Source organism: Nicotiana tabacum, chromosome 20 (genome assembly GCF_000715075.1).
Source record: "Nicotiana tabacum cultivar K326 chromosome 20, ASM71507v2, whole genome shotgun sequence".
In the NCBI taxonomy this organism is placed as follows: domain Eukaryota; kingdom Viridiplantae; phylum Streptophyta; class Magnoliopsida; order Solanales; family Solanaceae; genus Nicotiana; species Nicotiana tabacum.
In genome coordinates this window covers 140,573,610-140,645,698 of record NC_134099.1, presented here as the reverse complement: position 1 = coordinate 140,645,698, position 72,089 = coordinate 140,573,610, and the positions used below count along the sequence as shown (strand labels likewise).

The window sequence follows — 72,089 nt, the reverse complement described above, 5'->3', positions numbered from 1 at the left end:
TAAACTTCCCAAGCTGGTCCTTCCCATTGTCGAGAACATGGTAGTTTCATTCAAAAAGGTTCTCAGATGAGTTGTCTTTGATTTTCTTCCATTTGGCAGCTCATAGTGGGTTTTGGTTCAGGAGGGACCTCATCATACACCTTCCCACCAAGTAGAAAGTAGTATTTATTGCTTTTGCCTAGAAATTTTTGGTGATTCCATTGTCGATGAGCATTGTCCAAGCCATGTCTTCCAGAGTTTTGTTCTTTCTTTCAGCAACACCACTTTGCTGTGGAGTCCTTGGTGCTGAGGAGTTGTGTGTGATTCAATTTTTGTTACAAGCTCATCAAATTTGGCATTGTCACATTCTGTCCCGTGGTCAGATCTGATGCATACTACCTTCAATTTTATCTTCACTTGGATCTTCTTGACAAAGGCCCTAAACACCTCGAAAGTCTCATCCTTTGTTCTAAGAACCAGTGTCCAGGTGAATCTTGAGTTTGACAGACCACAAACCAGGTCCTTCCGAATCAATTTATTCAGAAGTGAGAAGCTTGCATGCCTCAATCTTCCATGCCAAAGTTCTGCATCATTATCAACTGACTTCAAGCATCTCATATCACTAGCTTGTAAAGATTCAAAGTCAGCAACGTAGATGTTCTTGTTTCTTTTAGCCACTAAGACCACTTTGCTAGTTACCAGATTGGTAATTGTGCACACTTTTGATAAGAACTCTACGTTGTTCCCTTTATCGCAGATTTGAGAGACACTCAAGAGACTGTACTTTAGGCCATCCACATAGTACACGTTCTCAATTGAGTAATAAAGAGATTTTCCAACTTTTCCAACAATGAGAATGTACCCTTTCCTTTTTCAAGGGATACATTCCCTTCCTGCAGGGCTTTCAGTGAGAAAAAATCTATGGTGCTTCCAATCACGTGCTTTAAGCATTCACTGTCCATAGTTCATTGCAGTCTGCTTTCTCTCACTATTCCCTACACATGCAAATTATGGGTTAGATTTAGGAACCCAAACTAGTTTAGGTCCCTTGTTATGATAAAGAGGATGGATAAGGGCTTTTCTAGTCCATGCAGGCAATATTCATTTCTTCCGACCGGTACCTGGTCCCTTGTTAGTAGTCACTTTGTTAGTAAACACTTTATTTTTCTGAACAGATTGAACCCTGGATTGGCAATTTTCTTTGATGTGCTCATTGTTCCCATAGTGGGTACACAACTAGTTATCAGGAATAGTGACATACTCGCTGTGAGGGTTGTAAGGAGTTTTCTCCCTTTGGAACCCGATTCCCTGCCTATTTCCACTATTATTCAAATACATGGCAGTGACAACATCTGAGGACCAGGTCCACTTCATAGATTTCTCAAGATCAATTTTCACTTTCTCCAATTCAGCTTGAAGTTGCCATTTTTTCTCAAGTTCACCACATAGACTAGTTTTCACATCATTTAATTCATATTCAAGCTTGATGTGTGTCTCACTAGCTACTTCCTTCCCTTTACCAAGACTCACAGTCCTATGTTCTCTATTGAGTCCATCAATGGTTTCCTCTAGGTCAGTGATTATCACTAAAAAATCATCCATCTCTTGCTCAATAGCTGAAATTTTTCCTTCTAGAGTGTGTTTCTCATTACTGAGACCTTCTATTGTTTCCTTCAAGTCAACAACCAATACTATCAGGTCATCTCTCTCATTTTCTACACTAGTTATCTTTTCATTTAGAGCTTCCTTTTCTTTTTCAAGATTAGCTATAGTCTCATTTAGATCTACTACACAGACCACCAGATCATCTCAAGATTGTTCAGCTTCTCCTCGTTCTATGGTCAGGATCTCCTTATTATTATCAAGGCTATAATAAGCATCAATTAGAACATTTGCTAATGACCTTAACTTCTTAGAAGAGTAGGATTTCAGATTTCTCTGAACATCCCTGAAATTTACCTCATTATCTTCATCCTCATCAGGCTGAGCCATCAGCGCGAACAGTGAGTCATACTTCGTTGCTTCAGTTTCTACTGCCAGCATGGAACTGTGGTCCGCATCTAATTCCCTTTCTGATCCACTGGAAGAGTCTCCCTAAGCAGCAAGAGCCTGCTTCACAATATTGTTAGCTTCACTTTTTCGATTGAATTGTTTGTCTAGAACCAGGTTCCTTTTTGCTACTTTGTCAGGATTTTGTTTGTATTGCTCTTTGTCACACCTCCTTTTCGCGCGCCCGGCCCCGAAGGATAAGTGCGCGGGTGGAGTTTTTTCCAATTTAAGTGACAATATTCGAAATGGAATTATTTATTTAATTCAGAGTCGCCACTTGGGAAAGGTTTGGCTTTTGGTGTCCCAAGTCACCGATTTATCTTGAATCCCAAATCGAGGAAATTTTCGACTTTTCCAAATGAAGTCTGCGAACCAGAAATTCTAAGTAAGGAATTCTGTTGACCCGAGGGAAGGTGTTAGGCACCCTCGAATCCCGTGGTTCTAGCACGGTCGCTTAAATTGTTATAATGGCTAAATATCTGATTTAAATACATGTTATGACTTACGTGCTTTTATTAAGTTTAAACCGCTTTTATTATTATCATTTATTTTTATAGAATTGCAACGTCGTGAAAATGCATCTCGAACCACGTCACAATCAATGCACCCGTAGTTGTTAACACATTTCGACTCCGTTGGGATTAGGATTTGGGTCACATCAATGTGCACCCGAATTTTAAGAATGTAATTCAATTAAGCTGCGCCTAAAGAGCCAAACGCGTTATTATCTTTGGGAAAGGCCATGAAATGCACTAAACGGCCTGTCCCAAATTCTAAATATTTATTATGTTTAGTTATTGAGGGCCCCACAATTGGCATTTTTATTTGGCGAGGCTCATCTCATTATTTTAGAAAAGGATATCCTGAAGCGACTACATTTCTATTACATTTGTCTCTAAAAATAAAAAGAGAAAGATACCAAACTTACTTGTTTGAACAACTAACATACTAAATCTCGACTATGTGGGACGAGTCCGGATTTTGCTTGATTACCTAATTGGTTGCTTATGAGGTGAGAATTATTTCATGCCTTGTCTTCAAAGAGTGAATAAACTTTGTTAATTTGATAAGGGAGATTGTAAGCAAACAAATAACACATACTAAATTTAACATTAAACAAACCTTAAGCTTGAATTTCAAAATTAACTTATTTAGGCTTGATAAATGAAATCGGCTATTTATTAAGAAAGACTACTATTAATTAGATTCGAAAAATGCCTATTAGTTTTCCTCAAAAGTCATCGCATTATTTCGAAACAATGAATCTATATTGAAGCCCATATCGAACCTATATAGGAACAAGTAATCTAACAAAAGGGTTGGCATACATTATCACCCTGTTATCGTAACGCTACATGAGAATTAGTTTGGGGTACACTTATCTTGAAATTAAATGGAACCGAATGTAACAGATTTGATAGTTCAGAGATCTAGACAAAATACGTACGGATGCTTGCCATGATTCTATGTTATAATGTCATAACTAAAACAAAACCTAATGGTTGTATGCATTAAAACACGTCCGATCTAACAAACAAATGCTATCTAGTAGTTCGTCTCAAATCAGAATGTATGTTAACCCATACAGAGTATTTGTAGTTTGAAATTAAACAAGTACAGGCCAAACTAACATTCGACCTATTTTGAATACAAGTATTGTAAAGTAAAAAGATGTTCAGTTCTTTATTTCTGCTTCAAACTTCAAACTTTCAACCAACAAGGTTTCAGGAGTGTGTACCTGGGAATGCTTACAATCGAAGAAGAAAGGAAGTCAGTAGAATGACAATGGCAATAGAAATAGCAGCAGTAACAACATGTAACAGATAGAATAACTCCCGGTGTAGGATACAGTTAGAGCCGATGGAAAAATGGCAGAAAGACAGCAGCAAATAATACAGTAGAAACAAAACTCCAAGACAGATCAAATCCAGGAGAAACAAACAATGTGAATCCACCAATGAACTCAGCTGATACTTGAAAGAAAACAGAGTTGATTGAACAGGTTGAACGAACTGAGAAATCACACAAACAAGGAAGAAACAGTTGCTGATTTTCTGTATATCCCTCCCCCCTATCTCCTTTCTTTTCAAAATCCAATATCAGTCTTCAGTTTTGAAATTATACTTGAGTTATCAGAAAAAAAACCTTTTCCAGTTTTTTACTTTTTTTCCCAGAACTTCCAGTTCTCAAAAATTCAGTCTGAGTTCTCCCTATGTATCTCTGTGTTCTTTTTTTTTTTTTCTGTCTCTCCGTCTATCCGTCTTTAAACTGATGGAAGTTCCCCTTTTTATAAACCTAAAATCAGCCCTTTAACAGCCTGTTTAGACAATTAGAACACCCCTCCCATGTGCTATCTTCTTTTCAGTTTCCACTTACTATTTAAATAAGAACACAACCCCATGATATTCCCTTGGCAGGCTTACCTTTTGAGTAATGTTTATTATTTCTGAAACCAAAGCAGAATATGGGCAGCAGAAGGTAACCTGACAGCATATGCTGTCAAACTATTTAATTCAAAAAGGGTCTTTATGCACATGTTGTGCACAAGTGCACATGCCCTCAATTCAGATTGCAATTACAGACCAAACCTTAGATTTCTGAAGTCAAATTAACAACTATAAGTTACTAAACTCAGTTCCTAATTGATTCAGGCAATGCTTAACAGAAGCAGGTCAATTGGTTATGTTCGGACAACTGAAACTAATTGACGACATATGTCGACTCGACTATACTAGTTATAACACATACAATCGAAGCCAATAATCAGAAATCCAAGAGCATCACACAAGGGGTTCTGATTGCAATGTTAATACAGAGGTTAAACTTGGGGATTAATTACTCAAACAATTTCAATTCAGTCAATTAGGCAGTTCACATACACACACATTATCAGTGAATGAGGAAACATTCGATCAAACAAAAGGGTACAGGCAAGGTGGACAATCAACAGTTGATAAAAATTCAAAGACACAAATTACACAAGACATTCGGCCATGCGAACAGACCTTTAAACCACATGCGTACTGAATAACAAAGAGAAAACAAACTTACCTCAGAACTTTGAAAGAAGAAACAGAAAAATCAACTCGTGTTTGAACAGACCCTTCTCAAGGTTGAACGGACTTTAATCGAAGTGTTTCTCAAATGAGAAACACTTCGATTAAGGTCCATTAGACCCTAATCTCTTGGTTTGAACAGGCACGGAACAGGCACGAGGAAACCTAGGGTTCTAGAGGGCAGATTTGGGTTTTGGGCTTTCTTGGTTAGATTCGGACCAAACCAAGCATGGTTTGGTTACGAGGGGAGTCCGGGGACTATCTGGTATGAAACTGGGGTGCATAGGTGTAGATCGAGTTTTGCTCGAATCTTCAAATGAAGATTCGAGAACCTAGGGGATGATTCGAACTAAACGGCCAACAGATCCATATTCAGGGGGGTGAGGCGATCCTATGGTGTTAAGGTGGAGGTCACCGGCGTTCATGCCGCCGGGTTTTGGTGAAGGGAAATGGGGACGGCTCTAGGGTTCCGGGGTTCTGTGAAGATGATGAAAGGTAAGGGGGGAGGGTCTCTGGATGGGGCGTGGGGTAATGGTTATAGGCTTATATAGTTAGTGGATAGATGGATCCTGGCCGTTGGATGAGATACGATGAAGGGCCAGGATCCTTCAGCTAACGGGAAACGGTGTCGTTTCAAGTATAAAGGGTTGGGGTCGGTCCGGGTGGAATGGGTCGGGTTCATCATGGGTTATGGGGAAGTGATCTTGGCCGTTGATCAACCTGAGATCAACGGCCCAGATCAGACCAGATTAAAACGGTGTCGTTTGGAAGTTCTGGGTGTCAGCTGGTGTGGACCGGGTTACACATGGGGTTTTGGGTTTGAGTTTGGGCCTTGAATTAAAATGAAAATAGGCCCAACTGATTTTAAACCCAATTTTGCACTCTCTTTTTTTTTATTATATATTTTTTTATATATTTTTTTTATTTTATTTTTAAAACAAAACCCAAGTAAATTAAATTAAAATTACATAAACACTTAATACAATTATTTGCACACATATATCAAAATATTTAAAGTAGGTAAAATCGAACAAAACAAAAATCACGGAACAAAGATGCATATTTATGATTTTTTTATTTAATAACCGGATTTCGGTTCAAACAACACATGACACACACATTTTTTTGTATTTTGTTTCAATAATAAAATGGGCAAAATTATAGATAATTAACAAAAAATGCCACGTGAAAGATCCGAAAATTGTACAGCAAGACCGATCGCTATTATTTTGTTTCTTTTGGAGTGATTGTCGCGTAAAATAAAATTCACGTGCTCACAGCTGCCCATCTTTGTTCGGAAACACGAAGAGTTTTCGTGCAAAGATAAAGTGAGCGGATATGAGCGATTTTTTGCCTATGGACTACTCCGTGTGAAGCATGTTTTGAAAGATCTGACCGAATCTTTGCTTCAAAGATTTCCTACATATCCTGGGCTAAACAGGAATCAGGTCAATGTAGTTCGGGAAGCTTCGGCAGCTGGGACTACCATGGGACTGCAATGCTTGTTGTTACTGCTGTTGCTGTTGTTACCGTTGCTTTACTGACCACCTTATTACAACCAAAGAAAAATTGAAACTGAACTAAACACTTATATGCATGTCAACTGCTAGTTACAAGATTCCTATCTATGATTCTTTTGCGACTTGATCTTGGGTCTTAGCTGATTCTGCTTGTAGACTCCGATCTGAATCTTGATGCTTGCAAGTTGTAGGCGCCTATTTATTTCTGCGATACTGAATATGACGGGGTAGGTAGAACTCGGGACCTTGATCAAATCTTGGAGCGATCCGCCTTCCATTTTCTCCGGTGTCTCGGGACATCTTTTTTCTTTTTCTTCTTAGATTCTGAGTTGAGACTCATCTTGTGGGTCGTTTCGATCCGTGTGGCTCGAGGTTAGACCTGCGGGAAAAACAAATGAACGAAATTTTCTGCCCCAGTTTCACTAGGAAAATTTCGTGAATTATTCGCCAGGAAGTTCATAAAATTGATGAAAGAGGATATGCATGCTCAGTTCAGGGTTGGAGCCCTAATATCGACTAGCTGGGGAAAGGTTCAATTTAGAGTTGAAACTCTAATACTGACCAACTGGGGAAAAGTTCAGTTTAGGGTTTAAAACCCTAATACTGACCAAAGGAAAAATTCAGTTTAGGGTTTAAAACCCTAATGCTAACTAAAGAAAAAGTTCAGTTTAGGGTTTAAAACCCTAATGCTGATTAAAGGAAAAAGTTCAGTTTAGGGTTTAAAACCCTAATGCTGACTGAAAGGGAAAGGTTCAGTTTAGGGTTTAAAACCCTAATGCTGACTGAAAGTGAAAAGTTCAGTTTAGGGTTTAAAACCCTAATGCTGACTGAAAGGAAAAGTTCAGTTTAGGGTTTAAAGCCCTAATGCTGACTGGAAAGAAAAAGCTCAGTTTAGGGTTTAAAACCCTAATGCTGGCTGAATGGAAAAAGTTCAGTTTAGGGTTTAAAACCCTAAGGCTGGCTGAATGGAAAAAGTTCAGTTTAGGGTTTAAAACCCTAATGCTGACTGAAAGGAAAAATTCAGTTTAGGGTTTAAAACCCTAATGCTGACTGGAAGGAAAAGCTCAGTTTAGGGTTTAAAACCCTAATGCTGGCTGAATGGAAAAAGTTCAGTTTAGGGTTTAAAACCCTAATGCTGACTAAATGGAAAAGTTCAGTTTAGGGTTTAAAACCCTAATGCTGACTGGAAGGAAAAAGCTCAGTTTAGGGTTTAAAACCCTAATGCTGGCTGAATGGAAAGAGTTCAGTTTAGGGTTTAAAACCATAATGCTGACTAACTGGAAAAGTTCAGTTCAGGGTTTAAAACCCTGATGCTGATCAAAGGAAAAAGTTCAGTTCAGGGTTTAAAACCATAATGCTGACTGAAAGGAAAAATTCAGTTTAGGGTTTAAAACCCTAATGCTGACTGGGAGGAAAAAGCTCAGTTTAGGGTTTAAAACCCTAATGCTGGCTGAATGGAAAGAGTTCAGTTTAGGGTTTAAAACCCTAATGCTGACTAAAGGAAAAAGCTCAGTTTAGGGTTTAAAACCCTAATGCTGGCTGAATGGAAAGAGTTCAGTTTAGGGTTTAAAACCCTAATGCTGACTAAAGGAAAAATTCAGTTTAGGGTTTAAAACCCTAATGCTGACTGGAAGAAAAAAACTCAGTTTAGGGTTTAAAACCCTAATGCTGGCTGAATGGAAAGAGTTCAGTTCAGGGTTTAAAACCCTGATGCTGATCAAAGGAAAAAGTTCAGTTCAGGGTTTAAAACCCTAATGCTGACTGAAAGGAAAAATTCAGTTTAGGGTTTAAAACCCTAATGCTGACTGGAAGGAAAAAGCTCAGTTTAGGGTTTAAAACCCTAATGCTGGCTGAATGGAAAGAGTTCAGTTTAGGGTTTAAAACCCTAATGCTGACTAAATGGAAAAGCTCAGTTTAGGGTTTAAAACCCTAATGCTGGCTGAACGGATAAAAGTTCAGTTTAGGGTTTAAAACCCTAATGCTGACTGAATGGAAAAAAATTCAGTTTAGGGTTTAAAACCCTAATGCTGACTAAAGGAAAAATTCAGTTTACGGTTTAAAACCCTAATGCTGATTGCATGGAAAAGCTCAGTTTAGGGTTTAAAACCCTAATGCTGACTGGAAGGAAAAGCTCAGTTTAGGGTTTAAAACCCTAATGCTGGCTGAATGGAAAAAGTTCAGTTTAGGGTTTAAAACCCTAATGCTGACTAAAGGAAAAATTCAGTTTAGTGTTTAAAACCCTAATGCTGACTGGAAGGAAAAAGCTCAGTTTAGTGTTTAAAACCCTAATGCTGGCTGAATGGAAAAAGTTCAGTTTAGGGTTTAAAACCCTAATGCTGACTAAAGGAAAAAGCTCAGTTTAGGGTTTAAAACCCTAATGCTGGCTGAAAGGAAAGAGTTCAGTTTAGGGTTTAAAACCCTAATGCTGACTAAAGGAAAAATTCAGTTTAGGGTTTAAAACCCTAATGCTGATTGCATGGAAAAGCTCAGTTTAGGGTTTAAAACCCTAATGCTGGCTGAATGGGAAAAGTTCAGTTTAGGGTTTAAAACCCTAATACTGACTAAAGGAAAAATTCAGTTTAGGGTTTAAAACCCTAATGCTGATTAAAAGGAAAATTCAGTTTAGGGTTTAAAACCCTAATGCTGATTGGCTTGGGACAAAGTTCGAGAATACTAAGCGACCTCTTTTTTTTTTTGAATTTTCTTGTTTTAGTAGAAGATAAAAGGGAGTTTCGTGGAAACTTACCTTTCGAGTGAATTCCTTATTGCCAAAATATTTCTTGTACCCATGTACCTTCTTCTTTGGGCGACACCTGCTTCTTGCACGGTTGTCTTGGATTACACCTGTTTCAACTTTTCAGACAAAGAACAATTGTTAGTTCGGAAATGACGGTCGGTTTGGTGACCTTGATCGTTCCCGGTTGCTTTGTTGCGTCTTCATTTTTGTTGCGAAGTCCCGCCATTGATTTGATTCATATGCCGAAATCCTTTAGACCGCTCAGGCTTGTATTTCCAGATTCTGTGATGATTTGCCTCGTAAGGCTCTTTTTTCTTTTCTCTCTTTTTTTTTAGTGTCCCGTTTTTCTTGGAGGTTCTCAACGGGGATTTTATTGGAGGTATTCTGTGGGGATTTGTACAAAGGAAACCCTATGGGGGAATATTTACAAAGTGGATTCTTTGTGTGGATTTTTGTACAATGGGGCATGCTGGGGATTTGTTTCGAAGCGGGCTTTCCAGGCTTGGTTGGGGTAAGCTTGTTGGGGAATTTTTACAAAGGAACTCGCTGGGGATGTGCTGGGGAAATTCCAACGGGGATTTTTTTTTATATTGGGGAGACTCTGTGGGGGATTGTACAAGGGGAGACTCTGTGGGGATTCGTCCGAAGGCAGACTTGCCGGGGGAGAATTTCTCTTTTTCCTCTTTACTTCGAACGCCATCAAACATCATGATTCATCAAGTTTGGACAGACGTACACGAAACGGGGTGTTTTCCTTCATGAAACGGAATTTCGTGAAAACAAACCTGCCACCTGCCCTTTCCGGTGTATCCTGAACTTGGGGTTAAAACATAAAAGGGATTCGAAGAGAAACAAAGAAAGGAGAAAACAAATTTCAGGAAGGGAGTGTCCCGAGAAAGACTTATCTGAGGAAGATAACGCTGGCTTTAAATGACATGACATGCTCTTTGGACTGGACGCCTGACCTCCCATGAACTTGCGTTTCCCTGAACCAGAACGGATCTGTGATTCCAAACCGGTGGAGCTTTGCCGAGACCTCCTTGGGGTGGAGTCATTCTTTTCGGCCAACAGCGCCCTTTGCGGGTTTTCACTGGCTGACCTCTCTCATTTCTCTTCATGTCATCGCTTGATAGCACTCTTTGTGAGTTTTTACTAAACAAGCGCTCTCATTTTGGTTTCTCTACGCCCGTCGCCTCGCGGTGCCCGAAGGTTTTCACCGACGAGACTCTCTCATTTTATCTCTCTCAATTCAGAGGGTGCCAGTCTCCATTTGTGACACTTATTGGTTTCCCACTATCTTTGGTAATTGATTTGAAGGCTTGTGATTGGTAAAGAGAGGGAGATGATACTAATTTCTAAACTGCTCGACGTGCCCCGGTTTCAATTTCTGGGCGAATGGGATTTTATTGTTGGTGTGACTGAACCTCAGGGAGAGGCTGCCTACGTATCCTTTCGGAATCAAGTCAAACGTAGTTCAGGCCTCAATCAATTTTTTTTTATTGGTCGCCAAAGGGATGTAACCGGCTCAAATGGCTCAAAGGTTTGTAGAGAGAATTGGGTAGTGTTTGGGGAGTAGTGGGGAATAAAACCTTCGTCATTTCAAATGTGTCAAGACTACTAGAGTATAATTCAGACGTAGTATCTCTTGACTGCATCCGCATTTAATACTGTTTCGGGGTCATTTCCTTCGATATCACCTAAATACAATGCTCCTCTCGGCAATATCTTCCTTATGATGTATGGGCCTTTCCAATTTGGAGCAAACTTCCCTTTTGCTTCCTCATGATGCGACAGAATACGCCTCAGTACCAGCTGACCTACTTCGAAATTCCTAGGTCGGACTTTCTTGTTATAAGCACGGGCCATCCTTCGTTGGTACAACTGTCCGTGACAAACCGCGGACATTCGCTTTTCATCAATCAAAGTCAATTGCTCTAACCGAGTCTTGACCCACTCGCTGTCTTCGATTTCTGCCTCGACAATGGTTCGAAGCGAAGGAATTTCTACCTCTGCCGGTATTACTGCCTTGGTCCCATAAACCAAAAGATAAGGAGTCGCTCCTACTGACGTGCGTACCGTAGTGTGATACCCCAACAATGCAAATGGTAATTGCTCGTGCCACTGTCTGGAACTTTGGATGGTTTTCCTCAAAATCTTCTTGATGTTTTTATTCGCCGCTTCTACAGCACCATTGGCCTTCGGCCGATAAGGAGTAGAATTCCTATGCGTTATCTTGAATTGCTCGCATACATCTCCCATCAAGTGACTGTTCAAGTTTGTTGCGTTATCTGTAATGATAGTCGCAGGAATACCGAAACGACAGATAAGATTTGAGTGTACAAAATCCACTACAACTTTTTTAGTGACCGACTTGAGAGTGACAGCCTCTACCCATTTTGTGAAGTAATCGATGGCAACCAGTATAAATCTGTGTCCATTTGAAGCCTTTGGTTCGATTGGTCCAATGACGTCCATGCCCCAGGCGACAAATGGCCAAGGTGCAGACATGGGATGCAGCTCCGTGGGAGGTGCATGAATCAAATCACCGTGCACCTGACACTGATGACACTTCCGAACGAAGCTAAAGCAATCCTTTTCCATGGTCATCCAGTAATAACCTGCTCGAAGGATTTTCTTTGCCAAGACATACCCGTTCATGTGAAGGTCCGCACACACCTGCGTGTACTTCGTGCATGATCTTTCTCGCCTCCTCGGCATCGACACATCTTAGTAGGTTGAGATCCGGGGTCCTCTTATACAACAATTCACCGCTCAGAAAGAAACCACTCGCATGTCGCCTAATGGTCCTCTTCTGATCTCCAGTAGCATGCTCGGGGTACTTTTGCGTTTTCAGGAACCTCTTGATGTCATGGTACCAAGGCTGCGTATTTGATCCTGCCTCGATTACATTGCAGTAACCGTGTCTTTCCTTGATTTGGATTTCCAAAGGATCGACGTGGGCATTGCCCGGGTAGGGTAGCATTGAAGCCAGAGTAGTAAGTGCGTCTGCCAGTTCATTGTGACACCTCGGGATATACCTGAACTCTATTGATGTAAAACGCTTGCCGAGGTCCTCCACATGCTGTCGGTAAGGGATAAGTTTGACATCCCGAGTTTCCCATTCGCCTTGGGCTTGCCGGATAATCAGGTCAGAATCTCCCATAATCAGTAAGTCTTCGACATCGTGATCGATTGCCATATGCATGCCCATGATGCAAGCTTCATACTCAGCTGTGTTGTTTGTGCAAAAGAAACGCAGTCTAGCTGTGGCGGGATAATGCTGACCGGAAGGCGAGATCAAAATTGCCCCGATCCCTACACCTTTGGCATTCACGGCTCCATCAAAGAACATCTTCCAAACATGAGCGTCCTCCGAGACCACCTCTACGGCGTTTACTTCTTCATATGGAAAGTAGGTACTCAATGGCTGGTATTCCTCATCGACCGGATTTTCGGCCAAATGAACTGCTAGCGCCTGGGCTTTCATTGCCGTGCGAGTGACATAGACTATGTCGAATTCCGTAAGCAAGATTTGCTATTTAGCCAGTCTCCCAGGAGGCATTGGTTTCTGAAATATATACTTCAAAGGATCCAACCTGCTTATGAGGAACGTAGTGTGGGCTTGGAGATAATGTCTCAGCTTTTGAGCAACCCACGTGAGAGCGCAGCATGTCCTTTCCAGCAGAGTGTATTTGGCCTCGTAGCCGGTGAATTTCTTGCTCAAGTAGTAGATTGCTTGCTCCTTCTTTCCGGTTACGTCGTGTTGCCCGAGGACACAACCGAAAGAGTTCTCCAAGACTGTCAGATACAAGAAAAGTGGCCTCCCTGGTTCTGGAGGGACCAAGACTGGGGGATTCGAAAGGTATTCTTTGACTTTATCAAAGGCTTCTTGACACTCAGTTGTCCATTTAATTGCCGCATCTTTCCTTAACAACTTGAATATGGGCTCACACGTGTTTGTCAGCTGGGCAATAAACCGACTGATGTAGTTCAACCTGCCCAACAGACTCATCACGTCTTTCTTTGTTCTCGGGGGAGGCAGATCTCTGATGGATTTTATCTTAGTTGGATCCAGCTCGATACCTCTCCTGCTTACGATGAAGCCCAAAAGTTTGCCTGACGGAACTCCGAAAGCACATTTGGCTGGGTTCAGCTTCAAGTCATACTTCCTTAATCTCTCAAAGAATTTCCTCAAGTCTTGGATGTGATTATCCTGCGTCCTGGACTTGACTATCACGTCGTCCACGTACACCTCTATTTCCTGATGCATCATGTCATGAAAAATGGCAGTCATGGCCCTCATGTAAGTAGCCCCAGCATTCTTCAAACCAAATGGCATGACCCGATAACAGTAGGTGCCCCAAGGCGTGGTGAAGGTAGTTTTCTCGGCGTCCTCTTCATCCATCAATACCTGATGATACCCAGCGTAACAATCTACGGAAGACTGTATTTCGTGTTTGGCGCAATTATCAACGAGGATGTGGATGTTGGGCAGTGGGAAATTATCTTTGGGACTTGCTCTATTCAAATCTCGGTAATCTACACATACCTGAGTTTTCCCGTCCTTTTTCGGTACTGGAACCACATTTGCCAACCAAGTTGTATATTGGACTACCCGAATCACTCCCGTTTTCAATTGTTTGGTGATCTCTTCTTTAATCTTGTCACTGACCTCAGTTTTGAACTTCCGTTGCTTTTGTTGAACTGGAGGACAATCAGGATGAATTGGCAATTTATGAACCACTAGATCAACACCTAGACCCGGCATGTCATCATATGACCAAGCAAACACGTCTTTAAATTCAAAAAGAAGTTGAATTACCGCCTCTCGCGTTTTCTTGTCCGTGTGAATGCTTATTTTGGTCTCCCGGATTTCTTCAGGAGTTCCTAAATTAACCGGTTCGGTGTCATTCAGATTTGGCTTAGGTTTATTCTCAAAATGTTCCAACTCTCGGTTTATTTCCCTAAAAGCCTCTTCTTCATCATATTCTGGTTCTGGGTTCATTAATTCGCAGTTAAATAGCTCGTTGTGATCTGGGCGTGAAGTCCGCAAGCATGTCATATTTAAAGCCGCATTATTATAACTGAAAGGAAAGATAAAAGGAAAAATAACAAAAATCAGAACAAAAGAAAGAATGGGAAAGCAATGTTGATTTTTTTTCATTTTCTTTGGAAAGTTGGAAGACAATAATGTTTACAACTTAGGAATTCAAAACAACAATTGAAAGGAAGAAAACGTTCAAGTTATGTCTTGGAGACAACTTGTGACACAGGAAAGGTGGCAGGACAGGTCTACCCGGACTTCCATCTAGTTGGGAATGGCGTGACCTCCCAGTTTTGAAGTTTGGCGTTGGGCCCCACGTACAGCATCTCAGCAGTGCTTGTGCTTTCACCTGGTTGAACCATGTGGACCTCGTAGAGCATCTCTCTCATCGCCCCACATATCTCCTCGATTTCCTCAGCTGTGAAGACCTCATCATCTTCTTCTTCGGCGTACCTTGGCCTGATGAAGGTTTCATATAAATCCGGCAATGGTTGAGGTAACTTCCAACCCTCATTTCTCCTTTTCTTTGCCCACTCTTTGTCTGCTGGAGTAGGTTTGAAGCCTAGTCCAAAAGGTTTCTTGGTGACTGGCAAGGTAATGGGTTCTGTTATTCCCTGAAGGGTTCGTCCAAGCCCTTTCCCTGGCCTAAATCCGTGCCGGATCATCTCTTTGGCCACCATAACCGAGGCGTTAGACAAGAAAGGCTGGGGGCAGGGTATTCCCTCTTCGTGCTGCTCTGCCAGTACAATCTCGAAAGCTTGATAGACCGTATGTTCGCTCCCTTCGCTTGGTTCAAGATATGGGATAGATGGGTCCCGATAAATAGCATGCTCATCTTCTCCGTGGACCACGATCTCTCGGTCTTCGTACTCGAACTTCACCATCTGGTGAAGAGTGGAAGGCACAGCTCCTGCCGCATGGATCCAAGGTCTGCCGAGGAGGAAATTGTAGGATGTATCCATGTCGAGCACCTGAAAGGTTATTTCAAACTCGACTGGTCCTATGACCAACAACAGGTCTATTTCCCCCATGGTATCTCTCTTGATGTCGTCGAAAGCCCTTACGCAGACATTGTTGGGTCGGATTCTTCCGGTCCCAATTTCCATTCTTTGTAGCGTGGAGAGCGGGCAAATGCCAACACCTGATCCCCCGTCCAACATTACCCGCTTGACATAGTAGTCTTCGCATTTAACTGTTAGATGCAAGGCCTTGTTGTGTGCTGCTCCTTCTGGGGGTAAATCGTTTTTGCTGAAAGAGATTTGGTTGACGGCGAAGAATCTTTCCGTCATCCGCTCTAGTTGTTCAACCGAGGTTTCAACTGGCACATGTGCTTCATTCAGGGTCTTCAGTAAGATCTTTTGATGCTCGGCCGACCTCATCAACAATGATAGCATAGACACTTGCTCGGGGTACTTGCGCAGTTGATCTATCACTTCGTAATCCGGCATTTTCATTTGTTGGAAGAACACTTTCGCTTCTTCAACGCTTACAGGCTTCTTTGGTGGGAAGCGCCTTTGTGTGGCGTTGTTCAGCTCTTGGGTATTTGAATACCTTCCAACGAAAGTATTTTCTGGAAGTTCTCCCACGACCTCTTTACCTTTGTACATTACCAAAGTCTTCTGATAATTCCATGGTACTGTGGACGGGTTGGTCATTGGCTTTTGTGGCACGCGTTCGATAACCACTGGCTCATTCAGCTGAGGTGGTTGAATCGTCCCCCGGACCACATAGGCCCCTTTCGGCATGTACATAGGTTTTGTCTTTTTGATTCCGAAGTTCTGCGTCTTCTTAGCTCGACCTCGTGGTATGTAAAGAACTCCATCCTTTACCGGTACCACTTTCTTCTCCACCTTCTTTTCAGGCTCTTTCTTTATAGCTTTGGCCTCCTCCCCCTTTTCTGGTTTCTGGTCTGTTTCGGGCCTCTTCCCCGTGTCGACAATGGCAATTATGGCTTTCAGTGCAGGGTCGAACTCTTTGTCTTCACAAACCATTCCGATCAACGGCCCATTATTGTGAGCAGGTAATGGATTGTTAGTTACATTCGGGATCTCCTCGTCCCTTAGCACTATTTTCCCTTGCTCTATCAAATTTTCGACCACTCTTTTCAACGACCAGCAGTCATTTGTATCATGTCCCTCGGCCCCTGAATGATAGGCGCATCTGACTCCAGCTTTGTAAGAAGGTGACGTCGGATTTTGCCTTGTTTGAGGGATTGGTTGCAAGAAACCCAACTGGACTAGCTTCGGGAACAAAGTTGAGTATGGTTCACCGATGGTTGTAAAAGTCCGCGTTCAGGGTGGCTCTTGAGGGCGGAAGTTATTCTGCGGGGGTTGTGGGTTATAGTGGTTGCGGTAAGGAGGCTGATTTCTGGGAGGTGGAGCTGGGCCTCGGTTGGCTTGTTGTGGTGGATGGGCATAAGGCTGGGCATTAATAACCATATAAGGTTGATAAGCATATGCCAAATTTGAGTGGGGGTAGTAGTGTTGTGGGGTTCTTTCCGGAAAACGGGGCCTGGGATGACGATACTCCCTTGCTTCCAAGGCTGCCATAGTCGTTTCTTCTTTCTTCTTCCCTCTTGTCATTCCTCCGGACCCGCTTTGGACGGCCTGGGAGGTCGCCCTTATGGCTGCTTGACTCAGAATCCTACCTGTTTTCAGACCATTTTCCACCATCTCTCCAATCTTGATCGCTTCCGCGAATGGCTTACCTGTGGCTGACATCATGTTTTGGAAATAGTCAGACTCTTGAGCCTGGAGAAAAGTAGTGACCATTTCCACTTCATCCATGGGAGGCTTCACTCTTGACGCCTGTTCACGCCACTTAATAGCATATTCTCTGAAGCTTTCTGACGGTTTCTTCTTCAAATTCGATAGAGAATTTCGGTCTGGCGCAATGTCGATGTTATACTGGAATTGTTTCACAAAATCTCTGGCGAGATCATCCCATATATGCCATCGGGACATTTCCTGGTTCCATATACCATTCCGAGGCTATCCCTACTAGACTTTCCCCAAAATATGCCATTAGCAGTTCTTCTTTTCTGCCGGCTCCCCGCAATTGGTTGCAGTATTTCTTAAGATGTGCAATGGGGTCACCGTGCCCATCATATTTCTCGAACTTTGGGGTCTTGAAACTCGCTGGCAGGGGCACGTGAGGGAACATGCATAGGTCGGCGTAAGAGACGCTCTTCTGTCTGCTCAATCCTTGCATATTCTTCAAACTTTGTTCAAGGCTTCTCATTCTCTTGGCAATCTCATTTTGTTCTGCAATTCTGGGGTTCTGATCCTGCCCGGGTGCAAGCTCGCACTGAGGCGGTAGAGGATTAGTGCTGGTAGCGAACCTAGTTGGTCCCATTGAGAACGATGATGCTTGGAATGTAAAAGAGGATGAGTCAAAGCTTGGCTTGTACGTGGCAGGCTGTGCCGTAATCGGGCAAGGCGATGTAGTAAAGATGTTCATGCTTGCATCGGTGGCTGACATTCGGGGATGAGGCTCAGAAGGCGATCCAGCAGAGAAGGCTGAGGTGGCTGGGTACCCGAATGGGGTAGCAGGATAATTTATGGGGACATTAGAAGTCCCACTTGACCTGGAGAATAATTCAGGGAACCCGGGGACGACACTTGGCGGCTCTTTCCCATTATTCCAGTCGTCCAGCATTTCCAACATGCGGAGCCGTAGGATTCTATTTTCCTCCGCAGTTGCGGATTCAGGTGTGAGGACGGCTGAGATCGAGCTCTCCTCGGAAACAGGGATTGTTTGCAATGGAATTTCTGAAGACATTTCCACACTTCCTTTTGACCTGGTGAAGTAAGTGTGAGTACTGCTTCTGGTCCTAACAACAGGTAGTTGAACACTTCTTCTTGACCTCGTGAAGTATGAGTGCGAGGCCAGACTTTCACCAAACCAACCGTCTTTTCCAAAAACCCTGGGGTACTCAACGACAAACGCACGATTAATTTGCAGCAAATAACAGATAGTCAATCTCACGTTGGGCATGATGCACCTATACAGTTAAGTGGATTACTACATGTTTGCTACAAGAGCATGCGTCATTCCGGCATTTTCCTCTTATTAGTTTTTCCCCCTTTTTTTTATTATTATATTTTTTTGTTTGCAGTAAAAGAAATGCGACCGGATCCGATGAGGATTGCCTACGTATCACGATGCCTACGTGAATCAGGTCATTACGTAGTTCGAAAAATACAAATGTGCGTAAAAGAAGCAACCTCTTTATTGTTGAAATGGTCTATTACAAACTACATTTTGCAAAAGAAAAAGCAAACTTTGAAAATAAACCTAGACTCAAAATAGACTAAAAATCACCCTGATGGGAAAAACAGGCAGAAGATGCTAAGATACGGACTTGACTTATGAGTGCATTATGGTTTTGAAAATTGGTGTCCGCGGGGCATCGTTCGGCCTCGCCGCGGTCCTAGGCGTGAGATCCTTCTCAAGTTGTTCCAGCTCATGCATAGTCTGCTTGACATAACCCATCACTGCCGAGAGGACGGTAACGCTGGTCATGTTCTCACATCGTAGACATCGTCTGGTGATGGCATGGGCAATGGCCTTGATCCTATCTCTGGTTTGCTTCTTCTCTACGAGTAGGCGTTTTATCTGATCGCTACATATCTTGAATACCTGAGCATCCTGCATATGCTGATTCTTCAGTCGCCGTACTTCTAACTTCATCTGGGCTAATAAGTCATACCAGTATCTGCTCTCAATTTGGAAATTCTTGGCCTGATCAGCTGCTTTGATCTCAAGTATAGCCATCTCTTTCTTCATTTTGGCAACAGTTTTCTCGTGGTCGCGTTTCGATTGGTTCAAATGTCGGCGATGCTTCTCTATTCTTATTCCCCACTGTGCCTTGAGCTTTGCCATAATCTTTCCCGATTCTTCTAAACCATCTCGCCACTCCGCGACTTCTCTTTTTAAACCCTTAATCAACTGCTGGTCTGATCGACTTCTGGGCTGTTCATCAAGAGACAATCTCAATTTTTGGATTTGGGCCTTAAGTTCTCCATTCTCTTGGACCAATTTATTCTTTTCACTTCGATCCGCCGCGATTTGTATGCTGTTATTGAACTTCAGACTATCAATTTGTAGCTTCAAATCACCGATCTCTGCCCGATACCCCTTTTCTTTTGCTAACCAATTCCATTGCCCTTGGGATGATTCTACAAAGTCTTTGAGATGCGGTCTCTTAGCTGGTCTTTCGCAAGACAGGTCGCCTCTGAACCAAGCGTGATACCCTGGGGCAACTTCCCCTTTTGCTATATCCATCACACAAGTTCTTGCCGTCAGATGTTGGCACTCACTCCAGATTTGGCGAACTTCTTCTTCGGGGAAACGACCATCTGGACTGATCTCAATCACTTGGGTACTCAGATCTTCATCTTTCGGCACCACTTGATACCTCCCAAGTTGCCTCAAAACCCGATATGGGGCGTAGGGTTGGATGCTTTTAAGTCCCATCAACAGAAAGTGGGGCCTGGTTGCTGGCATGTATATGATTTCCTCAACAGGCGACCATCCGAGCATCCATTGGATTTGGCTAGCAGTGAGAGTTCGGAAAAATGAGGTCCATGATGTGACGCCCTCAGGTAGATTGAAACCTTTGACTCTAGTGTAGAATTCTCCAATGCAAGTCTTCTCAGGCGAACCGTAACCCAAGAGCGGAGAGCGGCGGCATAAGTGATCGGTCATCCATATTTGCAACAGTAGGTTACATCCTTCGAAAAAGTCGCCCCTGGCTCGACAAGCAGTGAGAGCCCGAAAAATGTCAGCCATAATCATAGGCGCTAGAGTACTCTTATCTTGGGTGAGCAAAGTACTGACAACCCCAGTTATTTTTAGATCGATGTTGCCGTCCTTCCTCGGGAACACTATAAGACCTAAGAAGGCCGTCATGAAAGCTAACTGCCTGTGTTTGTCCCACTTTTGTCGGTTGCCTTTACTACATAGTTTGAAATCCGGCTTATTGAACCCGCCTTCATGACCGTATCTAGCATACATGAGATGGAGACTGCAGAAACCTTTGGCAAGATCTGGATGGTGAAATGTTCGGGGTATTTTCAGAAAATCCAAAAACCGGTGTACCGTGACGGCCCTAGGTGCAATCAAGTACTTGAACCTTAACGGAGCTTCATCACCCCCAATTTATCCCGCTATTTCTTCCAACGTCGGGGTGAGTTCGAAGTCCGAAAAATGGAATACATTGTGCGCCGAATCCCAGTAAGTGACCAATGATCTGATAATATCGCCCCGAGGCCGAATGTCTAGTAAATCCGGGAGATTTTTCAGATATTTCCTCACTTTGCCTTGCCCCTCCTTGCCTAAATCGTTCCACCATAATCGCAACTCAAAAGGGATCTTGGTCATTATTGAAAATGGTTCGTTTTGTATCGTGCTCATCCTGCACATTTATTTAGGGTGATAAACTTATTAGACTCAAAAATTAAAATTATCTAGATTTTTTTTTTTGCAAAAACGAGAGGTTGGACCCGCCGAGGGTTGCCTACGTATCTCACCCCGTGCGAGAATCAAACCGGCGTAGTTCGGTCAGATCAAAATAGGGGAAACAAAAATAAAATCCTTTAAAGAAAAGAAGAATAATCCCTTTTTTCTGAAATTTTGTTATATGTTTTGTTTTTCATTTTATTATTTATTTTCGAAAAGAGACCAAGGAAATATTTACACATTTTAAATTTCCTCTCTTTTTTTTTGAAATTTTGAAAATCTTTTAAAGCGGTGCTACAAATGAAACAATAAAATTTTTTTTTGATTTTTTATTTATATTTTTTTTTGATTTTGAAAGTGATTAAAAGGAATAGTCAAACTGAAAGGCAAGCTTTTTTTCATCATTTTTTGTATATTTTAGAAAATTCCGGTTAGGTTTGACATTACTCGGACATGGTTTTTTTTCAAAAGAATAAGTAATTATCTCCCTACCCTGCTATTCTTTTTTTTTTGAAAATTTTTCGGAAACCGGTCAACATGCAGATCTGAAGCAAATAGATGCGCAGAACAAACGGGATGCAGCAGGATGGTCTTTTCATTCCAGGTTGCCTGTCCTAGACGGACCCAACCCCTGTGTTGAGTCCCCTATGTCAAATGCAACATGATGCAGATAAGCGTTCCTACTAGGGATCCGGCATGAGGTTTCGTTATACTAGGTTTATAACCTGGGTAGATGTTCTAGACTGTGTACCCGAGCGGACAACTCGAGTCGAGGAGGGGCAACTTACCGGGAACCAAAAGGCCGTCCGGCTTCGTAACTTATCCGTCCTCTTTCTTATTTCAGGTATCGACACTAACAGAATAGGGAGCCTCGACCAGCGAGCTTCTCCCCGGAGGTGAAGAGAGAAGGGTTCGGCACAATTTATATACAGTTCAGATAATATCAAAGCAGTAAAAAAAACAAACAGTGCAGCACGTTATGTCAAAACATGTAATAAATATCAGATAATAAAGTCAAATATAACAATTATTCTAAGCTCGAATTCTTGAACCCTGAACCGGAGATTCTGGGTCCAACAACAGGAATCCCCAGCAGAGTCGCCAGAGCTGTCACACCTCCTTTTCGCGCGCCCGGCCCCGAAGGATAAGTGCGCGGGTGGAGTTTTTTCCAATTTAAGTGACAATATTCGAAATGGAATTATTTATTTAATTCAGAGTCGCCACTTGGGAAAGGTTTGGCTTTTGGTGTCCCAAGTCACCGGTTTATCTTGAATCCCAAATCGAGGAAATTTTCGACTTTTCCAAATGAAGTCTGCGAACCAGAAATTCTAAGTAAGGAATTCTGTTGACCCGAGGGAAGGTGTTAGGCACCCTCGAATCCCGTGGTTCTAGCACGGTCGCTTAAATTGTTATAATGGCTAAATATCTGATTTAAATACATGTTATGACTTACGTGCTTTTATTAAGTTTAAACCACTTTTATTATTATCATTTATTTTTATAGAATTGCAACGTCGTGAAAATGCATATCGAACCACGTCACAATCAATGCACCCGTAGTTGTTAACACATTTCGACTCCGTTGGGATTAGGATTTGGGTCACATCAATGTGCACCCGAATTTTAAGAATGTAATTCAATTAAGCTGCGCCTAAAGAGCCTAACGCGTTATTATCTTTGGGAAAGGCCATGAAATTCACTAAACGGCCTGTCCCAAATTCTAAATATTTATTATGTTTAGTTATTGAGGGCCCCGCAATTGGCATTTTTATTTGGCGAGGCTCATCTCATTATTTTAGAAAAGGATATCCTGAAGCGACTACATTTCTATTACATTTGTCTCTAAAAATAAAAAGAGAAAGATACTAAACTTACTTGTTTGAACAACTAACATACTAAATCTCGACTATGTGGGACGAGTCCGGATTTTGCTTGATTACCTAATTGGTTGCTTATGAGGTGAGAATTATTTCATGCCTTGTCTTCAAAGAGTGAATAAACTTTGTTAATTTGATAAGGGAGATTGTAAGCAAACAAATAACACATACTAAATTTAACATTAAACAAACCTTAAGCTTGAATTTCAAAATTAACTTATTTAGGCTTGATAAATGAAATCGGCTATTTATTAAGAAAGACTACTATTAATTAGATTCGAAAAATGCCTATTAGTTTTCCTCAAAAGTCATCGCATTATTTCGAAACAATGAATCTATATTGAAGCCCATATCGAACCTATATAGGAACAAGTAATCTAACAAAAGGGTTGGCATACATTATCACCCTGTTATCGTAACGCTACATGAGAATTAGTTTGGGGTACACTTATCTTGAAATTAAATGGAACCGAATGTAACAGATTTGATAGTTCAGAGATCTAGACAAAATACGTACGGATGCTTGCCATGATTCTATGTTATAATGTCATAACTAAAACAAAACCTAATGGTTGTATGCATTAAAACACGTCCGATCTAACAAACAAATGCTATCTAGTAGTTCGTCTCAAATCAGAATGTATGTTAACCCATACAGAGTATTTGTAGTTTGAAATTAAACAAGTACAGGCCAAACTAACATTCGACCTATTTTGAATACAAGTATTGTAAAGTAAAAAGATGTTCAGTTCTTTATTTCTGCTTCAAACTTCAAACTTTCAACCAACAAGGTTTCAGGAGTGTGTACCTGGGAATGCTTACAATCGAAGAAGAAAGGAAGTCAGTAGAATGACAATGGCAATAGAAACAGCAGCAGTAACAGCAGGTAACAGATAGAATAACTCCCAATGCAGGATACAGTTAGAGCCGATAGAAAAATGGCAGAAAGACAGCAGCAAACAATGCAGTAGAAACAAAACTCCAAGACAGATCAAATCCAGGAGAAACAAACAATGTGAATCCACCAATGAACTCAGCTGATACTTGAAAGAAAACAGAGTTGATTGAACAGGTTGAACGAACTGAGAAATCACACAAACAAGGAAGAAACAGTTGCTGATTTTCTGTATATCCCTCCCCCCTATCTCCTTTCTTTTCAAAATCTAATATCAGTCTTCAGTTTTGAAATTATACTTGAGTTATCAGGAAAAAAACCTTTTCCAGTTTTTTACTGTTTTTTCCCAGAACTTCCAGTTCTCAAAAATTCAGTCTGAGTTCTCCCTGTGTATCTCTGTGTTCTTTTTTTTTTCTGTCTCTCCGTCAATCCGTCTTTAAACTGATGGAAGTTCCCCTTTTTATAAACCTAAAATCAGCCCTTTAACAGCCTGTTTAGACAATTAGAACACCCCTCCCATTTGCTATCTTCTTTTCAGTTTCCACTTACTATTTAAATAAGAACACAACCCCATGATATTCCCTTGGCAGGCTTACCTTTTGAGTAATGTTTATTATTTCTGAAACCAAAGTAGAATATTGGCAGCAGAAGGTAACCTGACAGCATATGCTGTCAAACTATTTAACTCAAAAGGGTCTTTATGCACATGTTGTGCACAAGTGCACATGCCCTCAATTCAGATTGCAATTACAGACCAAACCTTAGATTTCTGAAGTCAAATTAACAACTATAAGTTACTAAACTCAGTTCTTAATTGATTCAGGCAATGCTTAACAGAAGCAGGTCAATTGGTTATGTTCGGACAACTGAAACTAATTGACGACATATGTCGACTCGACTATACTAGTTATAACACATACAATCGAAGCCAATAATCAGAAATCCAAGAGCATCACACAAGGGGTTCTGATTTCAATGTTAATACAGAGGTTAAACTTGGGGATTAATTACTCAAACAATTTCAATTCAGTCAATTAGGCAGTTCACATACACACACATTATCAGTGAATGAGGAAACATTCGATCAAACAAAGGGGTACAGGCAAGGTGGACAATCAACAGTTGATAAAAATTCAAAGACACAAATTACACAAGACATTCGGCCATGCGAACAGACCTTTAAACCACACGCGTACTGAATAACAAAGAGAAAACAAACTTACCTCAGAACTTTGAAAGAAGAAACGGAAAAATCAACTCGTGTTTGAACAGACCCTTCTCAAGGTTGAACGGACTTTAATCAAAGTGTTTCTCAAATGAGAAATACTTCGATTTAGGTCCATTAGACCCTAATCTCTTGGTTTGAACAGGCACGGAACAGGCACGAGGAAACCTAGGGTTCTAGAGGGCAAATTTGGGTTTTGGGCTTTCTTGGTTAGATTCGGACCAAACCAAGCATGGTTTGGTCACGAGGGGAGTCCGGGGACTATCTGGTATGAAACTGGGGTGCATCGGTGTAGATCGAGTTTTGCTCGAATCTTCAAATGAAGATTCGAGAACCTAGGGGATGATTCGAACTAAACGGCCAACAGATCCATGTTCAGGGGGGTGAGGCGATCCTATGGTGTTAAGGTGGAGGTCACCGGCGTTCATGCCACCGGGTTTTGGTGAAGGGAAATGGGGGCGGCTCTAGGGTTCCGGGGTTCTGTGAAGATGATGAAAGGTAAAGGGGGGGTCTCTGGATGGGGCGTGGGGTAATGGTTATAGGCTTATATAGTTAGTGGATAGATGGATCCTGGCCGTTGGATGAGATACGATGAAGGGCCAGGATCCTTCAGCTAACGGGAAACGGTGTCGTTTCAAGTATAAAGGGTTGGGGTCGGTCCGGGTGGAATGGGTCGGGTTCATCATGGGTTATGGGGAAGTGATCTTGGCCGTTGATCAACCTGAGATCAACGGCCCAGATCAGACCAGATTAAAACGGTGTCGTTTGGAAGTTCTGGGTGTCAGCTGGTGTGGACCGGGTTACACATGGGGTTTTGGGTTTGAGTTTAGGCCTTGAATTAAAATGAAAATAGGCCCAACTGATTTTAAACCCAATTCTGCACTCTCTTTTTTATTGCATCTCTTTTTTTTATTATATATTTTTTATATATTTTTTTTATTTTATTTTTAAAACAAAACCCAAGTAAATTAAATTAAAATTACATAAACACTTAATACAATTATTTGCGCACATATATCAAAATATTTAAAGCAGGTAAAATCGAACAAAACAACAATCACGGAACAAAGATGCATATTTATGATTTTTTTATATTTAATAACCGGATTTCGGTTCAAACAGCACATGACACACACATTTTTTTGTATTTTGTTTCAATAATAAAATGGGCAAAATTATAGATAATTAACAAAAAATGCCACGTGAAATATCCGAAAATTGTACAGCAAGACCGATCGCTATTATTTTGTTTCTTTTGGAGTGATTGTCGCGTAAAACAAAAATCACGTGCTCACACTCTTGTTTCACGAGTGGACAGTCTTTGATGAAATGCCATCGCTTCCCGCACCTGTGACAGAGATCATTATTCATGCATTTCACTCATTTATACATGTGCATTAACCCATGACCAGATGACATTATATACGCGTATATATGTAAATAATGTATATAGGATATCGGAAAAGGTTACGGTGTTATATACGCACCACCACCTGATCAGCTGGTATATGTTGATGATGTTGCCCACAGTGGTAGAGACGATATGATGAGATGCCCTCAGTGGCTTGATGATATTATGTACACACATACCTATGCATGGCACGACATTTATACGCACGTGTATGACATTATAAACGTTTCAGAATTTACAAAGTTATTCAGATTTAAAGATATGTTTCTGTATTCCATATTTCATCTATGTCTTTTACGTACTAATTTTCATGCCTTACATACTCAGTACATTTTTCGTACTAACACCCGTTATCACGGGGCCTGTGTTTCATGCCCACAGGTGCAGGTAGGCAAGCTGACAGTCCCCCTTCTTAGGATCCCTGATCAACGAGAGTTGGCGTGCTCCACTTGATCCAGAGCTGCTTTTGATTTTGGTACGATATGTTTGTGTGTGTGTACATATATATATATATATATATATATATATATATATATATATATATATATATATATTGGGTGAGAATGGCTTAGTCCCGTCTTTGTACAATTATGTTTCCATTAGAGGTCTGTAGACAATATGTCTAGTTGGGTTGTATGTGGCCTTGTCGGCCTTCAGTTTTGAATATATAGTTGTCTATAGCAGCCTTGCCGGCTCACACACTGTATCCTGCATGTATACGCACATATGCCTTGTTGGCAGGTTTCCTTCATATATGTTATTTTCGTAATTCAGCAGATATTATTTAGATTTATATATTAGACACATACTTAGGGGTGTTTGACAGGTAAGACTCAGGCACCCATCGCGGCCCATCGGTTTGGGTCGTGACAAAAGTGATATCAGAGCAATTCTGTCCTAGGGTTGTCTACAGACCGTATCTAGTATAGTCTTGTTTATGGGTGTGTCGTGCACCACACTTATAGATAGGAGGCTACAGGACATATAGGATGTTATCCTCTCTTTTTATCTCAGATCGTGCGATACAAGAATTCATGTACCTAACAATATGCTATATTTTCAGCAATGCCTCCAAAGAGTACGACCGCCTAGAAGGGAAAGTCCGTGGCTGGTGAGACTACTAGTCGAGCGCCACAAGTTACCAGGGCTCGAGGAGAGTCTCATGGTGAGGTTCCATCTCAAACTTCACATACCCCGCCCTTTCCAGAAGAGCTCTGAGGGGAACCAGCTCCAGCGACCGCCCCTGTACATTCAGCACCTCAACCGGATGCACCGGGTCAGGAGATGAGAGATGTTATTCAACTATTAACCCAATTAGTAGCCGTGTAGGCTTGGCATTAGGAAATAGGTATTGGTCATGCAGATAGGTCCGTCAGTGCGAGGGTTCGTGACTTCATTAATTTAGACCCTCCAGTATTTACTGGGGCAGACCCGAACAGGGACCCTCAGGTATTTATTGATAGAGTGAAGAGGACGTTATGGGTAATAAAGGCCACTATGACTGAGTCAGTTGAGCTAGCTTCCTACAGACTCCGAGATGTTGCAATTAATTGGTATGAGTCTTGGGAATTGTCTAGAGGTGAGGATGCCCCTCCAGCAGTATGGCAGGAGTTTACAAAAGCTTTTCTTTGTCATTATTTGCTACCAGAGCTTAGGTGAGCCAGAGTTGATAAGTTCTTGACCCTTCGACATGGTAACATGAGTGTTCGGGAGTACAGTCTTCAGTTTGATTCGTTGGCTAGGTATGCTCCCACTATTGTATCTAAGATGGAGGATCGGGTTCATCGGTTCGTGATGGGATTGGAGCCTCACTTGCTTAATAATTGTATGTCGGTCTCACGTCAGCCAGACATAGATATTTCTCATATTCAGGCACATGCTCAGGGTGTAGAGGACCGTAAACAGAAATAGAGGGCCGATCGTGAGCATGATAGGGCCCAGAGTAAGAGAGCAAGGTCTTCGGGTCCTTCCGGTGAGTTTCGAGGTGGTCAGAGGCAGCAGTGCTCAAGGTATCCATCCTAACTCTCGGCTAGCACACCCCCTCAGTTTAGCAGTAAGAGATTCGATCGTTCCACATATTCAGGGTTTGGTCAGAATTTTAGGGCCTCAAGTTCTCAGTATAAGGGTGAGTCAAATCAAATGAGGCCGCCCCTACCACGATGTGCTCAATGTGGTAAGCAACATACCGGGTAGTGCCGAATGGGATTAGGTGTTTGTTATACTTATGGTTATCCAGGCCACGTTATGAGGGATTGTCCAATGAGAGGTGATGCAAGCATAGCTTAGCCAGTGGGATCTATAGTTGGTTCGTCATCATCAGTACGCCCTCCTAGGAAAGGTCCCCAAGCACCAATGAGTCGTGATAGAGGCAGAGTCGGAGCATCTAGCTCAAGCAGCCCTCAGAACCGCATTTATGCATTGGCGGGACGACATGACCAAGAGTCATCACCTGATGTTGTTACAGGTATATTATAAGTCTCCTCATATGATGTATATGCACTGATTGACCCTGGTTCCACCTTATCATATGTTACTCCGTTGGTTGCTAGTAAGTTTAAAATAAAACCTGAATTGGTTAAACCTTTTGAGGTATCTACACCTATTGGGGACTCGGTAATAGCTAAGCAAGTATATAGGGGTTGTATAATAGTAGTTCATGATCGAACTACTGTAGCAGACTTAATCGAGTTAGATATGGTAGAATTTGATGTTATAATGGGTATGGATTGGTTGGCTTCTTGTCATGCCAACGTTGATTATAGATCAAAGATAGTCCAATTTCAATTTCTGGGGGAGCCTGTTTTGGAGTAGAAAGGTCATACGACATCGCCGAGAGGAAGATTCATTTCCTATCTTAAGGCAAGGAAGATGATCAAAAAGGGTTGTATTTATCACTTAGTTCGGGTTTAGGATGTGGAAGTGGAGTCACCAACCATTCACTCCATCCCTGTGGTGAATGAGTTTCCCGATGTTTTCGCCGATGAGCTTCCGGGTCTCCCGTCAGAGCGAGAAATTGAGTTTTCTATTGACCTACTACCAGACACTCACGCAATATCTATTCCTCTCTATAGAATGGCCCCTGCAGAGCTGAAATAGTTGAAAGAACAACTAAAGGACTTGCTTGAAAAAGGTTTTATCAGACCTAGTACGTCACCGTGGGGAGCACCTATTTTATTTGTGCGAAAGAAAGATGGTTCCTTACGAATGTGTATTGATTATTGGCAGCTGAATAAGGTGACGATCAAGAATAAGTACCCGCTCTCGAGAATTCATGATCTATTTGATCAGTTGCAAGGTGCCAAGTGTTTTTCAAAGATAGACTTGAGGTCTGGGTACCATCAGGTAAGGGTTAAGGATAAAGATATTCTGAAGACATCATTCAGGACTAGATATGGGCACTTTGAGTTTCGAGTTATGTCATTCGGTCTGACCAATGCCCTAGCAGTATTCATGGATTTGATGAACCATGTGTCCATGCTTTTTTAGATCTGTTCGTAATTGTATTTATCGACGATATATTGGTGTATTCTCGTTCAGAGGATGAGCATGCTAAGCATCTGCGTACTATGCTCAGAGTTCTACAAGAAGGGAAGTTGTATGCAAAATTTTCTAAATATGAATTCTGGTTGAACTATGTAGCTTTCTTTGGGCATGTTATTTCGGGTGAAGGTATCCGAGTGGATACACAAAATATTGAGGCAGTAAAGACTTGGCATAGACCTACAATACAGACGGAGGTTCGTAGCTTTCTCGGTTTGGCAGGTTATTACAGAAGATTCGTGGAAGGATTTTCTTCCCTTTCAACACCTTTGACAAAGTTGACTCAGAAGGGAGAAAAGTTTCAATGGATTGATGCTTGCGAACGGAGTTTCCAGGCATTAAAAGACATATTAACGTCAGCACCGGTTCTAATGCTTCCAGAAGGGACCGATGGTTATGCGATCTATTATGATGCTTCAGGCGTTGGATTGGGTTGCGTGCTGATACAGCATAGTAAGGCTGTGGCTTATCTTCTAGACAACTAATAAAGCACGAGAAGAACTACCCGACCCACGATTTAGAGTTAGTTGCGGTAATTCATGCACTAAAGATGTGGAGGCACTACTTGTATGGAATTCATGTTGATATCTATATGGATCATAAGAGCCTCCAGTACATCTTCAAGCAAAAGGAATTGAATCTACGACAAAGGAGATGGTTGGAGCTACTTAAAGACTATGGCATCGATATTTTATACCATCCGGGGAAGGCGAACGTAGTAGCCGACGCCCTCAGCCGTAGATCTATGGGTAGCCTGTCGTATTTACAGCCAAAAAAAGGGAAATAGCCCATGAGGTTCATCAGCTAGCTAATCTTGGAATTCGGTTACTGGACTGAGGTGACGTTGGAATTACTCTTCAAGATATGGCAACATCCTCTTTAGTAACTGAAGTAAAGGAACGCCAGTGCGAGGATCCTATGTTAGTTCATTATAGGGATACCACTCTTCAGAAGGAGAAGACACCGTTTGAAATTATAGAAGATGGGGTCCTCAAATATCAATGGTGATTATGTATGCCTAATGTTGCAGAGCTGCGTCGGTAGGTTATGGGAGAAAATCACCATTCTTGTTATTCTATCCATCCAAGAGCAACAAAGATGTATCATGATATCAGGGAAGTGTATTGGTGCGACGAAATGAAAAAAGATATAGCAGAATTTGTTGCTCAATGTCCTAACTGTCAGTAGGTTAAGATTGAGCATCAAAAACCCGGTGGATTATTGCAGGCTATGAAGATTCCGACTTGGAAATAGGAAGTAATCAATATGGACTTCATCGCAGGCTTACCTCATACCTAGCATAAGTTTGATTCGATATGGGTGATTGTTGATAGGCTTACAAAGTCAGCTCATTTTCTGCCCGTTAGAACTACATATTCCTCAGAGGATTATGCGAGGTTTTATATTAAGGAGATAGTACGACTACATGGTGTCCCTGTATCTATTATCTCAGATAGAGGAGCTCAGTAGCTAACTTCTGGAGGTCTTTCAAAAAAGGATTGGGGACTCAAGTAAGTCTTATTACAACATTTCATCCCCAAACAGACGGACAAGCTGAGCATACTATTCAGATACTAGAGGATATGTTACGAGCTTGTGTAATAGACTTCAAAGGTAGCTGGGATGATCAGCTGCTGCTTATTGAGTTCACATATAATAATAGTTATCATTCCAGTATTCGGATGGCTCAATACGAAGCTCTTTACGGACGGAAATGTAGGTCGCCTATAGGGTGGTTCGATGTTGGAGAATCTGGATTACATGGGCCCGACCTGGTTCAGCAAGCCATAGAAAAAGTAAAGTTTATCTGGGATTGACTATTGACAGCTCAGAGTTATCAGAAGTCATATTCTGACGTGCGGCGACAAGATTTAGAGTTCGGGGATGATGACTGGGTATTCTTAAAGGTGTCACCTATGAAGGGTGTGATGAGGTTTGGCAAGAAAGGCAAACTTAGCCCACGGTATATTGGGCCTTATAGGATCATTAAGAGAGTGGGCCAAGTAACTTATGAGTTAGAATTGCCCTCGGAATTGGAGTCTGTCCATCCAATTTTTTACGTATCTATATTACGGAAGTGCAATGGCGATCCTACCCGAGTTGTGCCCACGAATGATGTACAGATTACAAAAGACTTATCATACGAGAAAGTTTCGGTTGCCATCCTAGACTGACAAATCCGCAAGCTGTGGAATAAGGAGGTAGCCTCCATGAAAGTACTTTGGAGGAACAATAATGTGGAAGAAATGACTTGAGAGGCCGAGGAAAATATGAAGTCTAGATATCCCTACTTATTTCCTCCTCCAGATAAGGGTCCGACTGAGACGTCATAATCATAAGGTACGTGTATAAATTCTTGTGTTGGTTATTGTCGTTGGTCATATGAGGCCATTGTCGTTATTTATAATTATGGTCCTGTGTGTCGTTGGGTTATTAAGCTTCTACGGGGAGAGTTGGTAGTGGTGTTGTTGCAGAGGCGACCTTGCCAAAGTTATATAGATCACGGGGAGTTGAACATTCGAGGACAAATGTTTCTAAGGGGGGAAGGATGTTACATCTCTCGTTTTCGTACGTTAAAATTTCATTTTCAGTTAACCGACTTAGACTCGGGGATGAGATCATCTTGACGTTAACGTACTTACGCTAGTTATAACAAGCGATAAATAAGTATTATGAAGGATAAAGGGGTACACAGATTAAAGAAAATGAGTTTCGTTGAAAGTGGCCAATTTGGAATAAAATACGAGTCGAGCGATACTATCCGATAATTATGAACTAGTACCATGCAAGATACCATATGACCATGGTAGTATAATATATAAAGTATATATGAAGTATTTTAAAAATACATAGAATTTTAAGTAATTTGTGGTAATTTTTAAATTATGCGGGTAATTGATTAATTACCGGGTAACAAGACATTATCCAATTAACTAATAAGTGGATAAAAAATTAAATATTCCACCCCACACCACGTGGCAACTAGCCACATTATCAAGAAATGCCTAATAGTCATTCCTTGATTAGGTGTCAAATGGATACAACTTTTCTTTCATTTTTTTCAAGACTTTGGATATCCAAGTCTTTCCAATCCATTTCATTTCGAAGACTTGGTATTTAAAGACTTAACAAGAACATTGCTTCTGACTTTAAAACAAAGTTTCATTTTCCCTTCCATTACAAATACAAACAAGTAGCAAGATTAGTAGGGATTTTGTTCAATTTATTCCAAGAAAACATGAAGGATCAGTAGTTAGCTTCCTTGATTTGGACAAAAGGGACTAACGTCCCAAAATCTAGACAAGCAAAAAGAATTTCGTTCCAATTTTATAGAGTCCAAGCATCAATTTCGTTCAAGTTCACAGAAGCAGAAGCTTCATTCTATTCAAATAATTCCAGGAACAGGTATGTTAAGGTCATCCCTTCTTTCTTTTGGCATGGTCCAAATTATACTAAGAAACGAGCAAACACACAGTTTTCATAAATTACCCTATTTATAGAAATAGTAGGGGTAACTATATTCTTGATTCCTCATTAGAATTATTATTATCCTCTATTCATGGGTCTCAGAATAATACGCAGTTGGAAAAGTTTATCCAGAAGGAATATTGAGATTATTACATATTTTTCATGCATTTCACTCATTTATACATGTGCATTGACCCATTACCAGATGACGTTATATACGCGCATATATGTAAATATATGTATATGGGATATGGGAAAAGGTTACGGCGTTATATATGCACCACTACCTAATCAGCTGGTATATGTTGATGATGTTGTCCACAGTGGCCGAGACGATATGATAGGATGCCCTCATTGGATTGATGATATTATGTACATCCATACCTATGCATGGCACGATATTTATATGCACGTGCATGACATTATAAACGTTTCAGAATTTACAAAGTTATTCAGATTTAAAGATATGTTTCTGTATTGTATGTTTCATCTACGTCTTTTACGTACTGATTTTCATGCCTTACATACTCAGTACATTTTCGTACTGACGCCCTATTTCACGAGGCCTATATTTCATGCCCGCAGGTGCAGGTAGACAAGCTGACGGTCCCCCTTCTTAGGATCCCTGATCAGCGAGAGTTGGCGTGCTCCACTTGATTCGGAGTTGCTTTTGATTTTGGTACGATACGTTTGTATATATATATGCATATGGGTATGATATGGCTCAGTCCCGTCTTTGTACAGTTATGTTTCCATTAGAGGTCTGTAGACAGTATGTCTAGTTGGGATGTATGTGGCCTTGTCGGCCTTCAGTTTTGAATGTATAGTTGTCTATAGCATCCTTGCCGGCTCACCCACTGTATCCTGCATGTATACATATGCCTTGTTGGCAGGTTTCCTTCATATATGTTATTTTCGTAATTCAGCATATATTATTTAGATTCATATCTTAAACGCATGCTTAGGAGTGTTTGACATGTAGGACTCAGACACCCGTCGCGGCCCATCGGTTTGGGTCGTGACAGATGCTTGTCCAAACGATTGCACGTTGTACTAGGGAGATGATGCTAATTAGGAAACATGCAAGCATTTTCATACTTCTAGATGGAAGCCAACTAAGAAGAGCAACAATAATCACATGTCTACCATGAGAAAGAAGAAAAATAAGCAAAAGATGCCCGCAAAAATTTTGCATTACTTTCCACTAAAACCAAGGTTGCAGAGATTGTTCATGTGTTCTAAAATTAGAGAGCATATGAGATGGCATGTGAAAGATAGTAACAGAGATGGAATCCTAAGGCATCCCAGAGATGGTGAGGCATGGAAGAGATTTGATACTACTTTTCCTGAATTTGCTTCCGATCCTAGAAATGTTGGATTAGGCCTAGCTAGTGATGGTTTATATCCTTTTGGGATGATGAGTACTAATTATAGCATTTGGCCTGTGATTTTGGTTCCATATAACCTTCCATCTTGGTTCTGTATGAAGCAACCAAATTTTATCCTCTTAATGATCATTCCAGGTCCACGTACGATGGGAAATAATATAGATATATACCTACAACCGCTTATTAAGGAGTTGAATGAGTTGTGGTGTAAAGATGTGAAAACTTTTTATTCATCAAAGAATGAAATGTTTAGAATGCGAGCAGCTCTTATGTGGACAGTTAGTGACTTTCCTGGACTTGAAATTTTATCTAGTTGGAACACACATACTGGTTTTGTGTGTCCATCTTGTAATTTTGACACAGAACCTTGTAGACTTCGTCATAGTAGAAAGTGGTTCTTTATTGGTCATCGCCGGTTTTTGGCAAGAAATCATAAATTTAGATTGATGAGGCTTCGTTTTTTTGGCAATACGGAAGTGAGAACCCTCCAAGGAAGTTAACTGGGTCAGATATTTTGAATCAAGTGGAAAAAATTGATGTTATATTTGGAAAACCAGCAGAATTGAATGAAAGAAAGAAAAGAAATCGACAAAAAGGCACTGAGAAAAGTGCAACCCAACAATTGAGAAAAAAAACATATTCTTCAATTTTCCATATTGGAAATTCTAACTTGTTGCGCCATAATTTCGACGTTATGCACATTGAGAAGAATGTGTTTGATAATAATATATACACTTTGCTATATGATAAAGACAAATCAAAGAATCATGTTAAGGCTCGAAAAGATCTACAAGATATGGGTATAAGGCGTGATCAAAGCCAGATGAGAATGAGAATTGTCGGCTTGCTTCGTTTGCAATTCCAACAAATAAAAGAGTCGACTTTCTCAAAACTTTAAAAAATATCTCGGTGCCGGAGAGTTACTCAAGTAATATCTCTCGTTGTGTTGATGTAGATAAAAAGAGGATATTTGGACTAAAAAGCCATGATTGTCGTATCATTATGGAACAATTCTTGCCCATATTTGGATGCATGTGTGAATTGTTTCTTTTTAATTATTCGACTTTTCTTCTACTAATTTTGTGAACTCCTGCTTTTCTTTATTGCTTGTAGGTATACCGAAGCCCAAGCGTTATGAGAACTTTCAGAACTCAATTCAGTCAGCATCTACCTCACAAGGTGTAGCACAACCTTTATCAACTGAATCAACACCTTCGTATTTTGATGATACACCACAAGTTCAACCAATAGTACGACCAACACCGCGTCACAACAACCACCATCTAGAAAGCGTAGTGGACGTGTGTCTATGCAACATTGGACTGTAGATGCATAGGTATGTTATTGCCATTCATTTATACATTCTACCTATTTTACGCTGCAACTAACAATCTGTTACCCCGAAGAATAGAGAACCTATGCTTAATGCTTCTTATCACTTTACATTCGTTATCAAACCTCTTGCATCCTTCTTGTGGTACTGTATGATAGTGCAGAAGTGACGCTGCAAAATAGTACTCCTACTAAGTAAAGTGAATGAAAACGTTAGAGTTTGTGGTGGTGTCCATCTATTTCATTTACTTGGCTCCATCTCTGCTGCTTTACATGCTTTCTGCTAATTATATTCGTCGATCGATTAAATAAATGAATGATTATATATGACTTGTAAGAGAGTAGAGAAAAGGGATGTATATATAGCTTACAGTATGATTTTCAGTGGATTTTGTCACACTTTATACCTGTACAACTCTTCACATTTTATACTTGTATATAAAGAATGGGTGAAGGTGTTGGAATATCAAACCCTTTGCATCTTTTGCTGATTCTAATGTTCGGCCTTTAGAGGTATTTATGTGTAGCATTAAGTGCGTATCCCAATATATAAAGTAAGTTCCATTAGAAATGCCCGAGACATTCAAAGAGATTGCATCATCGATATGCTGTAGATCAATTTTGGATACCAATTTACCATCTTGAATTTTGTGACTGGAAAAATTTACCATCTATTTTCTTCTCTGATCTTCAATCATATCTGTTATGATCTTCAGTTCTTTGGTGAATTTGTTATATATTTTTAAACTGTGTTCTGACCTTTTCCTTTATATACCAAATTTGACAACAGAAACAGTTCCTCTGAACCACAATCCTATTATTGTATTTTATATACCAAAGTTGAAAGGATGAAATGTTGGTACCAATTTTGTACACTTGGTGTCTATGTAGTTTGATGACAAGGTATTCTTATTTCTCTGTATTATTTACGTGTAGCTCGAAATTGCCATCTACATATTCTTGACTTAAATTCGTACCTGTATTTGTTATCTCCCATTCAGTTATATTATGAATTTCTATTAAAGTTGGACCTTCTTTGTTGTCACTTCATTCACTGTATGCACTGTGTTTTCTGCATGCAAAAGAGACCTTTTGGTTTCTAAGTATTTTACGCCACACCTAATGATCTGTTGCCTCAAAGAATAGAGAACCATATTGATTTTTGTTTTTATCTTTTAAGATTCACAAGGAGCTAGCAAGATACTTAAAGTGAAGAAAAGGAACGTGTTAAATTTATCTAATGGAGAACGTATTGTGGTTGATTTTGACGACATGGATTCTCCCATTGGTGAAGGACAAGGTGTTCTTGCAGGCTTTTGTGGAATTTTAGCAACTGACTGCTCCATTTTTCCAATTCACTTTGAGAAATGGCCGGATTTACATGTGACAATCTTCAATCGTTGTTATGATCGATTTATAAAGGTATTCCTGAGGCATACAATAATTATAAAGATTTTATATTTGCATGTAATAATTATCTAACCATTGGTTTATCCTTGAAGCCACGATTTTGTTTTCGGACAATTGAGTCAAATGCAAGACGATATGTTTATAATTCTATGTGTAAGAAGTGGGGCGCAAAAAGGCTAAAGTTGTTTGATAAGGTCTATGATCCACTTAAGAGCAGAGCTGAGATAATGGATAGCGTTCCACTGGAAATTCCACCGGATCAATGGATTTCTTTTGTTGATTACCGCTCTAGAGAAAAGACACAAGTATTTATTTCAATGCTTCTACATTTCAACCATGGCCAATACCTTCTCTTATTGATTACCGCTTTTGTACAACATTGATGTTTAGTTCAAGCAAAGTTTGGATTTTTAACCTGGGTCAAGATAAAATTATGACAGAAGGAAGGTATTGAGTATAGTTGGTTATTCTGGTGAAATGTGGTTTCCACTTGTGGTGTAGTAGTGTATTGATGTTTAGTTCAAGCAAAGTTTGGATTTTTCACCTGGATCAAGATTAAAGTTTGGATTTTTAAACTGAGGGCATTAAAATACCGGAAAGAAGATATTTACCATAGTTGAGTATTATGGTGACATGTAGTTTCCACTTGGTGTTTTTTTTTGTGTGACCATTTGGTAAAAAGGTTTTATTTCTGATACCGTTGTTTCTAATAATGCGTTTTTGTACAGCATTGATGCTTAAGTTTAGGAAAGTGTTTTTTTTTTTTTAAATCCGGGTCAGGAAGTTTGGATTCTTTAAGCTGATAGAAGTAAAATACTGAACAGAAAGTCTTGAACAGAAGTTATTAACCATAGCTGAGTATTCTGGTAAATGTTGTTTGGACTTATGATATTGTGGTTTTACAAGTATACAATAGGCAAGTATGAGTAATTCGTGGTATCTTTTTGTAAGGAAATTTGTAAAAGAAATGCTGAAATTCGGAAGAAACAAATTGTTTCACATATCGGTAGCTCCAAACCTAACTCGAGAAGAAGGGCTGAAATGGTATTGATTCATTTTGAATACTTTAATTAAACTAGCAACTATTCTTAGTTAGTTAAGTTAATGCGACTTTAACTTTTTCATTTATAGATGGCTGAGACTGGACAAAAGCCTGGACGAGGACAGTTTTATCTCGTTACACATAGGAATGAAGATGGATCATATGTTAATGAGGCGGCAAAAGAGATATGTGTAAGTTTTTAATTTCTTCCATCAAATTTGCAATCATTTAGTACCTAGTAATACAAATTGTTTGAGTGAATGGAAACGTTACTGGTGCATTACTCAAAAAGTTGTATCTTATAACACTGTGTATTCCTAAACATGCATTTCTGGGAAATAAAAACAGAACACTTTTGGAGTTCACATGTGTGATGGGGTCTATAGAAACATCTCTTCACAGAGATACAGAGAAGTGGAAAGAAATAGACACACTAAAAAAGAAGTGTGAAATAAGAGAAAAGGAAATAAAAGTTTACAATAAACATCCTTTCTGATGTTCTTCACATTGTGGTTCTCATTACTTTTATTAGCACCTGCCTATACCTAAGCTAAGCTAAAATGCAGAGGAAACTACATTTAAAGATATTTCTTTGCCTATTTCTGCAAGGAGGTCCATGCCATGCCTTATTTGTTTCAACACGAAATACTAATCTAGTCTTCCTGAATCTTTCATCTACTCGTTCTTAGAAAGATAAAAAAGCAATATAGAAAGTGTGTATAAGACCTTTTCCTTTAGACATTATAGCTGCTAAAAAATAATTCAAGACGAAAGCAACTCTAATTTCCTTATACTGATGAATAAGATTTGAAAACAAATTTGACAATTCACTAGGACATTGTACTCGAACAGCCCAACCAAAGTGCATTACTCAACAAGCTAAATATTCTTCTTCTCTTGTTTTTCTTTTTTAATAACTTATCAATCACTGAGTGAAGGTAGGACACTTACTTTTGGTGTGTAATGTATTTTGGAAAAAATTGAACTAGCATTGAGCCAAAGCACCGTGGATGAGTCTGAAATTTCGCCAAATGATGCCGTTGGTAAGGTGCCGGGAAAAGAGTACTCTTGAAGGGTAAGGTGCTTGGGATTAGGAGCTGTTCTTGGCTGAGCTTTTAGACAAACAAGACCTCGTTATAGTGATTTGAATGCTTCAACTTATAATAATGGTTCATGTTCTTCCCAATGCCAAGAGAAATACAATCAAATGTTGAATGCTCACAATCAAAGCCAAGAGAACTACAGAGCAATGATGAATGTTAACGCCCAAATGATAAATGCTAACACCCAAATGATGAATGCTTTTAAGGCGTATATGATAATGAAAGAAGGGAGGATACCCGAGGAATTTGCAGGGATCTTTGTTTCTCCTCCTCATTCAACAGTAAGAAAAGTTCATAACTTTCTTATTTAATTTTGAAAACTTTTGTGCTATGTGGTGTTTGACTCTTATTCTCACTTTCTTTACTCTTATATCCACACATGTTTTCTCATCAAATGTGCATTTAGGATATTGTTGAGGTACTAGAGTTTAAGCTACTAGAGTAGGGATACTTCTATTTATTTATTTATTAGATCTGCAAAATTAATCATAACTAATAGATAGCTGGAGGAGAAGAGAAGAAAATCTGAAATGTTTGAAATTATAGCTTCGATTTCTAATTGCTTAAGTGTATGCGTTACTTTTCTTTTTTCTCTTTCTGGAATTTGTTTTTTTGGATATCTTTTGGAGCATATGCTGCTAGCTCGAGATGTAAATGGCACTGATGTTATTGATCTTAAATATAATATTATGCACCTCTGCTTCAGGTGCCAACAAAATTTTGAAGTAAAAAATCTTTATATTTTGTGTGCTGATATATACATAACAAGAGGATTGGAGATGGTATTCGTATCTGTAAGTTCAATTCATGTGTTGAGGTACTTTTCGTTAATTATGTTTTATTTTGATTTTTTTTAGCCAAGTGATGGGACTAGCAGATCCATTTCACCCATGGATGTTAGAAGATCATCTGGTAGAAGTAATCCTAACGACAACCATTGAAGTTCACTTGCAAATGTATCGTACTCAATTGAATGGTCATAGGAGATCTTTTGTCCATAATAGTTGGAGTAGATGTTTTGTTTAAAGTTTGTTTTAAGACTAACTATAATACTGATGTTTTGTGTTCAATGGATGGAGTAGTTGTGTTTAAAACAAGTTTTTGAGACTAATAATAATTTACTTTAATGTATTTTAGGGTTTATTAATATATTGATGTTAATTAGATGATTCTATATAATCTGATGATGCTTCATTATATTAGCATAATTGAAATAGGATCAGTTATATATGGGTATAATAATTGCCAAAAAAAAAAACTCAATGAATAGCGGGGGTTATAACCGCAGCAATTTAATGTATAGTAATATTATATTTAAAATTGCGGGGGTTAAATAAACATATTGTTTGGGTTTTGATTGCCGTTATTTTTTCTATACGTGTGTTCTAAAAAAGTTAAACTATTAAATTGCGGAGGTTAGACCGACGCTAAATACCCGCTGCTATATGATAACGGCGGTCCTCCAAAAAATTCCCGCGAATTGATTGCGGCGAACATTATTGCGAGGGTTTTGGAAATCGCTGGAACTGAAAATTGCGGGGGTTACTGACCTCCACAATATGTAAACAAAACCTTCATAAATTTAGTATTTTTTTGTAGTGTTTTCGGGAGTGTACATGGGAGTTGAGCTTGTTATTTACCTATAAGTTATTACATTTTATATTTGAGTCCTATAAGCAGTTATGTTATTTCGTTTGACCCCTAGGTTTTACTTCCTCTATATGTACCGAGTTTGCCATTTTCAGAGGCAATGAATGAAAAATCATTATCTTATTTGCATTGTTTTCTTCTCTTCTTAGCTTACCTTAGCCATAGTTAGATTCTTCTTCCTCCGAAAATCCGTATTTGTAACAGTGTTATCAGAGCATCGATTCTCTGACCTCTATGGCAATGGAGATGGATCGATTTCTCCCACCATACGGCTATTATAATGACCCACGAGCTAGGCATCCATGACTGAATGCTATAGTGAATGTTCCAGACTTGCAAATCTTCCACAGGATTTTAACTATGCACCCTACCAAGGTCCTAATTCTTCCAGTTATTGTAATAGCGGTTATGGAGCTTACTATATGGGGTAACAACAGCAATTCAAACCAACAAACCCTCTGTACACCTCTAATTTCAGTCCACATCAACCTTGGTATCAACCTTGGTAAGCTGGGAGTTCCCTATCGGTCCCTTATGCCTACCAGCCATCAGAGTTCACCATGGCCTTTTCCGATTTTTCGACTGCCGGGGTGGTTTTAAATAGAGGCGCCATAGTGGGTTTCCAATCTAATAACACAGATTTCCTCTCTAGCATGGAAATGGCGAGGACTGATCACATCTCGGAGTATAATCCTCCACATTTGTTATTTGAGCAGTAGCAACAGCAGGTCAATGATTCTGTTCCAATCAATTTTCTGATGGACGAAGCGATTCCAACTGCTGTTGATAATTCCAACCATAGATCTGAATATTCAATTCCCCTTTTGCTGTTTCAGCAGCAGCACGTTTGTTTTGATACCATCATCGAGAGCTCTCTTCCATCCGAAATGTTGATGGATGGGGGGATTTTGATGGGTTGTAACAGTAGCACTTCCATTCACACAGATGAAATACTAAGCAATTTAATGGATGTTGTTATTTCAGAAGTTACTCCGAGGAAAGAGATGTTGGAAAAATCTAAGTCAACGGAAGAGGAACAGCATCCCGCTCGTGAGCACTAGATGTTTGATGAAATGCCAATAGATAAGGAGGTCGAGAAGAAGTACGTTGATGAGAGTAGCACTCCCTTGATCGATGAGAAGCCTGAGGAATTTGCTACTGTGGTGAACAATAATGATAGCAGTCACATTATTCAAGTTCATATAGCTGCCACTATCGCGAGTGCTGAAAAGAACCACTATGCCATTAGGGATTCTGTAACAAACTTGAAGAAGTATATGTTTGAGAACAACCTGGACAGTGAAGTGTAGTTGAAGGTCACAGATAGGAAGATCCATGAGTTGGTTGAAGAGGCCGTTGAATTTGCGTATGCGAGCCCTGTTCTAGCTCATATTCAGCTGCTAGAGAATGAATTTACTAATCCTAGTAGCTTCAAAATTGGGCCGGATCGAAGGCACATGGATACTCAATATTCTATTATAAGTAATGGTGTAATATGCAACACTAGAGAAACTTCCAAGTCTTTAGAGATATACTCTTTTGCTAAGTTCATAGGGAAGCACTGCTTCCTTCTACCTAGCGCCATGATACTTTATGCACTTAATGAGATGTTGAGAAAAGAAATTCATATATACAATGAAGGGCAACATGTTGCTTATAGATTGAGGTATGAGTTACTAACCAATGCTTTCACTTATCGTGTAAGGTAAAAATGGAATAGAAGTGGTGATGATCACGGCAGTGATAGTGTTAATATTATGAACAAGGGCCATGGAAGATATGGTGTTATTTGTTGAGACAAATTAGAGAATGATAATTGTAAAGTTGACTTGGTTGATTCGCCTAATCATCCTCAAAGGTGGAGACCTCTAGATTCAATTAGGAAGTTAATGGAAAAGGTTGTTTCTATAAGTGTCGACATTTCTATTCTCAGGAGCAAGTGTTTTAAAGTGAGCTTTGTGTCACATGTCAAACTTGGTACTGGGAATATTGTGCCTATTATAAAGGCCTTGGGTAAGTGGAACTTTGCTGGGAACACTCAACATCTGTTTTCATATGTTGATCGTCAAGTTTTGTCGGGAGCTCTAAAGGTAGTCTACCTTCCTTGTGGATTTTTTGAAAGGAGATATAAAGAGGTGTGATTGTAGGAATTGAGGTCCGAGAAGCTGCTGTTATTTTTAGAGGAGTTCAAAATTTTGAACTTAGTGAAACTATTCGGAAGAGGGTAGAGTCAATTCCACAAGTCATCTTGCTTCTTCAATCAACAGATGAAAGATGCACCAACTCCTCTTCATTAGATAAGGAACGGAAATATAAGCTACTTGAACTTCTTGGAGTGCAAGCCCATAAGCTTGGGTTCAAAGGATTTGAAATACATATTGGCTTAGATAAAGCTAGTGCAATTAGAAATAGAGCTTCAGGATACAAAGTTGTTCCAAGCACCGGAAAGGCAGTAGCAGGTGTGGTTATTTCTTCATTTTTAACTATCACCCTTGAGGACGAGGGTGGCTTGATGGGGAAGTGGATTCTAGACTTTTGTCCGATTCATGTGCGTGATCAAATAGTTTATTCATGTTCGTCGGTTGGAATTTCAAAGGATGGTTCATGCAATGGCCTAGAATACTATGTATCTCTGGAAAGAGATATTATGGTGGCAACAACTGTCAACTTAATTATTGAAGAGCAGCCAACAGATGTTTATACTGGGATTTCTCTAAGTGTTCATCATGTTATCAAAGGAGATAGTTCTGAGGACCGTACAACTGACTCCAATGCTTTCTTAGACAAACTATTAACTAATCATGTTGAGAAGACATTGGTAAAGCAGACAATGGCAACCTCAGTATACGGGGTTACCTCTGTCGGGTTGTGTGAACAATTCAAACAAAAAGGGGAGGAAAAGGGTCCTATCAATGATGATAAGCTTCTATTCACTGTCTCTTGCTATGCGGCTAAATTTTTTCATGGTGCATTTTATTCTTTTGTTCAAGTGGACAGTCAAAGTACTGTGGTTAACACAAGTTGTGTACTTAACTCTTTTGCTGAGTCGCCATTCTTGTATAATGCTGAGCATACCTTTATGTTAATTGTCATTCCAGCTGAAGGTTTATACTCCAGTTATTCAATACAGAAGGTTCTTGGTGTAATAATCACTCATGTGGGCTTATGGATAAGTGATAGGGAGTTAGTTCAAGCTGATCGTTGCGCAATGACTTGACTAGGTGACTGTGTTAAGAGGATTGCTTCAGAACATCAGCCAATGCAGTGGACGACACCCTTAGGTCTCCTTATTGTGCTGTTTTACTTTAAAAATCAGTGGCATGTTATAAGAACTTCTCTTCAAATTTTAGCTTTATCGCGCGAGGCTGATTTAGTTAAGGACAAGAAATAGAGAACTGCTTTTCCTCTAAATTTCGTGCACTTGCTGGATGGTTCACATATGATGATGACTATTGTTGCTTGCAGGGACGTTGGACTACGATTTGCAGGGGTACATGATCCCTTTTGGATTCATATCTGGGATGTCGACCAGATGAACATGATACTCGGGGAAAAGTTTGTGCAATCTGTTCTTAATGTTTCTCACATGGAAGATGAGGGTCAGTCGCAACGTAAGACTGCTGTATATGAGGCGTTGAACGAAGTTGTTAGATGTTTGAAAAATGAAACAGTTTTCATGGTCTTGCAAATTGATCCTAGTAACCAGAGGGAATCCGAAAGTTTCTCTCTTCTTGCTGCAATTATAAACAAGTACAAGGGTGCTATGATAGGGAGTGTGCCTCACTGGTTCGAAGTTGCATTCCAGTATACTATGGAGATAATCATGGCAGATTTTGAAGATTATCTTAAGCATTGGCTTAAGTTCCCTTTTCAGGCAACTACTGCACATTATTCTTCTTTAATACAATAGAAACCATTCAAGCTTGTTATAGATTCTATTCCATGGACCTTTAGGCACATTCAAAAGAACATTGCTGGTACCAGACTAAATCTTTTGTTGGAGTTGTTCAATAATATTCAGCAATTACTCTTTCCAGCCATGTCTCATCGGTTGACTGAATTGCTATGGGTTGCTCCAGAACAGATGCTTCAAGACGTCAGAAGCATTGAAGAAATACCTCAATGCGTCATAATCATTGGTGTTGAAAATTTGCTTGCCAGTAGAATGGTTCCGAAGAGATGTCTCGATCCATGGACAAGAACTTTCAGAATTGAAGTAGCTTCACATTTTCCATTTGATCCTGGATGGATTGAAGTCCTCACCCTTGAGGACAAGGGCGTTGTTCAGGGGGAAGTACTGATACAAATTAGAAATAGAGTAGCTGCAGGAAGTAGTACTCTAGGTTGTCGGAAGTGTACATGGGAGTTGAGCTTGTTATTTACTATAAGTTATTACATTTTATATTTGAGTCCTATAAGTAGTTATTTTATTTCACTTTGACCCCTAAGTTTTACTTCCTCTATATGTACCAAGTTTTTGTCATAGGCTATGAATGAAAAACCTTTATCTTATTTGCATTATTTTTTTCTCTTCTTAGCTTTAGCTTGGCCATAGTTAGATTCTTCCTCCGAAAATTCGTATTCGTAACACAAATAGTAAAGAATATTAGATAAATGAATTAAAGACGAAATAGGCGATCAAACCAATTGTGATGTTATGGCCAGGCCAGAAATTAGATTGAACAGTGACCACTTCCTCGATCATACCCTAGTGTAACGATCCGGCCGATCGTTTTGAGCATTTGCACTTTACTCGCCAGTTCTCGGGCATGGCTTGCCCCGTATGATGTATTATGACTTATATAAATCGTCGGTTTTGGTTTTCAGGTTAATTAGAACAGGTATGGAAGAATGATTCTCAGCTTGAAGCTTTAAGTTTGAAAGGTTTGACCAACTTTTGACTTTTTAGTATTCGATCTCGTATTTGATTTTTTATGATTGGATTAGCTCCGTTGGGTAATTTGGGACTTGGGAGCGTGTTCGGAACGTAATTTGGAGGCTCGTGGTAGATTTAGGCTTGAATTGACGAAATTGAAATTTTGGCGCTTTCCGGTTGGTAGTGAAAATTTTGATATCGGGGTCGGAATGGAATTCCGGAAATTGGAGTAGGTCCGTAGTGTCATTTGTGACGTGTGTGCAAAATTTCAGGTCATTCGGAGTTGAATTGATAGGTTTCGGCATCGTTTGTGGAATTTGAAAGTTCCTAAGTTCTTAAGCTTGAATCCGAAGTTTATTTGGTATTTTGGTGTTGTTTTGAATGATTCGAAGGCTCGAATAAGTTTTAATGATGTTATAGGAGGTGTTGGTATGTTTTGGGTTGAGGTCCCGAGGGCCTCGGGTGTATTTCAGGTGAGTTTTGAGCGAGTCTGGGCATTAGCGGGACTCAGGCATTGGTTCTGGTGCTTAAATTTACAGTTGGGGCAGAAGTTTTACCGCTGGGCCGAAAATGGTCCGCGTTCTGCGGTGAAGAAGAATTCGCAGGTTCACTGATTTGACTTCGGAAGTCTATATCTTTTGACCTACAAGGAATTTTGGGATGATTCAAAAACAAAAGTTGTAGCCCTTTGTGTCTAGTTTTCATAAAACTAAAGAAATTACAATTTGGACATAGGTAGAGAAAGTTATGTCCAAAATACTAAAGCATGTCACTGCAGTTAACATTTTCTGCTGTAGCAGTGGATTTACCGCGGTCAGCGGTGGTTTTACTGCGGTCAGCGGTGATGGGGATCCGAAAGGTGCACTATAAATACGAGATTTGGAATTTTATTTCATATTTTGACCTAGAGAGCTTGGGCTTTGGCGATTTTTTGAGGGATTTTCAAGAAAACCATCGGGGCAAGTGATTCTAACTCAATTTTGGCTAAAACATATTATTATAATGTTGGATTCATCATTTGAGTAGAGATTTGGGAAAAATTGTGGAACTTCATAAAATGAATTTTTGGGATTTGAAAGCCGATTCGAAGTCGGAATTGAGTGAAACTAGTATGGATAGTCTCGCAATTGAATGGGTTGTCAGATTTTGAGACTTTGGTCGGATTCCGAGGTGTGGGCCCGGGGGTCGGGTTTGAGCAATTTCGGGATTCTTGAGTTAATTTGATTATTTTCGCCTGAGCTTTGTTTCTTTAGCGTATATTGATGATAATATACTGATTTTGGTTAGATTTGAAGCATTTAGAGGCCGATTCGAGAGGCAAAGGCATCACGGGCTAGGGTTTGGACCGGTTTGAGGTAAGTAATGATTGTAAATGTTTGTCCTGAGGGTATGAAACCCTGGATTTCACATCGTTATGCTACTTTGAGGTGACTCACACGCTAGATGACGAGCGTGGGGTCGTGCACCGTTGGGGATTGTGACTTAGTCCGTCCCGTATGACTGTTAAGTCGCGTATTTGATTGAAAACGATTTGATATCATTGTGTTTTGGAAATTATTACCATGTTTTGGGCTGAATGCCATATTTGGACTTCTGTGCCAACTGTTTTGGATCCTCAGGGGGGATTTTTACTACTATTCCTCACCGTTTTGACTTCATATTTGTACTCAGTCATGCTGTATTCTACTATTTTCATAACTCAGCCATATTTACTCATTTTTTGATATTTTAAATGATATTTTGGGCTGAGCATCATGTTTTATTATTGCCCGAGTGGCTTGAGAGATTTCTGACTGAGCGAGGCCGAGGGCCTGTGTTGTGAGGATATTATGGGATCGGGCTGCACGCCGCAACAAGTTGTTATTGATTCATGATATTGTAAGGCTGAGGGCCTGATTGATTTATGCCACGAGGTGGCTTGTTGTTATGTGAGGCCGAGGGCCTGATTTATTTATGCCACAAGGTAGCTTGTTGTTATGAGGACGAGTGCATGTTTGATTATGCCACAAGATGGCTTGTTATTGCGCTTGGGCTGTAAGGATCCCCCCTCGGAGTCTGTACACCCCCAGTGAGCGCGGGTACCCAGTGTGAGTGATATGATGTAGCCCGAGGGGCTGTTGTTGTTTCATATTGTTGCCCGAGGGGCTGTTCTTGATCCATGTTTTGCCCGAGGGGCGGTTCGGTTCTTGATTCATGTTATGCCCGAGGGGCTGATTACGAGTGATTGTGAGGTAGCCCGATGGCTGGTTCTGTTGATATTATGCTCAAGGGGCGGTTTATGGTACACGTTTTGCCCGAGGGGCTGTTTACGTTTCTATCATTTTTACTCACTATTTTATCACTCATTTGAAACTAATGAAAGTTGTTTTAAAAGGTTTCACTGAAACTGAGCTTGATTTACGAAGTAAATGATTTCTTTATTGTTTTGGAAATGTACTGCATTTGCTGTAGCGTTATGACATGGCTTACGTGTTTTCTTACTACTCAACTTTCATTTACTTTTATTACTTACTGAGTTAGCGTACTCACATTACTCCCTGCACCTTGTGTGCAGATTCAGATATTTCTGAACTTGGTAGTAGGTGTTGATTGCTCAGTGGCAGAGTCATCGAAGTTAGCAAGGTAGATGCCCGACGTTCGCAGCCCTGCTCTTCTCCCTCTTGTTTTCCTTAGATTGTTTTAATATATTTTCAGACTCTTTGTTGTATTCAGTCCTTAGTAGATGCTCGTGACTTGTGACACCCCGATGTCGGGCTTGTGTATTTATTCCGCATTGTTCATTTAAACTTACATTATGAGATATTTGATTAATTAAAGGATTAAAAATGACTTTTATTGAAAATGGTTAAATTCGGGAATTCTGTCGCCTGGCCTAGTTTCGCGATAGGTGTCATCACGACCGAGTCGATTTTAGGGTCGTGACACCTCGTTTAAATCCCGGTCATGAATGAAGGATAGAATAATTGAATAAGAACTTTAACAGTAGCTAAAAGGTAGAAAATAAACTTGTATTGCTTTGATTTACGTGTTATAATATGTCTTACAAAAGAAAAACTTCCCCTTTATATAGTAGGAGAGTTTCATCCCTAGTATACGTCTAAAAAGGATAAAATCTTCCTTTCCCATTAATTAATGATCCATAATCGATATTGAGCGAGATCCACGCCGTGATAGCCCGTTGGGTGCAAATATCACGGCCCTCTACCCATCGTATGTAGCCGTTTTACCTTGTTTCCCGAGGTCTTAGAACTCATTCTTAGCCCGGGACGTGTCGCTTTACCATACCCAATCTGTTCTCTCTTCCTGGATCTTGATACGAAGGGTTTCTAACCTCGATCACAATCTCGTGCATCCATACCCTTCCTCCGTTTTCTCATCGGGAAATTGGGGTATACATTACCCCCGATTTTACCCGTATACAGGTTGAAATCTACGTCTCTCATTGATCAAATAACTACCTTCACGCTGATTTGGGATTTAATGTAAATTAATTCTAACAATTCAACTTTTCTTTCAACTGGTGAATGAGTTCTCGTCGTGATATTGGCTTTACTGTGAGACTTATATTGTCACGACCCCAAATTCATCTAGTCGCGATGGCACCTAACCCAATCTGCTAGATAAGCTAAATAACAATCTACTCAATTCTAATGAAAATAATAAGAATATAATAAGTGAAATAACTGAATTTCCATACAATAACCAAGGGTTGGTAGTGCAAGTCATGAGCCACTAAGACTTAGATTTACAAAGATGATATGAAGTAAATACAATATCTATTTGGAATGTACATAAACAGAATTCGAATCTAAAATTACTAAGGATGAGGTAGTTATATCCGGAAGGTAGGTACATCTTTAGTGCCAGCTCCCGTCCTCCACAACATCTCAACTCTAAGATTTGCACACAAGGTACAGAAGTGTCATATGAGTACAGTCGACCTCATGTACTCATCAAGTATCATAACTAACCTCGGCAAGATAATAGAATAAAGAATTATAAATGATACTCGCCAATCACCTGTACAATTTATATATTTCAACAAGTACAAAACAATAATATGACTAAATCATGAAATTACACATAAAACCACCTCGATGCATACAATTCTCTTAACGTACTCTGCTCAGTCAACAATCCAGCATATAAGGAAGATATACAAATAAATCAGATAATCAGCCAAAGAGATTGCAAGTAAAGATGAAACACAATAACCAAATATCAATCTCTTGTGACTCGCAACCCAATCCAAATAAAAATACAACACGACTCTAAGGTCGATATCAGAATCTTAATAACCGAACCAAACTACTGGTCAGCCTTTCCAAGACCCATATCAACTAAATGCCTATCGGTTTCTCAAAAATCCGCGTGTACACCTTCAAGAAGGAACATGAAATGGTGACCCTAAGGGGATAGATCCATATCCACACGCTGTGTAGGATTGCATATAAGTGTTCGTAATACGCAGCAGAAGACAATAACAATCCTAGGAAGATCTTTTCGTGTTTAAAATTTATTTACATGCCAAAGATCAAATCTGAGACGTACCTGGCGAAGAGAGTCTCGTTTCAAAATTCTTCGATAGTGCGAAGACTCAATGCGTATTCACACCGAGATCGATCCTTGCTATCAACTCTTTGATCAATGGAACCCGCGAATAAATTGAACAAAAATACTATGATGAGAATTTTCTCAAAAACTTTCAGCGTAGAATCAACAAGACAAGAAGACAATTTTCTCGTCAGCAACGTATCTCTTATTTTGTGACCTTTTCTTTCGTTTACTCTAACCTTCCAACGTGAAGCCTTCATGTGTGTACATATATATATACTGACATATACCTTAGTTACTAACCTTTCCAAATCGGTAAAGGGTCTGATATGTCCCTCTATTATTGACAATTGTTTAAAAAGTACAATTATAATGACCCGGCCGATCATTTCATGAGCTACCGCCCCGTTTTTCCCATTTCTGCTTCTTTAATTGTTCAGCTATATTTCATGGTATCGTGTTGGTTGTTTTGGATTCGGAGTGGTCTTGGAGTGGAATGAGATACTTGGTCTCTTATTTAGAAGCTTAAGTTGGAAAAAGTCAACTGGATGTTGACTTATGTGTAGAAGATCTCGAATGTGAATTCGGATGGTTTGGATAGCTCCATTAGGTTATTTTAGACTTAGGAGCGTGTTCAAAATGTAACTTAGAGGTTCGTGGTAGAGTTAGGCTTGAATTAGCGAAATTGAAAATTTGGCGTTTTTCGGTCGGCAGTGGAAATATTGATATCAGGTTCGGAATGGAATTTCGGAAATTAAAGTAGGTTCATAGTGTCATTTATGACGTGTGTGCAAAATTTCAGGTCATTCGGACGAGGTTTGGTAGGTTTCGGCATCGTTTGCGGAGTTTGGAAGTTCTTAGACTTGAATCCGAGGGTGATTTGGTGTTTTGATGTTGTTTTGAGTGTTTCGAAGGTTTGAATAAGTTTGAATGGTGATATGTGACTTGTTGGCATGTTTGGTTGAGGTCCCAAGGGCCTCGGGTTGATTTCGAGAGGTTGACGAATCAAGGATGGGATTTGAGGAAGTGCTGAAGAATTCCTTCAGCTGTCATAACCACATCTGCAGAGTGGGGACCGCAGGTGCGATGTTCGCAGAAGCGGGAGAGCAACCGCAGAAGCGGCCAAGCCAAGGAAAGCTAAGAGCCGCAGGTGCGGAAGAAGGAGCGCACCTGCGTGACTGCATGTGTGGGTATTGGACCGTAGATGTGAAAAGGGGGATACGTGAAAACCGCAGATGCGGTTGATTTGATCGCAGAAGCATTCCGTAGATGCATGAAAATGGGTCGCAGGTGCGAGATGCCTGGGCAGAAGGTATTTAAGGAATCCCTTCGCGATTTGGGTGTTCTTTACCATTTCTATTCGGATTTTGGAGATTTTTAGAGGGTTTTGAAGAGGGAATCAAGGGGATACTCATTGAGGTAAGTTATTTGAGCTTAATACTTACGATTATGGTAATTTTTAGTTGATTAAGCCTGAAATTGAGGGGTTAGGGATTGGAAACTGGAGAGTTTGATTTGAGTATTTGAGGGACCATTTGACGTCGGATTTTGATGGTTTTGGTATGTATAGACTCGTGAATGAAATTTCGGGATTTGAGTGAAATTGAGTTATTTGACGCTGGGTTTGGTTGAATTTCGAGATTTTGGTATAAATTGATAGTTTTTCATTTGGAATTGATCCTTTGGCCTTTATTGATCATATTGTATTGCTTTTGGTTAGATTTGATACGTTTGGAGGCCAATTCCAGAGGCAAGGACATCGCGGAGTAGGGATTTGACCGGTTCGAGGTAAGTAATGATTGTAAATCTTGTCCTGAGGGTATGAAGCCCCGAATTTCACATCGTTTCATTATTTTGAGGTGACTCACATGCTAGATGACGAGTGTGTGGCATGCATCACTAGGGATTGTGACTTGGTTCGTCCCGTGGAAACTATTAAGTTGCATAGTTGACTAAAAACTATTTGATACTTATGCGCTTTAGAAAATATTTCTATGAACTGGGCTGAATGCCATATTTGGGCCTCGTAACAAGCTGTTTGAACCCTTAGGGGCCTTTTACTATTATTTCCTCAATGTTTTGACTTAAGATTTGTACTCAGTCATACTATGCTTTATTGATTTCATAACTCAGTCTTTATTACTCCGTTCTGATGCATAAAATGATATTTTGGGCCGAGTACGCTGTTTTACTGATAGCCAGAGTGGCTTGAGAGGTTTCTGACTGAGTGATGCCGAGGTCCGGTGTTGTGAGGATATTATGGGATTGGGTTGCGTGCCGCATCATGTTGTTGCTGATTTGTGATTATGAGAGGCCGAGGGCCTGATTGATTATGCCTCGAGGTAGCTTGTTATAGCGCTTCGGCTGTAGGAGCCCCTCCAGAGTCTGTACACCCCTGGTGAGCGCGGGTACCCTAAGTGAGTGATATGATGTTGCCCGAGGGACTGTTCTTGATTCATGTTGTGCCTGAGGGGATAATTATGAGTGATTGTGAGGTTGCCCGAGGGGCTGATTCTGAGTGATGTTATGCCCGAGGGGCGGTTTATGATACATGTTTTACTCGAGGGGCTATTTATGATTTTCATCACTTTTACTCTAAATTTCATTGAGCCTCTGTTGAAACTATTGAAAAATAATATCTTCAAATGATTTTTACCGAAATCGAATTTTAAACGAGATGATTTGACTTATGTACTGATTTGAAAGCACGCTGTATTTACTGAGATTTCATGATGTGGATTTATATGTTTCTTACTGCTCAGTATTTATTTACCTTTATTACTTACTGAATTGGCGTACTCACATTACTCTCTGCACCTTGTGTGCAGATCCAGGGGTTGCTGGACGTGATAGCGAGCGCTGATCTTTCATCAGTCGCGAATATCCAGAGTCGGCAAGGTAGTTGCATGGCGATCGCAGCCTTGCTCTTCTCACTCTTATCTTCCTTAGACTATATTAGTGTTTTCCAAACTATAATAGTCTTAGTTGTTTTCGGATAGTCCTTTGTAGATGCTCGTGACTTGTGACACCCCGATGTCGGACTTTTCTTTCTTTCTGTATTTTGTTATTTAGACTTATGCTGTAAAATTTTTATTAATTAATAGCTTAAAAACATCTTTATTATGAAATGTCGAATTAGTTTGGGAAATGTGTCGGCTAGCCTAATTCCATGATAGGCGCCATCACGATCGGGTTGGTTTTGGGGTCGTGACAAGTTGGTATCAGAGCTTAGGTTACATAGGTCTCATGGGTCATGAACGGATTTAGTAGAGTCTTGCGGATCGGTACAGAGACATTTGTACTTATCTTCGAGAGGCTGCAGAACCTATAGGAAAAACTTTACATTCTTGAATTCTTGTCGTTCAGATTTGTTGATTCTAGTAACTAAACTTTTGTTATTCCATTCTCTTACAGATGGTAAGGACACGTGCTACCAATCAGGATGGACGACCACTAGTACTACCAGTTGGGGCCATGAGAGGCCGAGGTCGCGGTCGAGGCTGTGGTAGGGGCAGGGGTGTAGCCCGCACAACAGCTAGGGAAGCACCTACATAACCACCAGCCGCCCCAATTCATGATCAGGTCTCATACGTGGATGCTCCAGCAGGACCAGCTCAGGCACCGGCTGTGCCTATTGTCATCCTAGGCCTTTAGGAAGCCCCATCTCAGATTCTATCAATGTGCACTGGCCTGGCTCAGGCGGTCGCGGCTACTTCTCAGGTCGGGGGAGGCACTAAGACTCCAACCGTTCGCACGTCTAAGCAGATTATTCAGGGACTTCAGACAACAGGGGCACCTCCAGCCCAGCCGGTTGTATCTGCTCAGGACTACGTAGATCCTGTTATGCCAGAGGACGAGCAACACAGATTGGAGAGGTTTGGGAGACTCCAGCCTCCTTCATTTAGTGGTGCTGAGGGTGAGGATGCACGGGGTTTCTTGGACAAGTGTCAGAGGATGCTTCAGACCGCAGGTATTCTAGAGACCAATGGGGTCTCATTGACTACTTTCTAGTTCTCTAGGGCTACACTTAGTTGGTGGGAGGCTTACGAGAGGCATAGGCCGGTTGGCACAGTGACCCTTACTTGACAGTAGTTCTTCGTTCTCTTTCTAGAGAAGTTTGTACCTGAGTCTCACAGAGAGGAGCTGCGCAGGCAGTTCGAGCAGCTTTATCAGGGTGATATGTCTGAGATGCGATTCTCCAAGTTGGCTTGTCGTGCAGTCTAGTTGGTTCCCACAGACCAAGAGAGGATCAGGAGGTTTATAGATGGCCTCAGTTTTCAACTTCGGTTGCTTATGACCAGAGAGAGAGTGTCTGGTGCCACTTTTGATGAGGTTGTCGACATTGCTCGACAGATTTAGATGGTTCTTGGTCAGGAGAGGGTGGAAAGGGAGGCCAAGAGGCCTCGTGGACAGGGTAGATTCAGTGGTGCTCCACATAGTGGTAAGTTTTAGCACGGTAGAGTCCGTCCATTCAGGCATGCTCAGTCAGCTCGCCCAGTTCAACGTGGGGCATCATCGGGCCATGGTTCTCACAGTTCTCATTAGGTCCATTCATCACTTAGTGCCCTTCCAGCCTAGAGTTCATCCCGTGCCCCATCAGTTCAGGGCTCTTCCATGCCAGGTTCTTCTACTAGTTATCCCGGTGCTAGGGGTTCCCTTCAGTCCCCGTCATCAGCACCAGGGGGTTGTTATGAGTGTGAAGAGTTGGGGCATATATGGAGGCAATGTCCTCGTCGTCATGGGGGTCCGCTTCAGCAGAGAAGTCAGCCAACGACTTCGACACCAGTTACTTCGCCACCCACCTAGTCAGCTAGGGGTGGAGGACAGTTAGCTAGGGGTCGCCCTAGAGGGGGAGGTCGATCTGGTGGTGGTCAGGTCCGTTTCTATGCATTCCTAGCTAGACCAAATGTTGTTGCTTCAGATGTCGTGATCACATATATTGTCTCAGTTTGCCACAGAGATGCCTTTGTATTATTTGATCCTGGTTCCACTTTTTCATATATGTCATAATATTTTGTTCGTTATTTGGATACGCCCCGTGAGTCTCTTATTTTATCTATTCGTGTATCTACTCTGGTGGGCGATACTATTGTTGTAGACCACATATATTGGTCGTGTGTGGTGACTATTGGGGGTTTGGAAACCTGAGTGGACCTTCTATTGCTTTGTATGGTTGATTTTGATGTGATATTGGGCATGGATTGGTTGTCTCTGTGTCGTGCTATTTTGGACTGTCATACTAAGATAGTGACGTTGGCTATGTCGGGGGTGCCACGGATTGAGTGGTGAGGTTCAACGGATTATTTTCCCAGTAGAGTGATTTCATTTTTGAAGGACTAACGGATGGTTGGGAAGGGTTATCTCTATTATTTGGCCTTTGTGAGGGATGTCAGTACCAAGACTCCTACCATTGATTCAGTCCCATAGTGAGGGATTTTCCGAATGTGTTTCCTGTAGACCTGCCAAGCATGCCCCCGGACAGGGATATTGACTTTGGTATTAATTTGGTGCCGTGAACTCAGCCCATTTCTATTTTACCGTATCATATGGCACCGGTAGAGTTAAAGGAGTTGAAGGAGCAACTTCAGGAACTCCTTGATAAGGGGTTTATTCGGCCTAGTGTGTCGCCTTGGGGTGCGCCTGTTCTATTTGTAAAGAAGAAGGATGGCACGATGAGGATGTGCATTTATCACAAGTAGTTGAGCAAAGTTACAATCAAGAACAAGTATCCTTTGCCTCGTATTGATGACTTATTTGACCAACTTTAGGGAGCGAGAATGTTCTCCAAGATTGATCTCAGGTTAGGATACCACCAGTTGAAGATCGGGGACTCGGACATTCTTAAGACAGCTTTTAGGACCCGATATGGTCATTATGAGTTCCTTGTGATGTCTTTTGGGCTGACCAATGCCCCAGCAGTATTCATGCATTTGATGAATATCATGTTTTGGCCTTATCTCGACTCGTTTGTTATTGTATTCATTGATGATATTTTGGTGTACTCACATAGTCAGGAGGAGCACGCTGAGCATTTTAGAGTTGTATTGCAGCGGTTAAGGGAGGAGAAGCTTTATGCAAAGTTCTCCAAGTGTGAGTTTTGTCTCAGTTCAATGGCGTTTCTTAGGGCATGTGGTGTCTAGTGAGGGTATTCAGGTCAATTCGAAGAAGATAGAGGTGGTTTAGAGTTGACCCAAACCGTCATCAGCCATAGAGATTTGCAGCTTTCTTGGTTTGGCGGGTTATTACCGTCAGTTCGTTCAGGGATTTTTATCTATAGCATCACCCTTGACCAAATTGACTCAAAAGAATGCTCCTTTCAGGTGGTTGGATGAGTGTGAGGCGAGCTTTCAGAAGCTCAAGACTACCTTGACCACAACTTCGATGTTAGTTTTGCCATTAGCTTCAAGTTCTTATACGGTATATTGTGATACTTCTCGAGTTGGTATTAGGTGTGTGTTGATGCATAAGGGTATAGTGATTGCTTATGCTTCTCATCAGTTGAAGCCCCATGAGAAGAACTACCCTGATTATGATTTGGAGTTGGCTGTCATTGTTCACGCATTGAAGATATTGAGGCATTATCTATATGGTGTGTCTTGTGAGGTGTTTACTGATCATCGTAGCACTTGTTCAAGCAGAAGGATCTCAATTTGAGGCAGCGGAGATGGTTGGATCTGCTAAAGGATTATGATATTACTATTTTGTACCATCCGGGAAAGGCCAATGTGGTGACCGATGCCTTGAGTAGGAAGGCGGTGAGTATGTGCAGTCTTGCATTCATTCCTGTTAGGGAGAGACCTCTTGCAGTTGATGTTCAAGCCTTGGCCAATCGGTTTGTAAGGTTGGATATTTCGGAACCCAGACAGATCTTAGCTTGTGTGGTTTCTCGGTCTTCATTGTTTGATCGCATTAGAGAGCGCCATTATGATGATCCTTATTTGCTTATCCTCAAGGACAGAGTTCAGCACGGCGATGACAGAGATGTGACTATTGGTGATGTTGGGGTATTGAGGATGCAGAGTCGGATATGTGTGCCCAATGTAGATGGGCTTCGGGAGTTGATTCTGAAGGAGTCCCGTAGCTCGCGGTATTCCATGCATCCGGGTGCCGCAAAGATTATCATGATTTGAGACAGCACTATTGGTGGAGAAGAATGAAGAAAGATATAGTGGGATTTATTGCTCAGTGTCTCAATTGTCAGTAGGTGAAATATGAGCATCAGAGACCGGGTTGTTTGCTTCAGCAGATGGATGTTCCAGAGTGGAAGTGGGAGCAGATCACCATGGATTTCGTAGTTGGACTCCCACGGACTTTGAGGAAGTTTGATGCTATTTGGGTAATTTTGGATCGGTTGACCAAGTCCGCGCATTTTATTCATGTGTGTACTACCTATTCTTCAAAGCGATTAGCTGAGATTTATATCTGAGAGATTGTTCGCCTACATGGTGTCCCAGTTTCCATCATCTCGGATAGAGGTACTTTAGTATACATCACAGTTTTGGAGGACCGTGCAGCGAGAGTTGGGTACTCAGGTTGAGATAAGCACAGCTTTTCACCCTCCGACGGACATACAGTCCGAGCGTACTATTCAAATATTGGAGGACATGTTGCACGCTTGTGTCATAGATTTTGGGGGTTCATGAGACTAGTTCTACCACTCGCGAAGTTTGCATATAACAACAGTTATCAATCGAGTATTCAGATGGCTCCATATAAGGCTTTATATGGATACGATGTAGATCTCCAGTAGGATGGTTTGAGTCAGGCGAGGCCAGGCTTTTGGGTACAGACTTGGTGCAGGATGCTTTGTACAAGGTGAAGGTGATTCAGGAGCGACTTCGTACATCTCAGTCGAGGAAAAAGAGTTATGCTGGCAGGAAGGTCCATGATGTGTCTTACATGGTTGGGGAGAAGGTTCTACTGAAGGTTTCACCCATGAAAGGTGTTATGAGATTTGGGAAGAAGGGAAAATTGAGCCCTCGGGTCATTGGGCCTTTTGAGGTGCTTCGAAGGATTGGGAAGGTGGCCTATAAGCTTGCTTTGCCACCTAGCTTGTCGAGTGTGCATCCGGTATTTCATGTTTTCATGTTAAGACTTATGCAAATCGTCGGTTTGGTTTTCAGGGTAATCAGAATGAATTTGGAAGAATAGTTCTCAGTTTGAAACTTAAAATTTGAAAGGTTTGGCCAAGTTTTTACTTGTCAATATATGATCTCGGATTAGAATTTTTATGATTTTGTTAGCTCCGTTAGGTGCTTTGGGACTTAGGAGCGTGATCGAAATGTAATTTTGAGGTCCGTGAAAGGTTTAGGCTTGAATTGGCGAAATTGGAATTTTGGCGTTTTCCGGTTGATAGATGAGATTTTGATATAGGGGTCGGAATGGAATTTCGGAAGCTGGAGTAGGTCCGTTGTGTCATTTGTGATGTGTGTGCAAAATTTCAGGGCATTCGGACAAGGTTTGATAGACTTTTTGATCGAAAGCGTAATTTGGAAGTTTTTGGAATTCTTAGGCTTGAATCCGATGCAAATTTAGTGTTTTAATGTTGTTTTGAGCGTTCCAAAAGTTGGAACAGGTTTGAATGATGTTATGGGATATGTTGGCATGGTTGGTTGAGGTCCCGAGGGCCTCGGGTGAGTTTTGGGTGGTTAATTGGATCAAATTCTTGTTTTGAAAGTTGCAGATTTCTTCAGATCAGTGTTGCAGAGTTTTGCTTTTTGCGTTCGCGAGAGGGCCCTCGAGTTCGCGAAGAGATGTTGAGTGTGGCAGGCCAGTTACCCTTCGCGTTCGCGATGTTGGTCCCACGTTCGCGAAGGTTGAGTCTATTTGTGCATCGCGAACATGTGGCATGGTTCACGTTCGTGTCGAAGGGTGAAATAGACTTAGACCCCAGGCCCTGGTGCTATGCGTTCGCGAGGTTAGTGTCGCATTCGCGAAAGGGATGGACTGGTGAAGCATCGCGTTCGCGTGGCTGCATCCGCGTTCGCGAAGGGTATTATGGAGAGAGAGTGTAATTTGTGCTACGAGAACGCGAGAGTAAGGCCGCGTTCGCGATGAAGGAAAAATCTGGGCAAAATGTTTAAGTTCAAAATCGAGGGTTTAAGTCCAATATCACAAAAACCATTGGAGAGCTCGAGAGAAGGTGAATTGAAGAGATTTTTAGTGGAGCTATTGGGGTAAGTATTTTTCACTCATACTTGGTTTAACTCCATGATTTAGTCTTGAATTTCATCATTTAATTTGAGAAATTAGAGTGGAAATTGGGGGGAAATGGAAGAAAAGTTTGAGAATTCTTTTGGGGATTTGAATGGGCATTTGATGTCCGATTTTAGTGTTCTTAGTATGTATGAACTCGTGAGAGGGTAAGTATTTTAGTGATATGATTTTTATTGGATTCCAAGATGTGGGCCTAGGGGCCGGGTTTGGCCAATTTCGGGATTTTTAGTATAAATTGGATATTTTCGAATGGGCTTTGTTCCCTTAGCATATTTTGATGGTATGAATATGCTTTTGGCTAGATTTAGAGCATTCGGAGGCCGAGTCGAGAGGCAAAGGCACCGCGGGCTAGAGTTTGGACCGATTGAGGTGAGTAATGATTGTAAATGTTGTCCTAAGGGTATGAAACCCCGAACTTCATATCGTTGTGCTATATTGAGGTGACACACATACTAGATGACGAGCGTGGGGTTGTGCACTATTGGGGATTGAGACTTAGTCCATCCCAAATGACTGTTTTACTGCGTAATTCATTGAAAACTATTTGCTATCATCATGTTTTGGGCTGAATGCCATATTTGGGCCTCGTGCCAACTGTTTTGGACTCTTAGGGGATTTTTTTACTACTTTTTCCTCAATGTTTTGATTTTATATTTGTACTCATTCATGCTATATTCTACTGTTTTCACAACTCAACCATCTTTACTCGTTTTTGATATTTAACTGATATTTTGGGCTGAGCATCATGTTTTACTATTGCCCAAGTGGCTTGTGAGATTCTGACTGAGTAAGGCCGAGGGCCTGTGTTGCGAAGATACTATGGGATCGGGCTGCGTGCCGCAACAATAGTATACCGATTCATGATATGTGGAGGCTGAGGGCCTGATTTGATTATGCCACGAGATGGCTTGATATTGCGCTTGGGCCGTAAAGGTCCCCTCCCGGAGTCTGTACACCCCTATTAAGCGCGGGAACCTAGTGTGTTATGTGATATAGCCCGAGGGGCTGATGTTGTTCCATGTTATTGTCCAAGGGGCGGTTCTTGATTTATGTTATGCCCGAGGGCTGATTGTGAGTGATTGTAGGTAGCCCGAGGGGCGGTTTATAGTACATGTTTTGCCGAAGGGCTGTTTACGTTTCTATCATGCTTACTCACTGTTTTATCACTCGTTTGAAACTATTGAAAATTATTTTTAAAAGGTTTTTTACCAAAGCTGAGCATGATTCTCGAAGTAAATGATTTTTGTACTGTGTTGGAAATATCCTGTATTTGTTGTAGCGTTTTGACGTGGTTTACATGTTTTCTTACTGCTCAACTTTCATTTACTTTTATTACTCACTGAGTTGGAGTACTCATATTACTCCCTTCATCTTGTGTGCAGATTCAGGTATTTTTGAACCCGGTAATGGGTGTTGATTGCTCGGAGGCAGAGTCATTGGAGTTTAGCAAGGTAGCTGCCCGACGTTCGGAGCACTACTTTTCTTCCTCTTATTTTTTGTTAGACTGTATTCGGTACACTTTCAGACTTTTTCATTATATTCAGACCTTAGTAGATGTTTGTGACTTGTGATACCCCGATGTCGGGCTTGTATATTATTTTCGCACTGTTCATTTAGACTTACATTATGAGACATTTGATTAATTAAAAAGCTTAAAAATGAATTATTATTGATTAAATGGTTAACTCGGAAGTTGTGTCGGCTGGCCTAGTTTCACGATAGGCGCCATCACGACCGGGTTGGTTTTAGGGTCGTGACAGCTCCGAAAGTATGTCGGCGATCCGTCTCATGTTTTGGATTTCAGCACGGTTCTATTAGACGGTGATTTGACTTATGATGTGGAGCTAGTGGCTATTTTGGAGCGGTAGGTCCAAAAGTTAAGATCAAAGGATATAGCTTCAGTGAAAGTGCAGTGGAGAGGTCGGTCTGTGGAGGAGGCTACTTGGGAGACCGAGCGGGAGATGCGGAGCAGATATCCACACCTGTTTGAGGCTTCATGTATGTTTCTTGACTCGTTCGAGGACGAACTTTTGTTTAAGAGGGGGTATATTTAATGACCCGGCCGGTCGTTTCATGAGTTACCACCCTGTTTTCCCCATTTTTGCTTCTTTATGTATTGTTCAACTGTATTTCATCGTATCGTATTGGTTGGTTCGAGTTCGGAGTGGTTTTGGAGTGGAATGAGATACTTAGTCTCTTATTTAGAAGCTTAAGTTGGAAAAAGTCAACCGAATGTTGACTTATGTGTAGAAGATCTCGGATGTGAATTCTGATGGTAGGTTTCAGCATCGTTTGCGGAATTTGGAAGTTTAGAAGTTCTTAGACTTGAATCCGAGGGTGATTTGGTGTTTTAATGTTGTTTTGAGTGTTTCGAAGGTTTGAATAAGTTTGAATGGTTATATGTGACTTGTTGGCATGTTTGGTTGAGGTCCCGAGGGCCTCGGGTTGATTTCGGGAGGTTGATGGATCAAGGATGGGATTTGAGGATGTGATGAAGAGTTCCTTCAGCTGTCATAACCTCACATGTGGAGTAGGGACCGCAGGTGCGATATTCGCAGAAGTGGGAGAGCAACCGCAGAAGCGGCCAAGCCAAGGAAAGCCAGGAGCCGCAGGTACGAAAGAAGGAGCGCACCTGGATGACCGCAGGTGCGGGTGTTGGACTGCAGATGTGGAAAAGGGGGATAAGTGAAAACCGCATATGAGGTTGATTTGACCGCAGAAGCGGTCCGCAGATGCGTGAAAATGGGCCGCAGGTGCGAGATGCATGGGCAGAAGGTATTTAAGGAAGCCCTTCGCGAATTTTTGGGTATTCTTCACCATTTCTATCTAGATTTTGGAGGGTTTTGAAGAGGAAATCAAGTGGATACTCATTGAGGTAAGTTATTTGAGCTTAATACTTAAGCCTGAAATTGAAAGATTAGGGTTGAAATTGAGGGGTTAGGGTTTGGAAACTGGAGAGTTTGATTTGAGGATTTGAGGGATCATTTGACGTTGGATTTTGGTGGTTTTGGTATGTGCAGACTCGTGAGTGAAAGGAGTTTCTAGTTTTGTGATTTTTGTCATATTCCGACACGTGGGCCCGGGGGCCGGGTTTGGGTGAATTTCGGGATTTTGGTAAAAATTGATAGTTTTTCATTTGGAGGCCGATTCCAGAGGCAAGGGCATCGCGGAGTAGGAATTTGACCGGTTCGAGGTAAGTAATGATTGTAAATCTTGTCATGAGGGTATAAAGCCCCGGATTTCATATCGTTTCACTATTTTGAGGTGGCGCACATGCTAGATGACGAGCGTGTGGCATGCATCGTTGGGGATTGTGACTTCGTCAGTCTCGTAGCAACTATTAAGTTGCATAATTGACTAAAAACTATTTGATACTTATGTGCTTTAGAAAGAATTTCTATGAACTGGGCTGAATGCCATATTTGGGCCTCGTGCCAAGCTGTTTGAACCCTTAGGGGCCTTTTACTATTATTTCCTCACTGTTTTGACTTAAGATTTGTACTCAGTCATATTATGCTTTACTGATTTCATAACTCAGTATTTATTACTCCGTTCTGATGCATAAAATAATATTTTAGGCTGAGCACCCTGTTTTACTGATTGCCCGAGTCGCTTGAGAGGTTTCTGACTAAGTGAGGCCGAGGGCCTGTGTTGTGAGGATATTATAGGATCGGGCTGCGTGTCATAGCATGTTGTTACTGATTTGTGATTATGAGAGGCCGAGGGCCTGATTGATTATGTTACGAGGTGGCTTGTTATAGCGTTTGTGCTGTAGGAGCCCCTCCGGAGTTTGTACACCTCCAATGAGCATGGGTACCCTGAGTGAGTGATATAATGTTGCCCGAGGGGCTGTTTTTGATTCATGTTGTGCCTGAGGGAATGATTATGAGTGATTGTGAGGTTGGCCGCGGGGATAATTCTGAGTGATGTTATGCCCAAGGGACGATTTATGATACTTGTTTTGCCCGATGGGCTATTTATGATTTTCATCACTTTTTACTCTAAATTTCATTGAACCTCTGTTGAAACTGTTGAAAAAAAATATCTTCAACCGAAATTGGATTTTAAACGAGATGATTTGACTTATATACTTATTTGAAAGCATGTTGTATTTACTGAGATTTCATGATGTGGATTTATGTATTTCTTACTGCTCAGTCTTTATTTACCTTTATTACTTACTGAGTTGGCGTACTCACATTACTCTCTGCACTTTATGTGCAGATCTAGGGCTTGCTGGACGTGATAGCGAGCGCTGATCTTTCATCCATCATGGATATCCGGAGTCAGCAAGGTAGCTGCATGACGATCGCAGCTTTGCTCTTCTCCCTCTTATCTTCCTTTTTCTATATTAGTGTTTTCCAGACTGTAATTGTCTTAGTTGTTTTCGGATAGTCCTTAGTAGATGCTCGTGACTTGTGATACCTCGATGTCTAGCTTTTGTTTCTTTCCGCACTTTGTTATTTAGACTTATGCTGTGAAGTTTTTATTAATTAATAGCTTAAAAACATCTTTATTATGAAATGTCGAATTAGTTTGGAAAATGTGTTGGTTGACCTAGTTCCATGATAGGTACCATCACGACCGGGTTGGTTTTGGGGTCATGACAACAATTCTTCCATATAAAGAGAATTATGAATCCCATTCTAAATGGAATTGAGGTGGCAGACGTGTCCTTATGGACTTTTCAGTTGATCCAATTCAAAGTTGGATTCAACTTATAATTCTTTTATTAATATTTATATAGATCTTATATATATATATATATATATATATATATATATATATATATATATATATATATATTATTTATGAGTACCAACTATATATATCACATATTTATATCATCCAAGAGATATAGTTTAATTTTCTGTTCCAAATAGAAAACTTTTATTTGTTCACAATATTTTATATCCTTTGTGCTAGCAAAGAATATAATAATATTTTATTTGAACTAGTAACTAAATTTATTTGACTAATTAAATTCTTTAATTTAATTATCAAATAACAAAGTAATTAATCCTTTAACAAAGATCAAAACACTCGTTTGTGTGCGACCTCATAGGTTCAATACTAAGCCGGTAGTAAATTGATCACATCAATATACTAATCAAGGGTGGCGTCTAGCAACATTCCTTAACAGCCGGATAGAATGAAGTATATAATTTACTCTCAAGAACCAGTAGAAGAATAATGTAGTAATTCCCTTTGTTCTTATAGCTCTAGATCGCCCTAGGATATGGTTTAACTGTCAAATCCTAATAGGCGACCAACTGTGTGTTCATGTCAAATATAATCGACTATTGAATGACCTAAGAAACTCTTTTCTTCTTTTCATTCAATCGCCCTGGCCAAGGTCTTAGTTTGATCGTTTATAATTCATGATAACATGGAGCTTAAACTCATTACCAAGAGTTGACAGATTCCATATTGATCAATTACTAATTCTACAAGTATTTAATCATACTCAATATCCTTTCAACTATCGTCCTAGGGTCATATGTGTCTAGTATCAAAGCACAATAAATAACTCATCAAATACCATGACGATCTCAGGTCAAAGGAAATTTTTATATCACATTCTTCAAGAGAATATCCTATTGACAGTTATGGTAATTTTAACCATTAGGAATTATCCAATGAGTCGGTTCAATGATCATATCTCTATATGCATCACCTGTCTATGTGATTTAGTTAATGAGATCAATTAATCTTTATCCAATAAAGACGATCACATAAATATTGATCTAACCGGATTACTAATGTCCAAATTAATAATCCTACGATTAAGAACAAATTTAGATTAAATTATAAGAAACTTCACTCTCATTATCATGATCTCCATCACGATGTCAAGTCTCAAAATTTAATCAAGGACCTTATCAAATTAATCAAGCAATTAATAATAGCTATGATACAAGAATATCAGATGCCATATATTTTTATATCAAATAACGTTCAGAAAAATATGTTCAAATCATCAAATATGAGATTGGATCTAGGGCATATCTACTATACCCCTAAAACACTGCACGGACAACTCATGTGTTGCACGAACAACTAATGGTAGGCTATAAGTACATTTTTTGGCCATTAATTGCACTCTAATTCGTTGTACTTTACTAGTGTTTGAGTTTTAATTGGTATTATTTTACAATGAGTGTGTGTTTTATACTTTGTGGGAGCAATTCCGACTTACGATGAGGTTATGGAGCCAATTCGAGTTATTTTTGAACTTTGAAGTCTAAGTAAAAGCCCAAAAATTAAGTTGGGATCATATTTGGGGATCAACGGACAGTAATTCACTTAACGAGCGAAATGAAGAAATGAGCAGGAAGCCACCCAGGTGCGCGAGCGCGCACTGGGCGCGTACGTAGGGCAGAACACTATCCAAAGTGCGCGGGCCATTTTATCCCCTCCTTTTTTACAAGCTGACCGCAACAACTTCATAATTGAAGATTCTTTCTTATTTTATTTATTACTTAGTCCGTTACAAAGGGAATGACATTTTTTAATTTAAAATTAATATAATTTGAACTTTTTGTTTTTATCTTTAATAACAAGTTTTCGTGGACACACAATATACATATTTTATAACCACATAAAATATTACTCCTATAATTTATATACTATATTAAAAACATGAAGCTCCTTAGTAGAATGTCGTTCGTCTTTTTTGCCCTTTTTAGAATAGAGTTTACACTAGACAAATTAGTCATTTAATTATTCTCCTAGATAAATTTTGGGAGCCTGAAATTAAATCAAATTTTACTTTTTTAATATTTCTTTATTTGATTTAAGTTAGAAGTCCTTATATTTAGAAATTTAAAATCATTAAAATGTTACCTTATATAATAAAACTGGAATCTTTATGCCTATAAATTGTCTCTAATTAAACTTTATTTATAAGCTCAAAAGAGGTTGTTTAATTGTGAGAAATTTTAGGTGAGCAATTATTATGTAAACAAAATAAAGTAAAGAAAAGATTAAAGAAAGAAAGGAAGAATTTTGGTTGGTCGTTTATCCCAATTCGTAATTAATTTGTAAATGCTCTGAGTGTACGTGAGATTGATCCACTGACTATTAATTTTATTCTTCGATCAATGACTTGCTTAGATATAAATATTACTGTACTATCAGGACCCCAGTTCGCCCTTCGTGGACTATCGTGATGGCAACTAGTCTCTACGACTAGGTAAGCCTAACAAATGCGGAAAAGAAAATAATTGCGGAAAGAAAATAATTAAAAACTGAGATAATAAAAGGAAACGGTGTTTAAAATGCCGCCTGGCATATAACAGTACAAAACCTCAACCTAACACTCCCAAAATCCGGAACCCCATGAATCGCAAGCTAAGAGTTTACAAAAAAAGCTCTAACCCCAGAAATATCTATCAAAAAGGAAAATATAGAAGGGCTATACTAGTACCGAGAATAGAAAGGGACTCTTCGGTCTGCGGACGCAGCAGATATATCTCGAAATCTCTAAGAAAGCGCCTCGCCTCAAGTGTGATAAGACTGAGTGGAAGTACCTGGATCTGCACATTAAAAACATGCGCAGAAAGGGGCATGAGTACACCACAGCGGTACTCAATAAGTGTCAAGCCTAACCTCGGTCAGGTAGTGACGAGGAAAGTCAGGGCCCTACTGAGGTTAATGAAATATAAAGTATAATAGTGTAGAATAAAACAGTATGATTAAGTGCAACAATAAGAAATAACATAGAATAGAAAGAGCAACAGCAACTATAACAGAGACAAGATAATCACGGAAAAGAGTACAGCTCAACTCAGAGATAACAACCGTGGATCTCCCAGGATACCGTCCTATAGTCCCAATATACATATCCAGTGGATCTCCCGGATACCGTCCCTTAGTCCAACTCATAGTGCACGGGGGATCTACCGGAATCCCGATCTGTAGTCCCAAATGTAAATACCCAGTACTGGGAGAATCTACCGGGTGCAGTCCCGTAGTTCCAATATAAATATGCAAGAAGGAAAATGTCATGATCCCGGTTCACCCTCCGTGAACCATCGTGACGGCACCTAGTCTCTACGACTAGGTAAGCCTAACAATGCGGAAAATAAACGCGATTCCCAGGTCGCGAACGCGATGCAACATCTCCTCCAACTTCGCGAACGCGGGAGAACCTTCACGAACGTGAAGCATTAAAACTCCCCCAGCCCCAGCTCCTCTTTGCGAATGCGAGACCCTGCTCGCGAACGCGAATAAGGAAACCAGAACTGGGCTGCTGCAATTTTTCTACAATTCCAACAAGTTCTAAAATGCCCCGTTGAGCATTCGAAACACACCCGAGGCCCCCGGGACCTCAACCAAATAAGCCAACCAATCCTAAAACATCATTCAAACCTGTTCCAATCTTCGAAACGCTCAAAACAACATCAAACCACCAATTTTACATCGGATTCAACCCTAAGAATTCCAAAAACTCTCAAATTACGCTTTCGATCAAAAAGCCTATCAAACCTCGTCCGAATGACCTGAAATTTTACACACACGTCACATTCAACACTACGGAGATACACCAACTTCTGGAATTCCATTCCGAACCCGATATCAAAATCTCACTACCGAACCGGAAACTTCAAAAAAAATTAACTTTCGTCATTTCAAACCTGAATTAGGTACGGACCTCCAAAACACAATCCGAACATGCCCCTAAGTCCAAAATCACCCAACTGAGCTAATGGAACAAACGAAATCCCATTCTGATGTTGCCTTCACACTGCTCCAACTACGGTCCAATTCTAAAACTTAAACTCTCATTTAGAGACTAAGTATCCCAAAACTCTCCGAAACTCAAAACCAAACATCCCGGCAATTCAAAATAGTAGAAACAAACACGGGGAAAGCAGTTAATAGAGATTCGGGGCATTAATTCTTAAAACGACCGGCCTGGTCGTTACATCCTCCCACACTTAAATATTCGTTCGTCCTCAAACGAGCATAGAGACATACCTGAAGTAGTGAAAAGATGAGGGTAACGGCTGCACATATCTTGCTCAGTCTCCCAGGTCGCCTCCTCGACCGGCTGACCCCGCCACTGAACCTTCACTGATGCAATATTCTTTGATCTCAGCTTTAGATACTGCTTGTCCAATATTGCCACTGGCTCCTCAACATAAGATAGATCCTTGTCCAACTGAACCGAACTGAAATCCAACACGTGCGACGAATCGCCGTGATACCTCCGGAGCATCAAAACATAAAACACCGGATGGACTCCTGCCAAACTGGGGGTAAGGCAAGCTTATAAGCAACCTCCCCAACACGCCTCAATATCTCAAAAGGGCCAATAAACCTCAGAATCAACTTCCCTTTCTTCCCAAATCTCATAACGCCCTTTATAGGCGAAACCCGAAGCAGAACCCGCTCTCCAACCATATAAGAAATATCACGAACCTTCCAGTCCGCGTAGCGCTTCTGTCTGGACTAGGCTGTATGGAATCTATCCTAAATCACCTTAACCTTCTCCAAAGCATCCTGAACCAAGTCTGTGCCCAATAATCTAGCCTCACCCGGCTCAAACCAACCCACCGAGGATCTACACCGCCTACTATATATAGCCTCATGCGGTGCCATCTGAATGCTGGACTGGTAGCTGTTGTTGTAGACAAACTCTACCAATGGCAAGAACTGATCCCAAGACCCTCCAAACTCAATCACACACGCACAGAGCATATCCTCAAGAATCTAAATAGTGCGCTCGGAATGTCCATCCGTCTGAGGGTGAAATGTTGTACTCAACTCTACCCGAGTACCCAAATCATGCTGAATGGCCCTCAAGAACCGTGATGTGAACTGAGTACCCCTATCTGAAATGATGGAAACTGGGATACCATGCAGACGAACAATATCCTGGATATAAATCTCCACCAACCGCTCCGAAGAATAAGTTGTACATACAGGAATAAAGTATGCGGACTTGGTTAGCCGATCCATAATCACCCAAATAGCATCGAACTTTATCAAAGTCCGTGGGAGCCCAACTACAAAGTCCATGGTGATCCGCTCCCACTTCAACTCCGGAATCTCTATCTGCTGAAGCAACCCACCCGGTCTCTGGTGCTCACACTTCACCTACTGATAGTTGAGGCACCGAGCTACAAATCCAACTATATCTTTCTTCATCCGCCTCCACTAATAATGCTGCCTCAAATCTTGATACATCTTCGCGGCACCTGAATGAATGGAATACCGCGAAATATGGGCCTCCTCTAGAATTAACTCCCGAAGCCCATCAACATTGGATACACAAATCCGACCCCGCATCCTCAATACCTCATCATCACCAATAGTCACATCTCTGGTATCACCATACTGAACCGTGTCCTTGAGGACAAGAAAATGAGGGTCATCATACTGACACTCCCTAATACAATCAAATAAGGAAGACCGAGAAACCACACAAGCTAGAACCCGACTGGGCTCCGAAAGATCCAATCTCACAAACTGGTTGGCTAAGGCCTGAACATCCATCGCCATACGCCTCTCCGATGCTGGTAAATAAACCAAACTCCCCAAACTCTCTACCCGACAACTCAAAGCATTGACCACCAAATTGGCCTTACCCGGGTGATACAAAATAGTGATATCATAGTCCTTCAGCACCTCTAACCATCTCCTCTAGCGCAAATTTAGATATTTTTGCTTGAACAGGTGTTGCAAGCTCCGATTATCAGTATAAATCTCACAAGGGATACCGTACAAATAATTATGCTAGATCTTCAAGGCGTGAACAATGGAAGCTAGCTCGAGATCATGGACAGGTTAATTCTTCTCATGTACCTTCAATTGTCTGGAAGCATGGGCAATCACCCTACCGTCCTGCATCAAAACCGCTCCAAGGTCAATCCTCGAGGTATCATAATAGACAGTATAAGATCCCGAACCTGTAGGCAATATCAAAACTGGGGTTGTAGTCAAAGCTATCTTAAGCTTCTGAAAGCTTGCCTCACACTCTTCCATCTACTGGAACGGAGCACCCTTCTAGGTCAGCCTGGTCATAGGGGCTGCAATCGATGAAAACCCCTCCACAAAACGACGCTAATAACCTGCCAGGCCAAGAAAATTGTGGATCTCTATAGCTGAAGATGGTCTGGGCCAACTCTGCACTACTTCCACTTTCTTCGGATCCACTTGAATACCCTCACTAAATACCACATGGCCTAAGAATGCCACGAATCCAACCAAAACTCACATTTCGAGAACATAGCATATAACTTCTTTTCCCTCAGAGTCTGGAGCATTGTCCTCAGGTGTTGCTCATGATCTTCCCAACTCCGGGAATACACCAGAATATCATCAATAAAGACAATGATGAACGAGTCTAGATACGGCCGGAACACACTGTGCATCAAATGCATGAAGGCTGCTGGGGCATTGGTTAGCCCAAATGACATAACAAGGAATTCGTAATGACCATACCGAGTCATGAAAGCAGTCTTCGGGAGATTTGGCTCCCGAATCTTCAACTGTTGGTAACTTGAGCGCAAGTCAATATTAGAAAACACTCATACGCCCTGAAGCTGGTCAAACATATCATCAATACGAGGCAAAGGATAACGGTTCTTCATTGTAACTTTGTTGAACTGGCGATAATTAATGCACATACGCATAGAACCATCCTTCTTCTTCACAAACAAGATAGGAGCACCCCAAGGTGATACAATGGGCCTAAAAACCCTTATCTAGCAATTCCTATAACTAATCCTTCAACTCCTTTAACTCAGGAGGAGCCATATGATACGGAGGAATAGAAATGGGTTGAGAGCCCGGCAATAGATCAATGCCAAAATCAATATCTCTATCGGGTGGCATGCCCGAAAGGTCAGCTAGAAACACATCAGAAAAATACCATAATACTGGGATTGAATCCACTAAAGGGGTATCAATACTGATATCTCTCACATAAGCTAGATATACATCACACCCCTTCTCAACCATACGCTAAGCCTTAAGGAAAGAAATAACTCTATTGGAAGTGTGATCTAAAGCACCCCTCCACTCAACATGCGGTACACATGGCATAGCCAGCGTCACGGTTTTGGCGTGATAATCAAGAATAGAATAATGGGGCGACAACCAGTCCATGCCCAAGATAATATCAAAATCTACCATGCTGAGTAACAATAAATCGGCTATGGTGTAAAAACCACTAAGAGCAACCAAACACGACCGATAAACGCGGTCCACAATAAGAGAATCTCCCACAGGAGTAGAAACATAAAT

At 40.7% G+C, this 72,089-nt stretch overlaps 1 protein-coding gene across 3 annotated transcripts; it reads left to right on the top strand.

Annotated features, from left to right (window-relative positions):
- Positions 1–32,913: 32,913 nt before the first annotated feature.
- On the top strand, positions 32,914–45,706 carry LOC107797092 (uncharacterized). Of its 3 annotated transcripts, none has more exons than XR_012703708.1 (9): positions 32,914–33,200; positions 33,849–33,942; positions 35,765–35,987; positions 37,164–37,405; positions 37,486–37,698; positions 38,345–38,437; positions 38,525–38,626; positions 40,396–44,469; positions 44,654–45,706. XR_012703708.1 is itself a non-coding variant. In XM_016619956.2 (8 exons), exons 4-8 carry the CDS (start codon positions 37,256–37,258, stop codon positions 40,477–40,479), a joined length of 642 nt encoding a protein of 213 aa, XP_016475442.1. In that variant the 5' UTR covers positions 32,914–33,200; positions 33,849–33,942; positions 35,765–35,987; positions 37,164–37,255; the 3' UTR covers positions 40,480–45,706. The 3 variants fall into 3 exon arrangements, 1 of the variants encoding a protein (XP_016475442.1); XR_001650596.2 differs by adding an exon at positions 39,425–39,819 and having other exon boundaries at positions 32,920–33,200; positions 40,396–45,706; XM_016619956.2 differs by having other exon boundaries at positions 40,396–45,706.
- Positions 45,707–72,089: the final 26,383 nt, after the last annotated feature.

What these genes read in the sequence shown, in the direction of transcription:
- LOC107797092 (XM_016619956.2), top strand. Translation starts at nt 37,256, where the DNA reads ATGGATTCTCCCATTGGTGAAGGACAAGGTGTTCTTGCAGGCTTTTGT. An exon ending in GCTCTAGAGAAAAGACACAA is followed by an intron (nt 37,699 to 38,344) that starts GTATTTATTTCA and finishes TCTTTTTGTAAG; the next exon opens with GAAATTTGTAAAAGAAATGC. An exon ending in CGAGAAGAAGGGCTGAAATG is followed by an intron (nt 38,438 to 38,524) that starts GTATTGATTCAT and finishes TTTCATTTATAG; the next exon opens with ATGGCTGAGACTGGACAAAA.